The 72089-nt window shown below is 43.7% G+C and overlaps 1 protein-coding gene and 1 long non-coding RNA gene across 2 annotated transcripts; both read left to right on the forward strand.

Annotated features, from left to right (window-relative positions):
• The first annotated feature begins 2553 nt into the window (after window positions 1-2553).
• LOC309673458 lies at window positions 2554-8455 on the forward strand. The gene is made up of 3 exons (XR_014269318.1): window positions 2554-2567; window positions 6089-6281; window positions 8436-8455. It is a non-coding gene; the product is annotated as an uncharacterized lncRNA (long non-coding RNA).
• Window positions 8456-11996: 3541 nt separating this feature from the next.
• FBLN5 (fibulin 5) lies at window positions 11997-56634 on the forward strand. Its single transcript, XM_082485228.1, has 8 exons — window positions 11997-12239; window positions 42182-42304; window positions 45998-46114; window positions 47093-47212; window positions 50217-50339; window positions 50881-51007; window positions 53902-54097; window positions 55648-56634. The coding sequence occupies exons 1-8, from the start codon at window positions 12041-12043 to the stop codon at window positions 55807-55809; spliced, it is 1167 nt and encodes a 388-aa protein (XP_082341354.1). The 5' UTR covers window positions 11997-12040; the 3' UTR covers window positions 55810-56634.
• Window positions 56635-72089: the final 15455 nt, after the last annotated feature.

The following is a 72089-nucleotide window of genomic DNA, read 5'->3' on the forward strand; positions in this document are numbered from 1 at the left end:
TTAATGGAAAATGCAGAATATACTTGATGCCACGGAGGGCGATCTTTTGCTCTGGATAAAAACAAAAGCGAATTGCCTCAGCAGACTAAAAGGAGAAAGGATGCTTGACTAAGTCTAGAAAGGAAAAAAAAAAAAAAAAGAAAAAAGAAAACCCACCCAAAATGTAAATGCTATGGGATGGAAATAAGGTACCCGGGAGAGGAGGAAGCAGAGGTGAAGCTTTACGAGCACGGATGCCCCAGCAGACAGGGAACGCTGCCGGGGGAACCTGGAAGGGTGGAACCGCTGTCAGCTGCGCTAACGTGCAGCCTGATGCTGCTGTGCCAGATGTGCCCGGTGTGTACACTGCGGAGTACGGGTTAGTAAAGAACTTGAGAAACTGCAAAAAGACACTGCAGTCTGGAGGCATTTAAGCATAAATTAAACGGGCCCTGTGTATTTCTATGGGAGTTTTTAGTACATACTTCTAACTATCTGGTCATAATTGGAGACCAATGGTTTCGGTATCCCGGGCACTTGCAAAGACTGAATGTTGGCTTGTTCAAAGAGCAAAACAGACTTTCGTCTTGGTCCAGGGTGTTAAGAGTTTTAGGCCTTTATTTATGGAAGGTCATCCTCAGGACAAGAGGTAACGGGCACAAACTTGAGTATAGGAAGTTCCACCTAAACATGAGGAGGAACTTCTTTACCTTGAGGGTGGCAGAGCACTGTCACAGTCTGCCCAGGGAGGTGGTGGAGTCTCCATCTCTGGAGACATTCAAAACCCGCCTGGATGCGTTCCTGGGCAACCTGCTCTAAGGTGGCCCTGCTCTGGCAGGGGGGTTGGACTAGATGATCTCCAGAGGTCCCTTCCAACCCTATGATTCTATGATCCTTAGCTGAAAGCGGCCATAAAGGATTTACGCTTGTTATTAAAGGGGGCTGGTAAGCATCTTGTCACAAGATTAGAGCGCATTGTTTTCAACCACCCAGTCTAGACCTTTTGTCAAAAAATGCAGGGGAGAAACGCCGGCAGCCTTGCTGATGTACGTGTCAGTCTTATAAAATAAACAGAACCAAACTAAAATGTCTCTCTAGTCTCAGGCAAAATATGAATTGCAGCTACCAGAGCTATGCTCGAGGATGAGATTCAACAATAAATAAATAAAACAAAGTGAAAGTATTAATGTTGTCCGGGGCATCATGTTCTTGCTACTCACACCAGCTCAAGGGGAGGCTGTGAGTTGTCAAGGAGATCTTTTGCCTTTAGTTACAGGATGATCTATACACTTTCTACAGGAAAATAGCTTTAATGCTGGTCCTTATAGGATTGAAAAATCAAGAAGAATGTTGTAGACTGTTGCAAATGAATAGTAATATGAAGAGACCTGCTGAGAGTTGTCGTATGCACCAAAACTGCTGTGAAAGACTGTTTTCCCTGGGAAAGTTATAAAAAGCTTTTCGTTTGTTTGCTTACCTTACTTTTGTTGGGGAGAAAAAAAAAAACCTGAACGATGCTGAAGCATTCTTCCAAGAACATTCCTCTTTTTTTTTTTTTTTTTTTTTTTTTTGCCTCAGGCAGCCTTCCTAGACCTTCCTAGAAAACGCCACAGCTAAAGAGGTGATTGTGAACATCAAACCTGATCTCACTAAAGGAACTATACCTGGAACGGTTTTCTCTTACAGCAGATGCAGTTCACTGGAGACAGGTTTAAGCTGTTTGGGTTTCAGTGTACATAGTGCTAGATCCTACTAGTCCTCTTTTAATGGGATGATTAAGATGTTTTCAAAGCAGTAAAGTGGAGTCAGATACCAGTCCGTGTTTAGTGGTGTTACATTTCAGAACGCACCCAGTGGCGCCTGCATTTCCCACTGATTACTTTGCTCCTAAAAGAAAACGTGCTGTTAGAAACCAGTATCAGAGTGACCACAGACCTGTAAAGACGGTTACATCTGTAAGACGTAGCGTTAGATAAGGTAAAATGAAAACTTTAAATTATGTGGTCTGTCTAGAAGGGTACTGTGAGAACATCTGCTATGACAGTAAAAGGCCACTCTGCTCGTTGATCTTGGGAAGCAGTCATCTCCTCAGCGTTAGTCATCCCAAAGGAATGCGTGCTTCAGGTGGGTGACATCCCTGTACAGGAGGGAAGGGAGGGATGCTCTGTTGGCTCTTTTTCCCCTGGATATCTCACACAGGTGGTAACTGTACCATATGGAGACAACTCAGCCCCAAGAGACAGCAGCACAGCAGGAACTGTCACCCTTTCTCCTTCCGAATAACCGCAGTGTGACCTGCAAATCGACACAACGTGCGGAGACACCTCAGAGCCTCTACGTTCACAGCACATTTTAGTTAGCACTGGTGATGTTTTTAAAATTACACATTACATTAATTTTCACTGTTAATTCTTGCTTGTGTTGTGTTTGGCTAGGAAAGGAAAATATGTGTGGAACTGTGCTTTTGAGCTTCTGGCCGGAGCCATCTGGAAGAGGTTATCGCATCGTTCGTGTTATGAGATGGCAATTACAGTTCAGACACTGAATGAAGCAGACCTGAGACCTCACCCATCTTTGAAAAAGGAGAGGTAACCCTCCCCAAACATGGGATTCTGTCCTGGGAGGTGGAAGAAACAAGCCCTTCTCCTTTTCAGGCAGAATTAAGGTTTGAGACCAAGTTTCCCATGTGCTTAGCACTATTCATGTGGCAGGAGAGCGAAAGGTGTGTAGTTCAAATCACTGCCTGTCATGTGCTATATCAACACGTGACAGTATCAAAAGCTTGTTTATTTGGCAGTCCCCAAGAACACTAAGCTCAATTTCCACAGTCAGGCGAAAGGTCAGCTTGGGAACCTCATGGAGCTTAGGTGCTACCGAAATGCAATCGTTCCTGCAAGTGCCCAGCGGTTGTGCTCTAAGGGTGTTACCAGTTTTGCTGGTAGAAAACTTGGTTCCATAAGGTTTGGTAGGAGCAAAATGGATGTTTTAAGCATCTAAAGTTTGGATATAGGCCACTAAAGTATCAGCAATCGGCAAAGTCCTTCAGTAAATTCAGGTCCATATGGCTGTGTAGAAGATGCCTAAGACTTGTCGCATTCAATGACTTTTGGCTCGTGTGCCTATCGCCGTACAGACCTTTGTGATTTGACTCTGCTCCCACAGTGTGACAATGTCCTTGAGAATGCTCAGAGAGCGTGAACTTTAACAAATGAGAAGAACATCTCAGAAGGGTGTTTGGCAGCTAATAGTTCTGGAGAAGAGCAAGTATACTTTCAGGTAGAATTAAAAAAGGGGACGAAGTGTTGTAAATATTAGTAGATGAGGACTCGTTTTTGTGAAGCAGACTTTTTGTTCAGCAGTGCTGAGTGTAGTTAACTCTTACTGAGTTCCCTGACCTAAATACAGCTTTTCTCTTAGCATTCAGAAGCTGATAGATGATGTTCTCCAGTGCTGAGAGTCTCTGCTAACCGAGGGTTGTGCGTTATCTGCAGGAGCATGGCGTAATTCATACATTTGGTCTTCTCATCCAAGGAGGGTAGAGTTAAGATTACACGACATAGCTTGTGCCCCTTATGATTATATGTTACACGATTTTTGAAATCCAAGGCTCAAACATAATTAGCACTACAGCTCCAACCCCAGCTATGCACAACGCAATCTTGTAAGAACAGACTCAGTTACTTAAGAGAGCCCCATTGTGTACTGTGGACTGTTCTGCACCTCCTCATGAAGACAAAGAGAATATCAACGTAATCTAAACAAACCAGTGGATTTTATAACATGGGGGAATAGTTGAGACCTTTGAAGTGAGAGTGCTGCTGGACCTGAAGTGTAGCCACCATCCCAAGCATAAATGTTGAAGGTGTCAGCAGATGGTGTTGAAAGATATGTTGTATTGTCCATGTTTTTATAGGGTGAACAAAAGAGTTTTTATGTACCTCAAACATCTTCCTTTATGCAACTCTTCATCTCAAAGGGAATGGTGGGAAGGGTGTGGCTGAATCCCATTATTTCATGGCTGATGGTAGTTACAGAAAGGTGCTGCAGAAATTCTGCTTAACCATAACATCAAATCCTTTTATTTAGGAAAAACAAAGTCACCGCACTGTAAATTAGCTCAAGTTGTGGTTTGGTACACTTTTTATACGCTGTTTTTTATGCACTCCAGCTGTCAGATGGAGACAGGAGGAATCAAAATATTCGCACTGTATCCCTTCTTAAGGGAGCCCCTCAGGTGGTCAGGTCTGGATTCATCTCCTGCCTCCAGCACTGGAGCACCTCAGCCAGCTGGCTGATGCATCAAAATGCTTTAGTCTGAGGCAACTCTTTGGGAGCCAACTGGTGCTGCGCTTGTGCGGTGATTCTGGCACACGTACAATGATTTTGCCGTGTGATGGTGAGAGAAATGCAGTGGATCAGCAAGTGGAGTATCAACGAGCAAGCTCTTCACCCCCACGAATGGATGTTCAGAGCACCTGAGCCGTTTCTCGTAGTTTCAGTAGACCTCCACACACCTAACATACAGTCAACACTGCCACTTTCAGACTTGTTAGCTCTCCGGGTCTCTGAGTGTGTTGGGAAACACCAGACTCAGGGAGGAATGAGAGTACTCGCTGTTAACCTTTTGCCACAATGCAGATGTGCCCAGTCTTTGCTTTCTGTCTCTTGCCTCTTTGCTGACCCATGACAAAACCTTCCTCCACGACACGCCCAGCGAGCTTCTTCAGAAGTCTCTCTTGTGAGTTTTTGTTAAGCTTTTGGGACATCTACTTAAAATGGGTTGATTGGTTCTTATTTATCTGCAAATGCATTGAGACTGCTGGAATAATTCTAGAAGAGCGTTTCATTTTCCGTGCAATGCAAATGATGTAAGCACGTCACCAAGAGACAAACTGTCAGAAATGGTACGGAGCATCTGCTGCTGTCATTTTTTTAAAAGTAATTTGGACAATTACAGCCAGTTAGTGAGGTACAGAGCTCTTGCACTTCCCATTGGCACCGATATAACCTGTGGGTGCTGAGCAACCCTGAGACGGCTCAGCCTTTGTATCTAGAGCTGGGTGTCCATGCTTAGAGGCCAGTTTTCTGAATATCTCTTAGAACAACTCTGTTTCTCATTCTGTTACAGAGAGACGTAGGATAGATTTTAATCTTCTCGGTCATTTCATGTTCCTTTGGAATAAAGGGTTTCCTCAGATGGAAGACTCCACAGACATTCAAAGTATTCATTTTATGAATTCATTTTATGTCCATGTCTGTGTTTAATTTCAGTGTTCTCTGGATCTTTGCAGCATCTGATTGCTTACCTCTCACATCTCGTAAATGTTCTGCTCGACCTACTAAAGCTCTGCCTGTGGCAAAGTTGCAAAACACCTGAAAAAGTACTTTATTTCCTTCCTCTTCAATCATAACGGGAGATCTGCAAGATATGTCTTTCCTAAGAAATATTTCCTTTCGCAAACCGCTCCCTTAAGTGTGGGGTCAGTTTAAAAAGGGGCAGTGTTTGCCGACAAGCCATTTGTTTTCCTTTGAGCGTTTAATTTGTTTATTCCTGTTTTCAAATAATCCCCCAGCAATACCGTTCCTGTAGCTGCGATCGTCATGAATTCACCTCCCAGAGGGTCAGACCTTTCATCAGTACGCCATTGGCACGACGCAGCAAGTGTTGCATATTCATCGTCCGAGACACCGGCTAGAGGGCCTCCAAAAAGCCTGACTTTTTTTTTTTTCTTTTTTTTTTTTTTTTTGTTCTCAGAGCAAGGAAAACAATCCCTTCCCTTCTCTGGTCCCTTGTTAAGGCTTTCTGTCCAATAACGGTGCTCTCTGCTCTGAGGCACAGTTAACTGTGAAGTTTGCAGCGGGAGAGGCTTTCCTTCAAGCTGTTAGTGTTTTATCCTGGCAGGCTCCTCGAGGTTGTTGTGAGGAGTCTAGCCAGTTGGTGAGCTTTGTAATCTAAACCAGCTGTCCCAGGCTGAGGCCCCCATTTGCATTGTTTAACATACTTAGAAAATGAAGTGTTCATTTTTAACATTCCTCCTCCAATTGGTTTAATGCTGAATTACAGAAGAGAACTAAGCAAAACCAGGTGCTTTCTCTGTATTCTCTCCAGTGTCTGAGGAGGTACAGACGGCTCCCGATCTTCTCCATTACTTGCTATTTCATTCTTTGGACTATAAATGACGGAGGAACCGAAGTGCTAGCAGAGGGTAATGTTTGGAAAAACTTTCTAGTTATTCAGCAGCACAGACTCTGGTTTTTTTCCACCTTTCCCCAACGGTTTTGGACATGCAAGGATTAAAAAGGTAAGTGGCGTGCGTGAAACTTCTTTACTAACTGAAGGGAAACCTACTTGTGGAAAATATCTGTGGCAGGGATTCCGTATGCCAATCCACTTGCTAAAGCCATTTGCAAAGAGAACGGGATCTCAGCGGTCAGAGGTGGGGAAAGACGATCTGTCTGTTATTAAAGCTGTGCCGTCTCTGACGCGTTCCTTCTTGATCTGCGCTTATACTCTGCGCTTTAGGAACCCCGGCATCCGCGGGAGAGCTGAACCGCGACAGCAAACGGTCCCACTGGCTACAGTGATTGATTTGAGGCTAATTAGTTACTCTTGCAGAAGTTAATTGCTACTTTAAAATATTTTGCCTGCTGGGCAAGCTACTGCGACCAGCTGACTATAGTGTTGATAGGTTGTGCTGCGTGTCTGGTAATAACCCTTGAGGGGATTTGAGATCTAAAGTAACGAGCCAGTCGAGAGGGTGGTTGCAGGCAGAGCACGTATGAGGCAGTAAGGTCACCCCCCCTCCCCCCCCAAGAGGAAAGAATATATCATCTTCTAACAACGGAAACTAAAGACTGTCTAGAAACGTATGAGTCTTGTCTGACCGGTTTTATAGGGGATTTTGTTAGCGTGCGCTGCTCTGCAGTACGGCGGAGCGTAGCCCAGTTGCTACGTACCTTAGCGTTCAGCTATAACCTGCTGTGTTTCCTTCTAGCGCTGTTCTTGCTCTACGCAAAGTGAGCCTGCAGCCTTTATGCCAGTGCATGCTCTAAAATCTCTTCAAAAAGATTTGAGGGACCAACAAACGAAGTGCGAGCCTAAATGGACAGCCTTCTGCTTTGAATGCTTTGCATCCAACCCTAAGGAAAAGTCTGTGCAGGATTTGCCTTTCCTTGTCACTCAAAAGCTGCCAACGAGCACGATCTGTCTCCGCTGCACTGTGAACAACCATTTTAGGGTTTATGTTTACTTTTCGGAGCTTGTGCCTGTCTCCTCGTTTAAAACAAATTTGTTCAAATGTGTCCATCACTGTTTGCGTGTGGTTTTGCCTGATGCCTTTGTAGGTCTTGTTCAGCAGCTCAGTTTGCACTGGAAATCAGAGACGGCTCTCAGAGAGAAAGTTGGCAGCTTGCTTGGGTAGCAGAACTAAGGCTACCTAAAATATCCCTCGCTTCCTGTACTGGTTTTATGGGAATATATTGTATACAATTGCCATTCAGTGCTAGAATCCAAGATAAGCAAGATGTGGATTTAATTGTATTGAGAAGAAATTTTATATAAAGCAGCAGCAAAGCGCTGAAATCCATAGTACATAGGAAAAAAGTAATTTCTTATTGTCCTTTCCTGGTTTTCTCTCTGTTAGTAAATAGTTGGGGGTGGGAGCTTCGCTGACCAGAATTTTGAGGCTCCAGGTAAGGAGTTCCAAATACAGCCACAGAGGTCTGTTAGTGAGGGCTCCTCCTCTTCCAGTTGCAGCGAAGAGAGCCAGTAGGTCCCACTAAGATGCTATAACTGGGGAAGGCTCCGCTGAAGATAGCAGCTTCTAGTAGCTGATGACCTGGCACAGCGTGTCTCCTTGCAGAGCAACGTATTACTCAAGACTGAGTAAAGGGACAGGATCTGGCCCCAAGAAAATGGATTCATCTCAAAGAGAGTCTCCTGGGGACGAAATGCGGTTTAGCGGTTAGAGTAACTGGCTTAGATCCAGGACCTCCTGCATGACATGTCTGCAGCCCTGCCAACGCGTTGCACTGTGAGCTCAGGCAGGGCCTGTGCTTTGGTTTACCCATCTGTAAAATGTGCATAACGTGCAAGAAAGACTTCGCTATTCTCAAAAGAAAGGTGCCAGAGAGGGGCAGAAATGCTTCATTGAGTATTGCGCACTTGTTCATTAAGCAGCTGCTGCGTGGGGTGTCATAAAAAACCAGATCAGTTAACAAACACGTTCGGTCTTATTATGATCCCTGTTGCATAAAACCATAGTAAAATGAGATCTGAATCTGGCCCACAGTTTTATTACTCCCTCGCCAGGGGCCAGATTCCAGATTCCTGTTAGCCCACCTCTGTGGAATACACCAAAGTGTCACTAGAAGTTAATTTGTCCGCGTGTGTTTGATTCTATATACTGAGCCTGGATATCAGAAGGTTTTCAGCCTATTTTCTATGCACATTACAGGATACTGACTGCTTTCACACTGGCCGTCTGCCTTTCAAGCCCTGGAAAAGCACAGGTGAGAGGTGCACACAGACATCTATGTGCTGTTTTGTACCGGAGCGCTGTATGGCATGCGAAGTAACTGGCTAGCAGGTGAAGAGGAAGCTCTGTGGTCTGGGGTTTACATGGAAAGGAAGCTGTGTGGTCTAAGGGTTTAGAGGGGAGAACTTGGAGCCAGCGGGATTCTGGAGTCGAACGGGGACTGAGCTGATCGACTCATCCTTGCCAGCTCAGCGAAATATCCCTGTAGAAACCTGGACCTCACTGAAAACCCGATTCTGCCTCTGAACGGAACGCTTCTGGAAAAGGCAATAAGAACAGGGGCAGTTCAGTTCTGCAGCGGGGAACATCCATGTTTGGAAAATTTATTCGTATAAATAGGTATTTTCTGTGCAGAGCAGGATCTTTCTTAAGACTGTTTAATTTTGGGCTGTGATCCTGAATGACTGTATCCTAGTTTTCATTTTAATTTATGCCCCAAACCATTTTTATTCAAGAGGCAGGGCTTTTGAGGGTGGATGGAAGTAAAGCAGTCCAGTTCTTGAAATAGCAGAAGCATTAGTTCTTTGTGTTCTTGGGCTCCACTTGGACTTTAAATTAGGAAAAACAGTTCCCAAAGGCATGTTAAGTTTGAATTCCTAGTTGATAATCCAGATATACTCAGTGTCCAGAGCTGTGTTTCTAAATAGCTTTGCCAAAAGACTCTCAAATGCAGTTGTTTTTTTTCTATTACGTTGAAAATTTCCTGCGCATGGCATGCTTATTGATATTTTTGTGAGCATTGGATCTGTATGGGAAATGCTTTTCATGACCCTGGAGAATTTCTGAGATGTCCTTAAGGATTTGTTTTTATAATTTAAAAAATATTGTTGCTATTGCTATTTTTATAAAAACATCTTGAACCATGAATTGATTTTGAAGTCTAAGCAAAAAGCAACTCGAAACCAAGATGCTAGCAACAAATTCTTTCTGAAGATATTGAAACTGGTCATTTCAACAGTATCGGAATCTTTTCTAGAATAAAGTTCTAGAAAGTTGTTGAAACCAGTTCTACAGTAGTTTCGGTGCTTCTGAATCATCATTTACTATCCAAAAGAAAATCATTTTGTTAAAAACTCTCTTAACCTTTCCTGCTAACCTAGGTGTAGTGCATGCACCACAGCACGGAAAAGAGAACAAAAAGTAGAGTACGTACATTCTTTCAAACACGAGGCTGATTACACGTTCTCCCATCAGAATATCTTGGCTTTCCACAACATGGAAAGTTCCTGCAGTGGCCCACTTCTCCTGGCTTATCCATCTCACCCCTTGTCTCTCATCTACAACTTATGTTTCCAAACATGAACCAAGTCCTTTACTCTTCCATTGATTTCTTCCACAAAGTCCAAAAGTAAGTGTCTTTATCACTTAGCAACAAAAAAAAAAGGAAGAACCTTGAGCACACTCCAACCCTCTGCCCTCTGGTTACTTCAGTGGTTCCTGTTCTCTGGATATCTCTTGCTTATATTCCTTACTATAACCTATGAACTGTGCTTGTGAAAACTGCTTGGCCTGCTGCTAAATACTTGGAGGCCCAGTCAAAAAATAAGGAGAGCAGGGAATCATTTTAATGGGCTTTGATACAATCATTGACAGGACTGTCACTGTTTTAGAACTGCTGAGGGTCGCTCAAGTGCTGAAGACTCCAGGTTGCAGCACGGGTAAAGACCGGTACCATAGGATAGGAAGGAACAAGTAACCTTGCAAGCCTAGAGCAGGTGTCAAGTAAAGATTTATCCTCTAAAAATCAAGAGGTTTGGTGTAAAGTAAAAGCCTTTTACTTTTATTAAGCTTGTTGTGTTCTAACTATGGCTTCAATTCAGTCAGATGGCCAACACGTTGAGACATATGTATTGAATCGTCTATATGTGGCATTTCAGAGCCTGTTAGAGAAGTTAACCTGTACCTTTTAACTGAGCCCCTCTGTTCTGGCAAGAACAAGGCCCAAAAAAAGAAGAATGTACATCTGTGTTAACAACTGATGTGGAGCCCATGGCACATTACGTGTTGGTTGCCCCTGCGGAGATGAACAGCCTGACACCATCACCACCTGAGGGGACCACCTTCTAGTTAAGGGGCTGGCATATGTGCTGAGGTCTCAGGTTCATTCATCCCCTGCTGACTGTCCTTTGGGGAAGGGACTTCATTTTGGTGTACTGTATAGTGCTGAACAATTGTACTAAGCATAATAATCCAGATGAGCATTTGACTCTGCAACCCTCTCATTTCACAGTCACTGAGTGTCCTTTGTTTTCTCATTTTAGCAACAATGCACTAATGGGTTTGACCTGGACCGTGCCTCTGGGCAATGCTTAGGTAGGACTTTAATTAAATCGATACATTTAAATTGGGGTTCAGAAATCCTGACTTTATTTAGTTAACATTGTGCTGCTGTTAGTATGTTTTAGTTGAAAAGTTCTTGCTGTGTGACAAATATGTGTGTTTGTGTATATGCATATACAAAAATATATATGTATATATAAATACGTGTGTGTGTTTACATAGCACAAGTATATACCGATCTTTGACACTGTTGAGATACTAATTGGCCGTCAGTGCTTCTCAAATAGCTGTGATACATTGAGATGAGTTTGGGAGCTCAATCTAGTTGCCAAATGACAAAGGCTGTTTACCCTCCTCTTTCTCTTCCAGACTATTTACTCTCTTTGTTGGCAGCCTCCACCTGGAGGCTCAGATAAAGTCTACCACTGCTCAGGGTTGAAACTCCCAAGTGAACTGTTGAGGCAATACAGGGAAACACGTGCTTTGCCCTATAGCATCTTTATGTCAATGGCATTCAGTCTCCAGGGCAGCATCTTCTGCGTGCATTAGACTCGCTCAAACAGTCAGGGACAAACCAGCAACCAATTGCTTGCCCTGTCATAGCAACCTACTGCTTCTGTGCTCCGAGAACCGGGTGAATGCTCAGTTTGGCTAAACCATTTGTATCTTTCTAAATTCGATTCAGCAACAATCCCAAGCAGAGTGAGAAAGAGGCCTGAACCACGCCCCCCAGACCTGAACATCCCTAACTTTTTCTGTGGGAGGGAGCTCGGGAGTTCCAAACCGGGGTCCAAGTTTCACAGCTGGGCAAACCAAACCACTAGTGTTTGAAATCCTGATCTGCATGTTGTGGTTTGGACAGGCCCTGTAGCAGGAACAGGCAGTAGCATGCTGTAGCCATGTGTAAATCAGTGTTTAAACCGAACATTTATAGAATAACAAAGCAGGCTTTCCCCTCTCCCTCTACCCTCTAGTAGTGAAGTAAAACAAGTAGAACACAGGATATGTTGAATACATGGGATGTTTCCTGGTTTAGTATGATCTGACTTCAAAGTGAGGCTCCACAAGGAAGGATTAGCTTTTCTGTTTGACGATACTATCAAATTTTTTAGCAAAGTCTTGAGAAAAACATGTTAACTATTTTTTGGACAGGTCCCATTAAGAAGCAGTCACTCCTTTACTTTTGCAATTTCCTTCCAGATATTGATGAATGTCGGACTATTCCTGAGGCCTGCAGAGGAGATATGGTGTGTGTCAACCAGAATGGTGGCTATTTATGCGTACCCCGAACAAACCCAGTGTATCGGTCACCATATCTGAACCCTTATTCAAATATTTATCCACCGCCCCCAGCACCAGGCCCTGTTCCTAACTACCCCACTGTTACAAGACCTCTGATCTGCCGATTTGGTTACCAGTTGGACGAAAACAATCAGTGTGCTGGTAAGTACTAGAAATCTTTATTCTATGTTTTTATTTATATTAAATCACAGAATCACGGTATCACGGAGTTTTCAGAGTTGGAAGGGACCTCTAGAGATCATCTCGTCCAACTCCCCAAAGCTCGTCCGACATTGGAGAAACAATTGTCCTGCAATTGTCCTTTAGTTATTGTGTCACTCAAGCCCCGTCTTTTGAAGTTTGGCTACATTTTTTTAAAGGATGTGAGCTCTACATTTCATATGGCCATTATTCAACGCAAGCTAAGATATGATTTAGTCCTATTTAATCAGGAAATCCACTTTTATGAGAGAAGTAATGTCTTTATGAGATAAACTACCATCTGATGGCAGGTGATTTGCCAGCGCATCGAAGTCATGCCTTTTATGTTTATGATTCTGTCCTTGAGAGAGAAGATGGATGGCCCTCCATTTGAAGCATTAGGTGGGGACTGAGGAAACCTTGATTCGGTTCTTGGCAGCATGTGACCTTGTTCAGATTCCCAGATCTCAGTCTTCCTCCTTTAAATGGTATAAATAAGAGTTGTTTCCTCCCGTGCTTTGCGTTCTTCACTTACACTGTGAGCCCTTAGGAGCACAAACGTTGCTTATCTACAGGGTGGTACACAACTTTTAGCACTACCATTACTATAGACTTCAGCTGAGACTGGAAATCCCTTGATCCAGGCTCTACGCAAACACACAGGGAAAGAATTGCTGCTCCAGCAGAGTATTGACATCGTCTTAGTGCCTTGATATTCCCCAATCTCCAATGCAAAAAACAAATAACCTTATGAAAAAATTATTGTGTTGGTAGTTTTTCTACTTTTGCATCTTTTGCTAGCTTCTGATTCCACTTACTTCATTTCATACTCTGTTTAACTTAGATATAAGCTCCTCCTGTATTACTCAAATTTAAGGGAGGTTTAGATTATATGCCTTTGGTTTACTTGCTTTTGATAACGTCATGTTATGAAGGAATGGAGAGAAAATTTCTGAACTAAATTAAAGTAAATTCCACTAGCCAAAATATTTTTTTTAATGCCAACTTGGAATCAAAATAGCAGGATCAAACTGATCGTTGACAGCTGCTGAGGGTAAATGCTGGAGATGTAGCCCACAGGTCTACCACAAGGTTAATCTATAACCACTACTTATTGCTGTGTCTCAGTTGTCCTAATGGTAAAGTGAGATTTTTATCTGTTTTTATATGTAGCTAATTGTCTGAAGGTTTTTATTAAGACCTTTTTTGAAATAGGGCTGGTCTTTGACAAGAAAAAAAAGCCCAAACTACAGAAGATATGAGCTTTCAATAGAGAATTTTGCCTGTCTGTAGACTAAGGAACTGCATTTAACTCAGAGCATATCTTTTTTTGAATGCTGCTACAGAACAACACAAAAGCTAAAGCTGACTTGTCTTTCAGGCTTGTTCTGCCCTATTGTCCGAAATTTCTGGCAGGACTTGGTTTCAGATGATGTACTTTGTTTGGTCCCCTAGTGAGGAGACAATGATGCTTCATGGGAGCTGTAAGAGTCTAGATTTAAATTCAGCTACTTTGGGGAGAATTTTTCTGTATCTGAATCATTGCCATCATTATGTTCGAAGGTGGGAAAAATGTATTTTCTAACTAGCCCCCGTAGTAATACATACTGGAAAATTAAAAAAAAAACAAACAGTTTTTTTAATGAGGAGTTTTGAAATCCTGGGATAACTGATGAGTTTGCTGTAAAAATAAACACGTGTACTATCCAGTCCTTTGAAAATTGCAACCAGTCCTTCTGCTCTTAGCAAATTAATCAACCTCAGTTATTTTATCTACTGATTTGTAAGCTGCCAGGAGTGTTTTCATTTTGGTAACTTTGATGTAGATGAAGCAGGAAATGGGGCAGTTAGTGGAAAAGAAGTGCTGAAATCAAAGGGGAAATGAAAGCTCTATATTTTACTCTCTCTGGCCTGCTGCACACAAGCTGTACTAATCAAAACAGGTGGATTTTGCAACCTTTTACATTGGACCTTCCAACCTGCAAAGAGCATATATGTTCCTACCCACGCTGGCAGAAATGTGAGGAGTAATGCTTTCTTCAGTCAGGGCTGTTCACTTCTGTCACTTTAACTTTCAAATATGGGAATTTGATTGTGAGGGAAAGTTTGGTGAATAGAGACATTACCAAGAATAGATGGGAAAGGACCGACTAGCATTTGAGTTCCAGGGTTAGCTGGAAGCAGTTTTTGAAAGTCTACATGAGGTTTGAATTTGGGCAGATGATGGATCATATTTGTGTTAGAGGAAGAAAAACAAAACTTAAAGAAAACAAGACCTGTCAGACCAAAGGGGTCTCTGCTGAGGGTAGATTTCATTTTTCATTTAGTGAAATCCTCTGGAGACGTTCACTGTATTGATATAGTATTTATTTTTGTGTCCATGTGCCCTAGGATGGAAAGTGCAGACACCCAGGGAAGTGATATGACTACATGTCTCACTGCAGTGGTGGTAGGAAGGACTGATCCCCTGTTTCCAGGAGTTCTGGTGCAGCTAACAGGGGTGATGTTCAGCCTTGTGCTTGAAGGCCTCGGAGATGAGGCACCAGGGAACCTTGACAGGGTCCTCAGAAACCACCACCATTTCGCTCGGGTCATTCAAGAAAGTCTGAATTGTATGAGTCATGGCTCCATCTTATTTTAAGTTAATTATAAGCATTGCATCATGTTAATAGTATTTCAGTTGCTCTGTGCTTCCCTGCTTGTCAGCATTCAGCATGGTCTTAGGATACGAAGCCCTTCAAGGGTTAATTTTGTGGTGGAATGGTTGAAAAGAGTAAACTGGAATCTATTTTGCTCAGTAGCTGAGGCACTATATAACTTACAGGTTTGTTATGTTGGTGTTCTGGCACCGCCTTCCAGCACCTTCTTTCCAAATAAAATTAGTCACAGGTAATTCCATTAGAGATAATGAGACTTTTTGCTATTGACTTCAGGAGAACCAGAGCTATTCTAATGCCAATGTTTCTGAGAAATCTCCAATTTTTAACAGAGTCCACATTTTTGTCTGGTCAGATATGGGGTTACAGGTCTGGGCCACATTTTCTATAGCTAGGCCAACAGAAATCTTTACTTTCTCTTTGAATTCCAGTCAAAACAGCTTATTAAACACAGCAACCTTCCCTGGGAGATTTGCAGCCTCAGCTTTGAAGTGCTGAGCTTGTTCAAGAGACTTACAAAGTGAAGCAGGATAAAAATTTTATCTGAAAGCTGTATGAGACTTAACAAGCTCTTTTTTTTTTTTTTTTTTTTTTTTTTTTTTTATCCCCCCTTTTGCTAGAGCTGACAGGAACGTAGGAAGGCTGTGAGAGGGTCTCTCTGTCTCAGGCTGGCATCTGTCCTGCCTGCTGAGGCTCCACGTTCCCTGGCTCTCAGAGGAATGTGCACCCCGGGTGGTTTGAATAATATTCCCCCTCATGGGGGCTCGCATATTCCAACGCTGCAAAAAAAAGAAATACAAGCTATTCTTCTTCCTTTCAAGCTTTTTTGGCCTCATCCTTTCTGACCTGGATGGTCATAGACTGGGGTTATGTGCCCACGCTCCTCCCCCATCCTGTTCACCACTCAGTCCTAACAAGACTCTTTTATCTCCAGATCTCATCCTTCGCGAAAACAAAATCTTTCCTGGCACATGGGCCTCTCAAAGACACCCATCGGTGACCACTTTGCCCACTCCAGTGCCCTCTGCGTGGTGCAGAAGTAGCTGTAGCCGTTTGGGGCAACAGGCAGAGACATATTTTAATGATAATTACCTTTTAAATCTTCTGTGAGTTTGATTCCTGATACATGATATTTTTACCCCTGGAGGTGCTGAATGCTTTGTGTCTTGTATGTATAAATGTACTGTGTTTTCAACAGCACGAAGTCTGTGTAAACTCATTCCAAAGCAGGTTGGGAATGATTTATAACCACAATTAACGCTGGAATAAAAGACCACGTACAGGAAAAAGCAAAGAACATCTAGCACAAGAGCACTGCTTGAACTGTTTGTCTTCTAGTGCTACTTCTCTATAAATACAGAATGGTTAGTCATAATAATGACTTTTTGTTCAAGGAACTCGGTCTAGTAACTGTTGGCAAGATTGAACTGGAGCGAGGGCCCGTGTTCTTGCATTATACATTCATGAGCTGAGAGCTCTTTCCAATTTCCCTTCACTCCACCTTGCTGTTTCCTGATTTACAATGATCTTTAAAACATGCCTCAAACACAGATCCTTCTGGGCATTGTGGAAAGAACTGTAACGGGTGGGCTCTTATTTTTGCTTTCTCTCCCATTAATGCACATGCACAATGTGAGGAGATGGTGGGGGTGGAGCAGCATCTAAGAGGGTTGAATGGAGGGGTCAGAAAAAGCAGATCGCAGAGCCAGAGTAGTAGATGTTAGGAAAGGTATAAGCATAAAGCAATACGAGTATGACCTGGAGGCAGAAAGAAGGGACAAGGCCAGAGGAGTTAATAAATGTGGTGGGTTGACCCTGGCTGGACAGCGGCTGCCCACCGAAGCCGCTCTGTCACTCCCCTCCTCAGCTGGACAGAGGAGACAACAGGCCAAAAGGCTCGTGGGTTGAGATGAGGACAGGGAGATCACTCAGCAATTACCGTCACGGGTAAAACAGACTTGACTCAGGGAAATAAGTTTAATTTATTACCAATTAAATTAGAGTAGGATAATGAGAAAGAAAAAACAAATCTTAAAACACCTTCCGCCCACCCCTCCCTTCTTCACTCCCGATTTCTCCTCCTCCTCCCCGCAGAGGCGCAGTGTGACGGGGAGCGGGGGTTGTGGTCAGTCCATCACACATTGTCTCTGTCGTTCCTTTGTCCTCAGGGGTAAGGACTCTTCACACTCTTCCCCGGCTTCAGTGTGAGGTCCCTCCCATGGGAGACAGTCCTCCATGAACTTCTCCAACATGAGTCCTTCCATGGGGTGCAGTCCTTCAGGAACAGACTGCTCCAGCGTGGGTCCCCCACGGGGTCACAAGACCTGCTAGTAAACCTACACTCCAGCATGGGCTCCTCTCTCCATGGGACCACAGGTCCTGCCAGGAGCCTGCTCCAGCATGGGCTTCCCACAGTGTCACAGCCTCCTTCGGGCATCCACCTGCTCTGGCCTGGGGTCCTCTACAGGCTGCAGGCGCATATCTGTTCCACCATGGGCCTCCATGGGCAACAGCCTGCCTCACCATGGTCTTCTCAAGAGGGGAATCTCTGTTCTGGAACCTGGAGCACCTCCTCCCCCTCCTTCACTGACCTTCATGTCTGCAGAATTGTTGCTCTCACATATTCTCACTCCTCTCCCCAGCTACAGTTGGTGTTCTGCAGGTTTTTCTGCTTCTTAAATATGTTGTCACAGAGGCTCTACCACTGTCGCTGATGGGCTTGGCCTTGGCCAGCAGCGGGTCCATCTTGGAGCCGGCTGGCCTTGGCTCTGTCAGACATGGGGGAAGTTTCTAGCAGCTTCCTACAGAAGCCTCCCCTGTAGCCCTCCCCTACCAAAACCTTGCCGTACAAACCCAATATAATAATATTAAAAAAAAGAGGCATTGTCTTTATTTTTAAAACAAAAGCTAAAAGGAAGAAGCACAAAAGCTAAAAGGAAGAAGCACAAAAGCAGAGGGAAATAGAAAGATGGTCTTTCCGAGTGTAAGAGAGAATTGTTCCTCAAGGCCTCATTTCTCAGAGACTGCCAGGACCTCCTACATTCCCCACCTACAGGTCCCCAGTCCTATACTTGTGGAGTGAAACTCCTTCCTTCAAAACATTACCTTTGCACAGATGGGGTTTAGATCATTATCATATTGCAAGCATACCTAAACCCCAGATCTAAGACTGCAATCCTACTGGCCTGCCCTGTGTGCAACCTCATTAAGAACAGCCTATGCCTAGATGAGTTTTCAAGCAAAATAAAGGACCCAGATGTGCGTGTATGGGGAGGGCAGAGGGAAATGAAGCTACAGGGAACTGAGAGGAGGTGCCCAGGTCTTGCGGCAGGCCCATGGCTGTGCTGGGGATAGAGCCCAGGGTTCCTCATCCAATGGCTTAGACACTAAGCCAGGCTACCTCCTAGTAGTGACTTGTCTACAGTGAACTCTTTGGGCATATAGAAACAGGAGGAAGAAAGGGAGGGGAACGCAGCAAGGAGATTACGCCCTGGGAGTAAAGAAAAAAACAAAGGGAACCTGCTCCTGCCATTGCCTTTTTAAACTCTGTTTGGTTCAGCTCCATGTCTTTCCCTTTTCTTCTTGGTCTGTGAGACAATCTCTTTTGCTATTTTGAAGGACAGTTCCTGAAGGCTATGCCTGGTCCCTGTTTAGGCAGCGCTGCCGTCATGTCCAAATTAACTAAAAGCAAAAAGAAAGATTGCATGAAAATAGGTTCTGCAAGAGGCTGAGAGCAGCCTCCTGAAAGGGTATGTAATTGATGACAACTTCCGACTAAATTAAGGGCCGTGGTGTGTAACCTTTATTCATAAGATGGTTTTCCTGTTGGGTTTTGTGGGGGGGAAATATAAATTCAGACCTCATGCTGTGATAGCAACAGAAAAGTTGTCTCCAGAGCATCTCAAGAAGAAGCTATAGTTGTTGGCTAAGGCTTAGGTTGGAGGATTTTGCATTCAGTTTCTGATTTTGCCATGGACAAATATGCTGGGTATTTTAGTACTTCAGGTCATTCTGTGTAAAATGAAATAATAATTCATTTTCAGGTTTGTACCAAGGATAATTTCACAAGTAGATGATAGGTGCCGAGATAACTCCCTGACAAGTATGATGTAAAAATATGTAAACAGGAGAAAAAATGGCCCAGTTTAATCATCCTACAACAGTGAAGCTTAAAGTGAGACACGTGGAACTTATTCACTTCCACAGTGCACTAAACTGGTTGGAAATCACTAGGCACTTCTGCCTATGTTCCTGCATAGATCAGAGGAGAGGAGAAGTCCCAGCACTTTACCAGTATCTCCCATTTGTTTCAGGAATACCGGTGCTACAAAAGCTTTCAGTGATTATTTGATCCTGTTGTTTTTCAGTCACCATCTACTTATACTGTGCTCGTTTCATGTTTTAGCACAATTCAAGATGGTTGAGCATAGATTATCTAACGCGATGAGACTAGACAAGCCAGATAAAATAGAGACATGGAAAATACAAACTATGTACATTAAGACAGAATACCATATGCCAGGGGACTAACGGAAGAAGGATCATTAACATTGTAGAGTACGGACATGCTTAACGTAGCCCTGTCCCGTTGGATAAACCCACATTGTACAGCTCCAGGCAAACAGAACTATAATTCTTCTGCGTCCAGCCTCAGTTCTTCTGATGTGACGGCCTGATCTATTCACAAACCCAACAATCTTCATAAAGGTAATCATGAGTTGACCATAAAATATTCCTGGGTAAAAAGGTACATCTGAAAACACTCAGAGCTCCTTCCTCCCTCAGGAAACCGTTGCACCAGCAGGGAGGATGGGCCAGGGCTGAGGACAGGGAAGATTCAGCTTGTCCTTGCAGTAGGGTCCATCAGTAAGGTCATTCCTACAGAAGTTTGACCACCAATAAACATATCATCCCCCAGCAGAATTTACCAAGGAGAATGAGGGTGGAAATGCTACTTTTCACTGAAATGAATCCATCTGTGGTGGAAGGGGTTGGCTTGATAGAAAAGGTTGCTGCATGTATCTGTCTGTAGCAGGGTAAACTGAGCCCTCTGTGGCTTGGATTATTCTTTCTCTCATTCCTCACTAAGTGCAGTGTGGGAGGAGTATGGTCTGGTGGTTAAAGCACAGGCGAGCGCTTCATTTATTTGTGAAGCTTCTACTACTCACAAAGAAATGAGGAAAATTGAACCAAGAAATATAACGTGCAAGCCAAGAAGGCTGGCATCTTATTAAGAAAACTGGCATCTCCGTGTACTGGAAAGAAAAATAGCAAGCTCCTGGGTATGGCAAAGTGTAACAGTAAGTGCAAGTCCATCATTCTGCATGTCAGTACCTTTCAAGCATCACCGACTGACCGTATTAACGTGCAACGATGTGAGAAGGGAACGTAAAATAAACACAGCTACAGTGTAGCCACAACTGAACTTGACTGAACTACAGTCATACAGGGTAGACAGCTGGATAAGTCAACTGGAGACCAAAAACTCCTCTTAGAGCTGTGATTGTGGTCCCCATTGACTTTGGTGAAGATTTTAGGGTCTTGGAGCAGAAGTTCCTGCAGTGAATTTATTAGGTTTAGGTTAATCTGTCTGGAGCCTAAGCCATAAGTGACCTTAAGTGTCTTACGGTCAGGGAGTCTGGCACAATATTTTCCTCCTGCCAGACTCCTGATACCACAATAAGGATTTCTAAGGCACTATGGGGGAAGAATAGACAGCTGGTCAGAAGATCACCTGATGATAAATACTGTGGCAGCCAGGAGTGCTTGAATTTGCTTTCAACGTTAGCGTGAACTAAAGTGATTCTGCCTGTGGAAGCGTCATCACTTGCTTACTAGGGGTGATTAGAAGTTTTCTGGTTTCTTCTGTACTGAGGCTGGGAGCCAGGAGGGAAGCACAGTGCCATACAGAAGGGGACAGCTGAATGAGAATGTGTCACATTACAGAATATAGCTGGTTTGTATGCAGAGAAGGGACATAAGCACAGAAGGGACAGTGTCCGTGTCTCGTTAGACGTGCAGGCGCCACTCCAGGCACAGGAAGGTTGAAATCTCTGTAGGCTGTGAACTCTCTGTGTTTCAGTTTTCCCTCTTCCTTGGAGTGCTCTATACTTTGGTGTACAAGGCGGCAAGAATCCAGGAATCCCATCTCCCTTGCACTTTGGAGGCTGCAGAGGGAAAGGGTATGCAAAGGAAAGAAGTTTAACCGATACACTGGGTATTGGTTGGTTTAATGGCCTCGGCTAAGCTTGGTCTCTGAATTTGGCATTATTGGTCGTCAGGCTCTGAGCCAGATAATACATAGAATTCAGTTGTCACCAAGAGCTAGTTGGCAGGAGGTTATATCTGACTCACTTCAGAGAAGCGGCAATGGTGCCCAGCCTGCCATATCCTCAGGCATGTGCTGGCCAGGGCAGGGCTCTCACCCCTGCTGTTAATCTCTGAATGATTCCTTAGACTCACTGTGAACAGCGGTTTGATACGTGGGGCTTTGTGGCCGCCTTGCCTTTATTATGTCTTACTTCCAGGGATTTCAGCAGTGCCAGATCAGTTAAAGCCGCTATGTGCCGATTAGCTCTGTCTGCTTTGGAGCAGATTTCGTGAGCTTTCCTTTGTGGGATAGCTGTCATGAAAGGCAGTCCCGCCAACGAGACAATTACTGGGCTTAAAAGAAAATTAAGTCACTTAACGGTGCTGGAAGATTGACAGACTTCATGAGTACCCTTCTCCAACCCATTGGCTCTGTGGCTTGCTCTTCTCTCGTTTTCCTAGGGGTGTCTGTTTTGGCTGTGGATGACAGTCCATGCCTAGCTTTCTGCTGGAACCCTCAGGGACTTCGGTTGCGTGAGCGACGCCTTCTTTGGCATAACATGCAGAGTTCAGTACATGGTAGAGTGTTTCTTTTTACCTGGGAGACTTATTTAATTTCAGTGCCCTTAACAGCACCAGCCCTCTGCTCAGACCTATGTCAATCTTTGCTTGTGTTTGGAGCACCCACAGTGCCTAGAGGTGGCAGTGTTCTCAATGCCTTAAAAGTCACAGTTTTTCTTGGCCTTGGCCTTTATATTTTTTGGGTCAGCTTTGTTTCTTTTCACTTGGTTCCAGCCTGAAATTGGCCATGGTTATATGTCACAATCAAGATGTTAAGCCAAAATATATAGAAAATATGAATTGGCTCCTTTACCAATATCAGTCAGCCAGATGGACCATATGTTTTGCCAGACTCTATAGGCAGAGGTAATGGCAATGCTGGCATTGCTCCTTTGTCTTGTCCATAGGACACCAGACCCATAACAGAGCTGCCACGCAGAAGTAGAAGAGCTGCCTGATGATGCGTGGAGTTTAACACGCTCTCACCCCTTCATCTGCCAATTGACTGGCTTCCCGTTTTACTACTTCAATGAGAGGAGAGAATTTTTCAAAGCAAATAAAGCTACCAGAAGATGAATGGGATTTACACATCACCAGCCCAGTTCAGGGGAGTAGTTTCACTGTTCTGCCTTTTGGCTGGGATGTGCTGCCCACTGAGGATGTCCAGATGCACTGAAGTCCGTCTTCACTTTTAACACCAGCAAAACCCTCTCTGCTTTTAGTTCTTCTCAACCGTAGCTCACGGCTGCAGGTGCCCTCAGACCTCTTTGCTCAACATCATTTTCAGAATTAACTACTTATCTGAGGAATCACAATATCTGAGGAACCAGCTGCAATCCCTTGAGGGCTCTAGGTTTTCAGGCAGAGGCACTCAGCACTTTCTGAAAGTCGGGGTGTGTACCGTGTCTTCATTTGGGCACCTGCAACTGTGTATATACAAACTCATCGGTCCTTCTGGAAAATTGCCTTAGCTCTTCTGTGGCTCAGCTCTACATCAATGACATGCCGGTACAGTGAGAATAAACCTGTTTGTCTTCACGAGGCATTCAGATACTGAAAATACGAGAAGTGCTTCAGCTAAACGAGGAGAGCCCGGGAGGAGGGGAAGAGGAGTGCTTCATAAACTTGCAGGGGCTGAATGAATCCCTGATCTACCGCTTGGTCTGACACTGAATGTGTTGTTTGGTCTGGGATTTTTTTTTTGTTTGTGGTTTTGTTTTGTTCTTTTGTTGTTTTGGGTTTTTTTTTCCACAAAAAGAAACAATTTTAATGTCTGCTTTGTTCTAATATTTTGAGCTTGTTTCCCTTTTCTAATTTTTTTTTTTTGTGTGTGAAGCAAAATTCTTGCTTTCCATCCAGCCCCCTGAGTAAATGAAGCATTAACTGGTGAGTCAGCAAATTGCGGGTTGGATCAAAGGCATTAACTGGTTTTGTGGTACAACCCTCACATATCTATAGGTGACAGAGAATGGGAAGACTGTACAAATAATAATACACAGAAGTCTAGAAAAGCTACAATTGTGGTCAGGAAATTAAGGGACTGGAAACCCAGCAGTAGATGAAAAGATAACCTAAAACATGGCCATCTGATGGAAGGTGCACAGCAGAAGGCAGTGATATCAAAAGCAGTGTAGCACGGGGCAGTTTCTGGCAGAGACTGAGAGACTTCTCATCCCAGAATAGAGAGGGGAATAGTCCTTTGGTATGTTCTGCTGAGAATGCATCCAACTTACTGACAGTAAGTGTAAGTACTTTACTACCAGATAAATGTGGATAAGTTTATGGAAATCTCAGCATAGAGCAACAGTAAATTAGGGACATTATTGAGGCTGACTGATTAAAGGAGTTAAGTATATCGTAAAGCTTAGGGTAAGATCACAGCAATTGGAACCGTAAATGTGAGAGAAGCAGAAGTTGTGTATGGCGGGTGGTACAAAAGTATGATTATTCCTGAATAGGATACAATTTGCTGAAATGAAGGAAAATTGCTTTTAGACGGAACTTAGTAAAGCCCTTTATGACAGTGCAGCGTATCGGGTTATACAAGAATACACTACGTATGTTGCAGTGGAGGAATAGTGCAAAATGTATCGGCAGAGCTTTAATTCAGAAGCAGATTGAAATTATTTTAATTAGGAGCAGGGCTGACTTTGTGATGGAATAGCCCAGAACTGTGTATTGACAGCTATCAGTTGGTTTCATGCAGTCTTCCCAAAAGACTGTAGCAAGCCAGTTTTGGGAAGGAGGCGTTCTTCCCCACTAAACCAGTGCTATTTGAAGGTGGGGTTTTGTAAAACCTGTATTATGTTATTCAGCTAGCATGTTGCACTTTGGGGCAAAATTCTTAGTAAAATCAGTGATTTCTTTTTTTTTTTTTTTTTTTTTTTTTCAACTTGTAACATGCCAATTTGGCTCATTGACATTTTCGAGAGTTTTAACTAGTCATAGATGAAAAGTGGCATAAGAGAATAACAGACTTTTACAGGGTTACACACAATACTTCCAACCCTGCCTATGATTTTAATTGAAAAAAGTGAAAATTTTATCTCTATATTCCCCAGACAATTTTGAAAACCTGAATGTAGATTTGAGCCCAGAGAGTTATGGCATAGACGTGTCAGTTATGGCATAGACATGTCCTACGCAGACTGGAGAATATTTCTAAATGTAATCAGCAGCTGACAATTTGTAGTATACCTACTAATGGCCCAGGAGGTCACGTGCATACTGAAGCTGATAAGGGATGTACCTCGTCACAAGATACAAAACACCATCATACTCTGCTCCACCAAAATCTCAAGCTGACATCCAGAAGTCGGGTCATGAAACCATTTCAGAAATACCTGATCCATCCATGGTTCTGTCCCTCTGACCTGGGGAGGGACGTGAAGTGCTGAATTGAGCACTGTATGCAGCATTTGATTGGATACGATTAGGTAAAATTCTAATCATGCTATTCATGCTAAGGATTTGCTAGACATGCTTCTGCTGGAGACTGGGCCTTCTAAAATGTGCCTGCTGTCTTGCATGACTGAGTGACCAGAGACCTTGTGGTAATAAGGGGCTAATAACGGAAAGTACTATAATAAAGGAAAAAAAATGCGATTTAGCTTTTCACTACAGCAGGCCCACATGATGGAAAATTCACTGGGATGTGCCTTCTGGAGAGTAAGAGCAGGAGTTTGCTCCAGGAATAACCACAGACATTAAATGTTCCTGCTGGTTGGGAACATCACCTTTTCTGGTTTTTTATTTGCTTTTTTTTTTTTTTAATTACCTAAACAGAACATTTTTTCAGACCAGGCTTCTTGGAATTGAACTATTTGGTTAGGGAACACTCAATGTGAACATATGTCTTTCTGAGCTTTCATGGGTTCTGTGAGAGCTGGTGGCACTGCCTGTGACATTGGTAATGTGACTGGCCACGTGTTCAGCCTTTAGCGCTAGCTGACAATTTCTGAATTCTGCTGCAAAGAAGGTAGATTTACCCTGAAGCCTTAGAGACAAAAAGGTGCAGATCTGTATGTGTGAGTAGGGCAGTCCTGGTCCTAGCTGTGTTTCTACAACACCCAATGAACTGGTTCTCCCACCTCAACAGCTTCTAGGAGAGGTTCACACTGACAACAAGGTTTACTACTAATCTGTACATAGAAGAATTTTAAGTATTTTCTCTTAGCTACCTCCAGGAGACAGTTTAGTGTGCAGGGGATTCCTGTTGCCTTCACAGGCAGCCAATTCTCCCAGTCATACTGGGAGTAGCTCTGAGGAGAAGGATCTGGGGGTCGTGGTAGACAGTAAATTATCCATGGCCCAGCAATGTGCCCTTGTTGCCAAAAAGGCCAATGGAATCCTGGGCTGCATAGGGAAGAGGGTGGCCAGTAGGTCGAGGGAGGTCATTCTCCCCCTCTACTCTGCACTGGTGAGGCCACAACTGGAATACTGTGTCCAATTTTGGGCTCCCCAGTTCAAGAGGGACAGGGAACTGCTGGAGCGAGTCCAGCGAAGAGCAACTAAGATGATTAAGGGCTTGGAGCATCTATCTGCCTTCTGAGGAAAGGCTGAGAGAGCTGGGACTCTTTAGCCTGGAGAAGAGAAGGCTGAGGGGAGACCTTATTATGGCGTACAAGTATCTAAAGGGTGGGGTGAAGGAGGATGGAGCCAGGCTCTTTTCATTGGTTCCAAGTGACAGGACGAGGGGCAATGGGCACAAGTTAGAACACAGGAAGTTCCGTTCAAATACACGGAAACACTTCTTTACGGTGAGGGGATAGAGCACTGGCACAGGCTGCCCAGGGAGGTGGTGGAGTCCCCTTCCCTGGAGATTTTCAAGACCCGCCTGGATGCAGTCCTGAGTAATGTGCTCTGGGCAATCCTGCTTTAGCAGGGGAGTTGGACTAGATGATCTCTAGGGGTCCCTTCCAACTCTGAAAATTCCGTGATTCCGTGATACTGGAACCATCTGGAATATCAAAGACATGGGCATACTGAAGGGTGTCCAGCAAAGGACCACATGGTGGTTAGAGGGTGGGAGCACAGAACAAACAAGGAGAAGTTGAGAAGTGGGTTTACTCTGCCTTAAGAAGATGAGGTTGATGAGGGAATTGTATTGCTTGCTGTCTTCAGCTATCTAATGTGAGTGTGTAGAGAAGATGAAGCCAGATTCATCTCAGAGGTGCAAATGGGCAGGAACAGGCAAAAGCTGCAATATGGGAAATTGTTATCAGATATGAGGAGATACGTTATCACTGTGAAGGCGGTCAAACACTGGAACAGAGGTTTGTAAAGTTTGTGGCTAATGGTTGTATCCTTGGAGAAATTCAAACCTCAGCTTGAGAAGGCCCTGAGCAACCCAACTGTATTGCCCCTGCTTTAAGTGGAGGCTTGGACCGCGTGATTTCTAGAGGTCGTGTCTAACATGCCTTGTGCAATGGTTCTGAGACTGCAGTGCCTGCAGTGCAGGAGCCTGTGACTGATACTGGTCTAGCCTTTAATTTATCTGACCCCCATAAAATGAAAATTCTATTCTCTTTGTCACATAGACTTTGAGTTTTAGCATTGATTTTGAAGTGCTGTGAGATCTTTGGATGGAAGCTGATATAGTGAAGTAGAAGTAATAATCAGAGGTGAAGGATTTTGTTCTCAGCTTTTGTGTAAAGTGAATCTTGAGTTTCACAGATTGCGAATTCAGTCAAGGCTATCCAGACCAACACATCTGTTTTATGGCAGGATCAGTACAAGGAACAAGATCTGCCTTTATCTTGATTGATTTATTGATTGACAGCTGGGGGCCAGGACTCTGCAAGTGTTAGGTAACTTTTATTAGAAATTTTCTTTGCTGCAGATGCAGCCTCACAGCTTGTCCTGCCTGGGAGTTTCACAACCATCCAGAACCTGTCACGGTCCTGCTCAAAACTGGCAGTTCTTGGGGCTAAACAAAACTCTACTCTCTGCCTCTAAAGGCTCAGCACATCTGCTTTGAGGGCTTGTTATCTCAGGATTTCACAAATCTTGAGAGTTTCTGTCTTAGTTTATGCATTAAAGGTAACTGAATGGGTTTTAAAACAGAGAGAGAGAGGGAAAAGGAAAAAGCCCTTTGAGATGAAACACCACTTTTTCGAGGGAGGCATGAACCGAGAGTAAGGAGAGCAGGAGAATTGCCAGCAGACATCCACATCACGCACTAATTGGAACAAAGTAAACCTCCCCTATCCGCACAGTTTTCATTTATCCAGGAAGGTCTGCAACCCAGTTGGCTGGCGGCAATTTTGGGAACATTGCAAGCAAATGCGGCTCAATCATTATAGAACAGTGAATGCCAAATCTGAGCTAAAGCCAGTTATTTGAGCAGGGATTATAGGCATTTTCCAATGATCACCACCAGAGAAATAAATAAATAGATGGCTTGCTATGTATACACTCAAAGGGGAATGTTGCCCAACACGCATAGCTCTTTGCTATTAACAGTAATGAGGACACAGCTGTCTGAGCCTGCAAGCCAGTATTTGCAGAGGATAATTCTCAAGGCTTTTTCTTCTCCACTGACTTTTGTCCACTACCCTTTCTTTGCTTTTGAAAGAGCCCAAAAGGCCCTAACATTTATACAAGAATTACCTTGGCTTTGTGGTGCTTTTGAGATTGTTATAAAGCATGCTGACACATGGACAGATTTGAAACTCGGATGAAATATGAAAAACAATTGTCTCCCCTGATAAGTTCCCCAATGCCCTTAGCAAAACACTCTCTTTGTAGTCAATCACAACAGCTCCTAGAGCAGCTGGCAAGGGTTGCTGCCATGGGTAGAGATCTGAAGCTCTGCCTTCCCAAGAAGGACTTCTAACTCCCACTGCCTGCAGAGCTTGTGGCTGTGCCGGGGCAGACAAGTGATGTGAGTGTTGAATCATGAATAACTGATCAGCTCTACAGAGCCTCTAAAGCAAATATAAAATCTGTCCCACTGACCAGACACAAGTTCTGCAAGCGTCGTTGGTGTGGCCAGGCTCTTTTCCCCGGTTTTATCAGCTAGGTTCAGGAAATAAGGTCTTAGATTCCTGGAGGAAGACAAAGCACTGTAGTCTCCATTGCGTGTGCGTTTGACTCATGCAGTTTAAGTGACATGAGGCAATCTACAGCCATGCCACCTCCAGCTGGAGCCTCCTCGTGTGTTCAAGCCAAGCGGCTTTGAATCCAGCCCATTCCTGAATGAGATGCTGGTGATGACTGCTGAAGCTTTGTGAGAGGTTAGTTGGTGATGAATCTCGTATAACTATTCCAGCTCCCTATAATGGGCATCCTTTGTATATGGACATGCATGGGGTCCTCTTTTTTCATATATATTAAAGATTTCAAGATATCCTGTGAGAGTGACTAGAGCATCCATACTGAATTCTCTCTAGGGTTATATACATATCGCACACCTAGAATCTCTCTTCTATTTTCAGGTCTCCAATACTTTACTCCCACAGTTGTTCGCACAACTTGAGCAATGGTTAAAGCTTTTGTCATGTCTCATGTCAAAAGTGGCAGCATTTTAATGGAAGAAGCAACACTTCCAATAAAAGTTTCTGTTCTATCCTGCAGGTGGATATTTACATCCCTTGGTTTTCATTGCGGCTTTAATTTCTGGATCCATTTGGATCAATTTCTTCTGCTGTATTAAAAGTAAGGCTGTTCTTTACTAGTTATTGTGGTCTATTCACAGTCTCAGACCTCTTTAGCCTGCCAAAACACTTGGAAAAGGAGCTCTTAATGACTCAGTTAAAATGTACGGTCAAGAAGTTCACTTATTAGAGGAAATGTAAACTGACCACCAATTGGCTAAACCAGCTGGCTGGACTATTTGTGCTAGTGATTTCTCAAAGCTCCCCAGGGAGCGAAAGTGGGAATAGCAGTTCTCTTCTTTTAGTTCTTTCATGCTCTGTACCCCAACACAAAAGTCTGAAAGAATTTGTGGGAGGAGAAGCCAATAGGATTTCACAGACATGTTTAAAGGCTTTATAAATAGTGCTTTAAACTCCTGTATTTTTAATATATTCCTTCTTACACGCTCTTTTTAAACTATCCTATAGAATTGCAGAGAAAATACACAATTCAGCCATAGAAAATTCACTTTTTCAGTGTTAATGATTCTGCTCCTCTTCTGTGAAATTTTATAAGCCTTCTCTCTAAAGATTCTTGCACGAGGCTATTTCATATCACGCAGCAAAGGGAGGACTGTAAGGATTTCTTTTGCTAGAATTATGTTTTAATTTCTTAGCGTGCATTTCCTGTCTCTGATTGCACATCTTTTTCTTTTCCACTGCAACAGAAAGTGTCACTTCGATAACCTCCCAGCAGCTGGGAGTATTCCCTGGTGCTCCCTGGCTCCTCTCACCGCCCTACCAGCAGATCTCAGTGTAGCATGTGATCATACAGAATAGGTAATTTGAGAAATGGGTAGTCCACTCCAATTATTCAGCTGAAAAATATGTTTTCTGCTGATGAAGATGAGACCGTTGATGTGGGCAACAGCTGTTTTGTATCTCCTAATTCAGCAGGTTCCATGTCGTCAGTGGGATGCTAACACATCTCTACCCCGCTCCTGCAGGGTACGCGGGTCACTCTTGTTCTGCTGTACCACAGCTACTTGGAATAGCATAAGTGCAGTGGGGAATTAATTGAGATTCCCAAATCACATGCACTGACCATGGGTTTCGTAAGTTGTGCAGAACCTGCATCAGGAAACCATGAATCCAGAGCGTAGTTATACTCCCTCCATGAAGTTTCCATGTTTAAGCAAAGCCCTGAATTGAATCAGTAATTTGCCTCATTTCTGATCCCAGAATTAAGACACAGACTGCGCATTTGTGCAAAGGCTCTCAGGGGACACTGGGAATAGTCTGCGCAACTGCGTGTGATCTTGTACCAACAGGGAGCCCCGGGGATTGGTGGGAGCGAGGAGCTGTGATCACGTGAGATAACGCTGAGCATACGGACCACGCACAGGTCTGATCTGAGCAGGAGGGGAAGGGGATGCTGCCCCTTTCGTCGCCCTGCTATACATTTATTTACCTGCACAGCTGCCCTATAAACCTCAATCACAACAGCAAGACTAAGAACTGTGCTCAGGGAGCAGAGTCCTCTCACAGTTTAGCTGTTGTTTATCATCTTTGAGTAATGTTAAAAGTGCGCTAGCTAAGGAAAGGCTCGGATAGCTGGCAGGAGATCTAGAACCTGTGACACATGTTGAGCAACTTTCATACCAGGCAGAAGGAGCAGCATTACAGATTCATGCCTCACGCTATTTAGTATCCACTTCCAGGCTGACCATCTACGTGAAAAAAACAAAAAACAAAAAACAAACAAAAAAAAAAAAAACCAAAAAAAAACCCAAACCAAACAAACCAAGCCACTTTAATCCTCGTTTAGCAATCAACCAATAACATAATGCGTAGGGGATGCAGATAGAAAATGAATTCGGCAATCCGCGGCCAGTCCTCAGACACTGAAATATGCAATTAAACAGGTGTTTAGGGAGTTGATCTTGGACTGTGTCCAAGCTCAGCAGGGTCAGTCCTCCTTGGAAAAAAACACTGACCCCACACAGCAGCGGTTTGAATTTGGCTTCAGTCTGCACTTCAGGAATGTGGCATTGTTATTTCTCCCCTTTTCTTATCAAATGTAATTATCTTGAGGAAAAAAAAAAGTTTTGAGAAAACATGTGATTTCACTGTGTAAAAATCTACTACTGAGGAAATTATTTCTCAGTGTCCAAATAAGGAGCGGGGGAGAAGTTTGGGGAAAGTGCTCGGTTCCAAGTAATCTTGGAACTGATACCCATGTTACTGAGCTCGGATGTTTAGTGCTGGCCGGCAATTATTCCTATAAAAAAATAGACATCCAATCTTTGTATTATTTTAAAATGGAGCCCTGAGGGTTATAAATGACTTAACGAGCTTCAGAGTTTGAGCAGACAGAGATTCTGGAACGAGCCTGCAGCCTTGAGCCTCCCTGCAAGAACTTTGTTATCTCATGAGCGGGGTGATCTCCTGGGGTTGTGTTGGTAGAACAGCGGGACTAAAATACAAACAGAATAAAAGAAAGAAGCAGGGCCCCAAAATCACCCACACCTCCTAGTAGAAGGGGGAAGAAGACTTTCCGTGGAAACTTCTTTTGCTCTGCAAGACCTGTGCTCTCACAACTGTCAAATTAATCTGCAGCCTTACTGCGTTGGACCCTGTGGTGCTAATGGCTCTCAAACAATTGTGATGGCAAAAACATACCCACTTTTGTCAATGGTTGGTCACAAGAAGGAAACACAGCCATAGCTACTACTGTGACCCACAGAAATTTGTGGCATGATTATCAGAATTCATTACTTAAGAAAGGAAGTCATGCATGCTAAATATGTTCCAAATAGAACAAAATGTAACAGTCCATCTGTGAAGCGGCGCACATTGCCAAAAGCATATCGTCTTGGAAATCTGCTGTCCACATTGGCTTCCCCCTTGAATAACAGAGTCCAAGCAAAGCTTCTCTTCTAATCACCAAAGCCTCCAAAAATGTGGTTCTAGCTCAGAGATGATACGTCCACGTCCTTCAATGACAGCTCTCTGCTAGGGGCGCTGTGACCTTGCCAGCCGTCAGGGAAAGGAGCTGTCATGGAGTGAGTGGAACGGTCGCAGCACCCTGTGCGTGGACCTCGCTTGTGGAGGGATAAGCGTGGTCACGGATCCCATCACTTCCAACATCAGTGGATGGACTTAACAAGGCAGTCATCTCCCTCGTTCCTGTAGTGGCAGGTGCAAATCACCTCCTTTGGATGGAGCTTCTTCCGTAAGCTTTCTACATGCATTTTCTCTGTTGCGTGGTATGTGACCACATGCTCAGAAATACCAAAATGAAACTCATCAATATCTTTAATTAACTTTTTTTTTCTTTTAAATGTAGCTTTTTGTCAAGAAAGTCTTTTCCTGAAGGACTCTGATATTGCTGCTGAGCTGATGAGCTGATCTTAAGGACTTTGTTTCCTACCGTTTTCTTTAATGCATAAAGTCCTGTTTGTGCACAAAATCCTGTTTTTCTGAGCAGAAGGAAGGCAAACAGTGTCTTTTCTCACAGTTTTTGAACCTCAGCTTCCAGTGGGCTGGTGCTTCCAGTTCCTAAGCACCTCTGCTCCTTCTCCTTTTACCTGCACGCTTTCTCCCCTGGCTTTCCACCTCTTAAAGTCACTTAGCTTGCCAAAAAACCTCCTGCTTCCTGCATGCCCACTTTACCTAACCTGCAGTTCGGTCCTCTTTGGGCTCTTTGATTCAAGAGATTGCCTGTGATAATAACTTGGATTCTTCCTCTTTATCTTGCTTCATGCTTCATAAAGATTCAATCATTCTGCGTGTCCTGAAAGGAAGGTGGTTGGCATGCCGAACATCTTTAGGCTGATGACTCAATGTCTAGCATAAGAAAGTTATCAACATTTTCTAAGTATTGCATATTTTTTCCGCAGTTACTACAATATTAGAGGTACAATACCTCTTACTAAAAATCAAATTTATTGATACAAACAAAAAATGAAAAATTGCACATGTGTACCTTTAAATCTTTGCAAAAGAGAAATCATGTGGAAGAACTTTACAAGTTCCTATCCCCATTTTCAGTAGTTTCACTGGCCAATATAGATCTCCTAATGGCCTAGGAAATCAAAAGACATGTAAGGTTAGCAGAAAATTTTGGATGCGACGGTTATGGATATAGATAACAGTAACCAAAAGTTGAATGATGTTAAATGATTCAAGGAAGGCTGTAAGACACCACTTTGACCACATAATCTGGGGTGGGTTTTTTGTGACACAAACCATAGAACCTTAACTAACAATTGATGTTTCAGCACACAGTTTTTTGCTACAGCATATTTCAAAGAAGAAACACTGTTCATGTATATGGCCCTAAAGCAAAGGAACATCTACCATGTGCTTTATTATGTTTTTCAGATTGTTAATCAGTAGTACTACTAAAGTTTGTGCCTTAGTTTTATTTTGAATTTGTCTTCTAAACACTGGATTTCATCCCATTGTCTTTTGCTGGCTTTAGTGACCACCTCCAGCTAAAAATTTTGTTTCCATGAGGATGTTTATAGATCCCAGACAAATATACCCTGAACCTTTTCTTAAATAGATTATTGAATGGAGCATTATCTTACTCTGGGACAAGTTTTCGTGACTTGGAATTACTCTTTGGAGATTTCCTGATCTCTTTGCAATATCGCTTTTTGAAGTGTTGACAGCAGAAATGTATTTCAGTAATTATTTTACCAATGCAATATAGAGTGGTAAGAACAATTTCCTGTGTCTACTCACTTGCTTGTCCTCTCAGCAGCACTGTGTTAGGAAAAGTTTGTGTTCAAGTGATTATCTTTAATGACCCCAAAGTTATTTTCACGACCAACATTTTTTACTCTTGATATATGACCTTGCATTTGTCTGCCTTGAAATGCACTTTCAAATGTGCCCACTATACCTAGCAAATTACTTTTATATAAAAGTTCTGTTCATTTTTTAGTTCTTAACTCCACCAGCTTGCAAACCTCTGTATTTTATCCCAGATGTGGAAAACAGTGGACCAATAAGAGATCCTCAGGATCCTGTAGATGCAGATTCCATATTTATGATTGTCTCTTGAGATTTCTGGTCTCCTAGTTTTAGCCTCTTTCATTTCAGCAGTATTGAATATGTCTGGTCTTAATTCAATGGATTAGAGTATTGTTTTTCTTTTTATGCTGTGATTTCTCGCGATATTATTGATACGAATGAGAGCAGCCCAAGTCCTGAATTCTTGGGGACATGGGTCAGTATAAAAGATCAGTACATCTTCTGATAAGAATTATCCGCCTTGGTGAGATGTGGTGTTGTGCTGCAGATTGATATCTAGGTTTTCTTTCTGACTATATTAATATGCTGCCCTGTTTCTCTGTATGCACGGTTTTTGAATTTCTTTTTTTTTTTTTTAATTTATGGGCAATGAATTTAAAATGTCATTCATTGTTCTATGATGTGGCTAAATTCTAAAGAATCCATGAAGATTACTTCTAGCTTTTACAGATAATAAAACACAAAGCCAGTAATTTGCATGCTAAACACAATTAGTTCATTTATTTATTTTGACATCGTAAATGATATCTATCCAGTCACCAGGCATCCTGCCATCCATTAAAAATACAAGCTGTACCAATAAAAACAAAGCATCAGCACATCACATCCCACAAAAGGCAGCCAGTCAGCCAGAAATATAAAAAAACACTTTCTCCACCCTTCCAATCCCCAAATGAAACCCCATTGCCCCAGCCACCTCACCTCTCTCAAAATGTCAAGTAAACAGAACATCACACCCCAGGGTTGTTAGACCAAACCACCACAGCCATAAATTTTTAAGGCAGACACACGGAGCTAAGAGACAGAGTTGTGGTTAATTTTGGAGTATTCGGGCTCAGGCTCTTGCAGCAAGGGCTTCCTGACAAATGTATATGGAGATGTTGCCTAGCTATTCTCTCATTCAGTTAGTGAACCAAAGGTCTTCAAAACTCATGGCTTTGAGCCATGAGGCTCTGTATTTGTTCTAGGTGGTATTTCTTAGGAGGCAGAGAGCAGTGGTGTGGATGGGCTGCGTGGTTGCTCTCAGTATTCAGTTGGGCAGAAACAAAGTGAATTGTTCCCGCTTCGGGTCAAATTTTAATTTCAGTCTGGACTGAACTTCTGCCTTTGGAACTGGCTGTCGGAGCAGTAATATGAACACAACAACTGGAAGGATGGATGAGAGACCATAGATGACCGCTAATTTGATAGCATACAGCAGCATAATCAAGAGCTGAGACATCCAGGGCCAGTGTTGGCAACTCCTTGGCAAGAGACGTTTTGAACAGGGATCCATCCTGCCCTGCCTTGGTTGTCTAGTGGGGTTTAAAGTGCTGAAGACCTGCTCTCTCAAAATCAGGAACCTCTAAGGAGTCATCCAGAGTCACTAGTCACTTGGGAAAACTCGGGCTTATTGAAAATTATTAGGTATGACGATCTTTAACATCCTCTTGTTTTCATAGATAACTTCACAGCAGCAGTCCCAGTCCTGTCTGTAAGGGTAAGAAGAGGAGTGGTAGCTAGATAACTCCTTCAATTTGCCACTGACTGTGTCAATAGTTGTCTCTCTGTTTCAGTAACTACTGGAAACTTTGAGGTTCAATGCACCATTAGGGTAGGACAGGAACATTGTGAGTAGCATAGATTTTAGCTGAAAGAGCCTTTAATGCCTCTGAGGTCTCCAAGTAGAACATAACTCTTTCAGTATGATGGTTAATCTTTTACTTTAGATTTCGTTATTCAATGGAGAGGCTGCACAAAATTTCTGACAAAGTTGCATCTTTAAGTGTTCATATAGTAAGGGCAGATTGTATTGGGCTGCATGAAGGACTACGAGTCAGCAATGTTTGTGACCTGTTCTTACTGCTGTCTTTTTGAGTGGTTGCAGGCTAGTGCTTTAATTTCTTATTCTTGAATTTCCTGGTAAAAATCCAGGGGCAATGATATTTATCACCGAGTGGGAGATTGCAGGGGTTTGTAGTACAGTTTGATTTGTATTAGGATTGGAAGGCTTCAAATAAAAATGGACTAACTGTGAACTGGCTCTGTATATAAGAGGACAAGCCCTGCCCTGAATAGTTTTAGATGCTAAACAGGGAAGGAGGCTGGACTACGACTGAGGTTTTGTTATCCCCATTTTTCAAATAGGAAGCAGGGCAGTGGAAGATGAAAAGCAATGATGAATTCCTACAGGCTGAATTTGCAGCACATGAGCTACAGTGTGGTCACTGTTGCTGCACTGATTCCTTGTCCTGCACAGTAATTTATATTTGCTTCCTAGGTCACCGCATGGCAATTCCTCTTGTAGCCACATGCTACACAGAATCACAGAAGAATGATCCCATAAAGCTAGCTATAAGTAAAACCTAGACTTACTCTTATGTTGCAGGTAATGTTTTCTAAGGATCTTAGCGATGAAAGTTACTAAAGGCAGGTTCAGTACAATGAAAACCATCCTTGGATATCAGTGTTGTGTGACGCCATCTGATGCTTTCATGGTACTGATGCCGAAATCATCAGATATCACAATCTATTAACACCCTGAATGGGGGTTCTAGGGTTTCTTGCTAGCTTGCTTCACTTCAGTAACTCTGCAGAGGGTGCCAGAGCCTTTCCCCGGTAAAGGATGGCAGCAGTGAGAAGAGCGGTATGAGGTGTGACCAGGTGGACGACTTGCTCAGCCTCGTGGCAGAGCTACGAGAGGAAGTAGAAAGGTTAAGCAGCTTCAGGGAGTCTGAGAAAGAGACTGGTGGAACCGTACTCTGCCCTTTCTGAAACAGAAACAGCCACCAGAAAAAGCCCAAGATCCTGTATCTTCCCCCTGCCAGGCTGAAGGCAGTAGCTTAAAAGAGAGGAGTGAGTGGAGGCAAGTCTTCTCTCGGGGCAGCAGGCGAACCCCCTCCTTGCCCACCTCGCCTCCCCAGGTGCCTCTGCACAACAGGTATGAGGCTCTGGGTGTGCAAGGCCAGTCAGTGGATGATGTGGGTGATGGGCCATCTTCACCAGAAGTGTTGCCAAGGTCAGAAAGGCCTACCCCCCATCTCATGACCAGCTCCACAATGAAAAAAAGACAGGTTATAGTTGTGGGAGACTCCCTTCTGAGGGGAACAGAGGGTCCAATATGCCGGACAGACCCTCCTCTTAGGGAAGTCTGCTGCCTCCCTGGGGTCCAGGGTTAAGGACATCACTAAGAAACTTCCTAGCCTGGTACGGCCCTCGGACTATTACCCATTACTGCTCTTCTGTGTGGGTGGCAATGAAGCTGAAACGCATAGTCCAAGGGGGATCAAAAGAGACTTCAGAGCCTTGGGGCGGTTGGTAAGGGGATCTGGAGCACAGGTTGTTTTGTTCTCTCTCCTTCCAGTTGTGGGCAGTGACATTGGAAGAAACAGTCTATTAATACGTGGCTCCATGACTGGTGTCGCCAACGTAATTTTGGGGTTTTTGATAATGGGATGGGCTACATGGCACCAGGCCTGCTGGCATCAGATGGGATTCACCTTTCTGAAAGGGGCAAGAGTGTTGTTGCTCGTGAGTTAGTGGGGCTCATGGACAGAGCTTTAAACTGGGCTTGAAAGGGGAGGGAGATAATATCAGGCTTGTCCGTGACAAGCTGTGGGACGACACGCCAAGGTTGGAGGGACAGGGTGCTAGTGAGGGCCCTCAGCCTGTTGCTCTGGGATGTGCTGGCTACACTGCAGCGCACTTGAAGTCTTACAGACATGAGCCAGGGGCTCCCGAGGTCATAGGAGCCAAGAGGGAAACACCAGTGAAATACCTCAAAGGAATTAAGGGGTGTTCCTCTAAGAAGGTGATAGCCAACAGCCCAGCTGAAGTGCCTCTGCACCAATGCACACAGCATGGGCAACAAACAGGAGGAGTTGGAAGCCACTGTGCAGCAAGAAAGTTATGATACAGCTGCCACAGAATGAACCCCCCATAGTCCAAGAGGAAATGATTAGCACCTGCTACACTACTTAGACACACACACAAGTCTATGGGGCTGGATAGGATCCACACAAGGATACTGAGGGAGCTGTCAGAAGTGCTCACCAAGCCACTTTCTATCATTTATCAGCCATCCTGGGTCACTGGGGAGGTCCCAGTTGACTGGAGGTAGCAAATATAATGCCCATCTACAAGAATGGCCAGAAGAAGGATTGGGAGAACTACAGACCTGTCTGTCTGACCTCGCTGCCAGGGAAGGTTATGGAGCAGATCATCTTGAAGGCCATCATGAGGCATGTACGGGACAACCAGGCGATCAGGCCCAGTCAGCATGAGTTAATGAAAGGCAGGTCCTGCTTGACTAACCTCACATCCTTCTAGGACAAGGCGACCCACTTCATGCACGAGGGAAAGTCTGTGGATGTTGTCTTCCTAAACTTCAGTAAAGCTTTGGACACCATTTCCCACAGCATTCTCCTGGAGGAACTGGCTGCTAATGGCTTGGATGGGTGTATGCATCGCTGGGTGCAAAACTGACTGGATGGCCGGGCCCAGAGAGTTGTGGTGAATGGAGTTAAATCCAGTTGGTGGCTGGTCACAAGTGGTGTTCCCCAGAGCTCAGGAGGGACATTGAGGTGCTGGAGCATGTCCAGAGAAGGGCAACGAAACTGGTGAAGGGTCTCGAGCACAAGTCTTATGAGGAGCAGCTGAGGGAACTGGGTTGTTTAGTCTGGAGAAAAGGAGGCTCAGGGGAGACCTTATTGCTCTCTACAACTCCCTGAAAGGAGGTTGTAGCGAGGCTGGTGTCGGTGTCTTCTCCAGTACCTGAAGGGAGCCTACAGGAGAGCTGGAGGACTTCTTACTAGGACGTATAGTGATAGGATGAGGGGAATGGCTTTAAACTGGAAGAGGGTAGATTTAGATTAAATATTAGGAAGAAATTTTTCACTGTGAGGGTGGTAAGGCACTGGAACAGGTTGCCCAGAAATGTTGAGGCCCCATCCCTGGAGGTGTTTAAGGCCAGGCTGGATGGGGCTTTGAGCAATCTGGTCTAGTGGGAGGTGTCCCTGCCCAAGGCAGGGGGGTTGGAACTTGATGATCTTCAAGGTCCCTTCCAACCTAAACCATTCTATGATTCTATGATTCTTTCCATGGTGAAGACTGCAACACAAGTTATGTTGGGTCAGAGGCACTCTTCCAGGCTCCAGAGAACATCTCAGGGACTTCTTAGCCTCATGCGCTATCCTTGTATTGAGTAGTCCTTAAATCTTTTTATTCTCTAAATTTGTCTTATCTGCTTTGAACCTACAAAACTACTGACAGTTCAGTATCATGTACATTTGGCATCACAGTTTTACTCTAGTATTGTGTATGACCTGTCACAAGGGCAGAGGTGGTACGAATGAGCTTTGAAGTTATATTCCCAGAGCATGAACACACCTAAGATTTATGTGTTTTGTGTCATTTATGAATGAGGCAGAAATAAGCTGTGCAACCAGAATAAGAAATTATTTATACATTATTAACTAGCTGTCAGGTTTTTTCCACTTGCCATTTTCCATTCAACCAAAACTGCCCTGGGAATGTTTTGATATAGTTTCTGTGCTGGCATATAAGTCTAGTGAATCCATTATAGCTAATCTCTTAAAGTTTTATGGCTAGTTTTCTCCCCAGTGGAAATAAGTTGGGTTTTGTTTTTTTTTTCTTTCCCTGTCAAACATCTAGTTTTGACTTTATCATCAACCACACCAGTTCTCACTATATGCCACACTGTGTAAATGGGCTGGGCAAGGCACCCAGCTCTGCTATTCTTCAAGAAGATACCTAATGGTTAACCAGTTGTTGCACCGACGTTTTTCTTAGCGTGCAAATATCAGCTTTCACTTACTAAGCCCATGCGATATAAATAACCCCTGGCAGACAGGCTGGGATTATACTACCTGTTTGAACTGAGAAGGCTGCTTGCCAAAAATAATCGATTTGATTGCATTGGCTGGGCTTGTCAGAGTTTAATGGTGCATCATGGTAAGGGGCAATCTTAGAGAAAGCCAGACACGTGTAATAGGGAGCTCGGGCTCAAGCAAAAAGATCTTATGCTACCAGTAATGCTGCTTATACTTGTTGGTTGCATAAAACTTCATTAATTAAGTCAGTGAGATATGTTTCAAGGTAAAACACAGGGAGTCAAGGTGTTCTGCATAGATAACTTCAGGCTGATCAGGTTTTCTAGGGGCAGCAGAAACTCCACAGGTAGCCTCTGTTGTAAAAAATTTTGCATTCAGATGGAAATATGTCTCCAATACCACCATGAAAGGTGAAGATTGGGAGTAAGCAAAGAAGTCTGCTTGGTAGATAGTAAAGAAAAGAGGATTGTTGTCTTACTTTTCCTGAGTGATTGTACTGCTGCTCACGCAACTGCTACAAAGATGACTCAGGAACAAAACTCATCCTGCAGTCACTTTTGGTGAAGGGTGCATGAAAAATGTAACACAGCATATTTAGTCTTCAAACAGCATTGCTGCCATATGTGGTGGTAAGACCCTGTCCCTCATTTTGTCTCGACTGGTCTTCACCTATTAATATTACTGGAAGCAGGGAGCATGGAAAGCGAAAATCTCCTTTTAAGCTCAATGTTGGCTAGAAACAGTAGGGTTGGTGAGATCCCAAGGTCCCACTCCTAAAACAATAAGGACACAAGACAAATAGAAAGCTTTTTCATTTAGAAAACATTAATGTCATCCTTATTAAATTTATGGTTAGATAAAATCTGTGTTCAAATACTGCCAATTATGTGTGATATGCTGTATGAAGGGAGGAGCCAGAAGTTTTAGCCCAATCACAGAAGCAACAGATGAACTGAACAACATCTCTGTGTACCTATACAGTCTAGACTTGTTATTTTACTCCTTTCCCACTTTCCCTACCCCTTTGCCAGCCTTTTCCCTGGCCAATAAATATGTGGGAACTGATTTCCGACAGAGTTAATTATGTCTAATTGTGCCACTCTTGTTATCTCAGCAGCTTTGACTTACCATAAATTGCCCTGGTACAGATGTTGGCAAGATAAGAACTCTAGACTCTCTCCATATACATAATATGTATGTATTTATTTATATATCCGAACATGGTAGATATGCTGCTGTGGTAGATTGGAACAGTTATTTTATGACTGCTGGGATTTTCCGGCCAACTGGCTGTGCTGGGTGCCTCAGAGGCAGATACTGAGACATAATTCCTGCCCTCTGCTGCCTTCTCCAGCCCAGTGCGTTTGTCAGATACTTTTCAGTCGTGACCCAACGAAGTCTGGGTTAATAAGAATCAGGGAGGGATCAAGGGAGTAGCATTGCTCGGATGACATAGTACTTCAGCAAAGGCCAGTGCACAGTACGCTGGAATAAAAAATAGTTTAGGTATTAATAAATAAAACATAGAAATCTGAGTTGGCTGAAAAAACAACACAATTTATCTTTTGATATTTCCATTTCTGACATCTAGAGGCAAATCCGACGCCAGAAACATCAGGGAAGAGATTGAGCGAGGAGGGATTCAAATTGAACTTATGACTCTGAAAGGCATTTTTAATCAGCTAGGTTCCAGTGTCCTGGCTTATATAAATGTAGGAATGCTATTCACCTCCTATGCAAAAAAAAAAAAAAAAAAAAAAAGTCACAACAAATACACCCTAAGGGGTTGTAATAAAAAGCTAAATACATTTAAAACAATAAGGATAGTAAAAAAAAATTAAAAATAAAAGAGTTTTATTGTCAGGAAATTGATTCCAGGGAAGCATACAATTTTTTTTCAGGTAACGGTTGATTTTGGTTGAGTCTTCTGTCAGAAAAATTACAGTGAGATAATCTGCGTTGGTGGAGTTAGGAAGTAATTTTTTTTATATGTCTGAGCTGTGTTTGTACATCTCTCTAACTCCCATTCATCTCTCACTCTGCAGTGGGGTTACATAGCCCTTTCAGCAGCCTTTCCCTAGGGCTGAGCACTGCCCTGTAGCATGGAAATCCCAGTTCGGTGACAAAGCAAATGTGGAAGTCATAAAAAACTTGAGGTTATGTAGTCCCTTTCTTGAGGAGCTCTGAGAAGCACTGGGTCATCTGCAAACGGCAGAGACATGATGAGCACCTTCAGTTCTCATGGCCCTCAAACATTTATTCTTATGACTTTTATTTCAGGTTATAGTTGTTCTCTCTACTCCCCCACGCTTCGGTTCCTCGCACAGACCCGGTGTACGCATCGTGAGCGCAAGTCCCTGTACAGTGTGAACAATCTTTTGGTGTTGACATTTCTAATATTTCCTTGCTGTATTTCTGTGTTGCAGATGTGGATGAATGCGCTTCAGATTCTCACCAGTGTAACCCCACCCAGATCTGCATAAATACCGAGGGGGGCTATACCTGTTCCTGCACTGAAGGCTACTGGCTGTTGGAAGGCCAGTGTTTAGGTAAAAACCTCGGGCGATACGAGATCTGTGCATCTGTGTACGTGTACCTGTGAGGAACTGAAATAATGTCACCAAACATCTTTGTCAAGGACACAGTTAAACCTTCGGCTGCGTGGAAACTAATGTCTTTCCTCTTTGTACGTGCCAACAGTGTGCTTGGCAGAGAGGCTCCTTCGTGCAACAAAAACGTAGATGTAAATGCATATGACCGGCATCCATGTTACCCATGGGATTTTGGTATTCCCAGTCTGAAGGATTCCCCGTCATATAAGATCAATCACAGGCACGTGCACAAAAAGCTCTGTTCCCAAACAGACATCTCCTTTCCACACCGTGGCCGTCTGGACCAGAAGGGGTCAGGATTTGACACCAAGAAAGAGGCCAGTAAATCCCTAGATTCAACCAACCCCTTTTGCTTGGGGATGAGAAAAAAATGACCTCTGAACTGGGTGCCATTTCGGTAGCTTCCAAGCAGTTTTATTTCAATTTCTATTATTTTCCTCGCAGCGATTCATCTTTTTAGCCCAGCCCTCCTGAAAAAAACATCCTTCAACAAAGAGTACAGGAAAACCTTCCAGCTCCCCTCTCCTCCAGCCCATTCCCCTCACTTAACGTCCCCATGGGATGATGAAGTAGATGCTAATTCTAGGTACACAGCTAGGACCTAGGAGATAAGATACAACTTTTTCTTTAAAAAAAAAAAAAGTTTGCTTATTATTATTTTTTTCCCCTCGGCGCAGGCTGTTTGCCTGCCAGCTCCGCGGAGCTGGACCATCCTGTCACAACACCTCCGCTGGAAGGAGAACGGGCTTTCCCTGCCCATTCATCCCGGGAGCCTCTCCAGTTATTTTCCAACTTTTTCCTCCCAAGTACCAATTCCAATGAAGGACTGACTCACGGCTGCTTTCCGAACTCCTGCAAACAGCTGCTGTGTAACTCACCGGGCAGGGACAGCGCTGAGCCTCCTCCAAGTGGGGTCTGTGCAGCCGTAGCTGCTTTGGGGAGTCACTGTCTCGCAGTTCCCTGGGATATGAAATCTCCATAATCTCTGATAATTCCTTTTCTTTTGGGGAAAAAAGCTTGTGCTGGGGGTTGTACAGGCGTATGTGATGGGGTGGGGATGAGGGAGGGCAGGGAGGGGGACTCTGCTCTACATCGTCTGTTGTGTTACCTATTTACTTCTCTCAGTTACAGCCCAAACTAAAGGGTTGCGTGCAGCATTCGGGATTTGGACATGCACCTAAAGTGCTTTACTGCTTGATGGATATACCAGAGAACTGGTGTTCTCAGTATTCAGTTCTCAGTTCACAGAGAAGTGGCTGCATTGCTGAAGTGATTCGAGTATCTGCTTACGCCATTTAAAATAGGCAATAACATCCCAGTGTTGCCCACTTTAATAATCATGGGGTGGACTATTACAAGGCAATGCAAAGACCTGAAAGCACATTGCATTTAGAATCACTACATTTTTCCCTAAGTGTCAAAAAAGTCTGTTTTCCATACTTTCCACTGGCCTTGGAGAAGTGATTTTTGCTGTCATAAAGCAGTGAAAGACCATTTAACGTAATCAGAGGGCTGAGTTTTTAGAGACAGGCATTTTGGTGCGCCGTTAGTAAACCACCATTACAAAAAGCTACACTTCTCTCTATTGTAATGTTCCCTCCAAAAACTGGAGGAGCCAGTAGAGCAGTGTCTACATGACCCACCCACAAGAAGCAGCTCTGTAAAAGTCCTTATCCTCAAAATGTAGCACTCTTGTGATAACAGTCCTGCAAAAGCCAAAGCATGTATTTAAAGTAATAAGTCAGCAAAATGAGATATTAATTTACTTAAAAGCAATGTCATCTTTTGCAGGATTCGAGCCAAGGCTGCTGCTGGTGTACATACCATAGCTGACCCCGGCCTTTGGGTTATCTTGCTATTTAGAATGCAGTGGGAAATAAAAGCCAGTAAGGGCAAAACTGAGTGTCAGCGCCCTTGCTATTTTACCCAGAGAGAGTACTTGCAAGACTTTTGACATTTTCAGAATGGTTTCCTGAGACTTTCTACGGCAAAACTGCCCCAATGAGGCCAACAACACAAACTTGAATTGCAGGATGTAGCTACTTATACAACAGATTCACAACATCATTGTTGTTTCTATGGTATTACCACATCACATAAATGTTCGAGTCGTTCAAGAATTCAGTTTCCCAACGCATTCTTAATATTTAACACCAAATCAAGCAGCAGCCAATTTAGCTAACAAATAAGGAGCTGCTGGAATTCATGCAGATTTACATGTATATGTGTGAACCATAAGGAGAATACTGTGATTTTGATTTTCACATGCGTTGGAGGGGGTCGTTTCACCGAACCCTGTGCCTTCCTGCTTTGCTCCTTCTGGCAAACTGACCGGAGATAATACACCTGGGTTTCTATTGCACAAACTTAACTTCAAAGCTTTGAGACTAGCCATTAAAAAAAATCTCCATAAATCAAGAGCCAGTTAATACCACAGGAAATGTAAAGCCTTGGAAAGGACAACTACTCCATGTGTTTCATTCCAGTTCTTACTCCAGGAGCACAATTATTCTAGCACTTACCAGCATACCTATCTTACAGCATTTTCTTATGCTTCTAACAGTCTGTTGCATGTATTTCTAATGCTGCAATTCAGCCCGAACTGCTATTTTGGCAGTGAATTTACTGTTCGCATTTTAGAGCCTGTAACTTGTCACTTAAAAATTCATGTAAAACTGTGAATGTTAAGCAAATAAGATGATTAAGGGCTTGGAGCATCTGCCTTATGAGGAAAGGCTGAGAGAGCTGGGACTCTTTAGCCTGGAGAAGAGAAGGCTGAGGGGAGACCTTATTATGGCGTACAAGTATCTAAAGGGTGGGTTGAAGGAGGATGGAGCCAGGCTCTTTCCAATGGTTCCCAGTGACAGGACGAGGGGTACAAGTTAGAACACAGGAAGTTCCGTTCAAATACACGGAAACACTTCTTTACGGTTCAGGTGACAGAGCACTGGCACAGGCTGCCCAGGGAGGGGGTGGAGTCCCCTTCCCTGGAGATTTTCAAGACCCGCCTGGATGCAGTCCTGAGTAATGTGCTCCGGGCAATCCTGCTTTAGCAGGGGAGTGGGACTAGATGATCTCTAGAGGTCCCTTCCAACTCTGAAAACTCCATGATTCTGTGACTATTGCGAAAAAAAATCTTTAAAGAATATCCTCCCTAAGAAAAAAAAGAGTACTTTGTAACAAATACTTCTTGCTTTTCTAGTGAATAGCTTTGGTATATGTGGAGGTAAAAAGGGTTTCTATCTTGATTTTTGACAAAACTTTGCTACAACGCTGGCTGTGCTCTTGTTGATGGGCTGTGCGAGCTATCAGGTACGCTTCGAGGCAACTAACTTAAAGGGACTGACTCTGGGCTTCCTGGTGACATCTCATTAAGTTAACGATCACAGCAATGACAATCACTTCATAGGACATACTGATAGATGTCAGCTGTGGGTAAAAACACGTTACCGCATTCTTTTGGGTAGAGATCTATTTTAACTATAACTCTGGGTCTGAACACCTGAAAGTTTGGCTGTTAGGTCTGTAACCGGTATGCTGTTATTGGTACCGTTGACTCAATGTGTTTGCTGCTTTGTACCCGCATATGAAAATGCAGACCACTCTACTTTCCATCTCTCCCACCTGTAGATATAGATGAATGTCGCTACGGCTACTGCCAGCAGCTGTGTGCCAACGTGCCCGGTTCCTACTCCTGTACGTGCAACCCAGGCTTTACCCTTAATGAGGACGGAAGATCATGCCAAGGTACCGTGTATGCTAAACTGTATGACTGAAACTTTTGGTCCCAACCCCTGAAACTTGCTTTGTATTTAGAATACAAGTAACTTTCCCAACATTGCTTTTGCAAACGTTCATAGGTTTGTCAGCCTGAGATGTTTCTGTAGCTTCGCAGTGCCTCGGAGGGGTACAGGTGCAACATGACCAGTCTATCAGGACAAACATGCACAGAAGCCCAATCCTCCTGAAATGTAGATTTACTCAATTCACTTAAATTACAGAGCGTGTAGGTACTGAAGTTACCTTTAAAATCTGAGGCTGTGTGACCCACCTGAGACAGAAAAACTCTGTCCGATCAGCAAATTAGATCTGAGCCTCCCAAGCTCCAGGCTCGGGTCCTAAGCATTACACCACCTTTTGCTGTGATGTGCTACCTGAATCAAAGTCAGCACCACCTCTTTGTAAAGCCTCTCTCTAGCTAAGCAGGGAGCATCTTCCCACGTGCTGCGGGAAATGGTCCGTGCTAATGATGTCAGGACTTTCCAGAAGCTGCTAAAGTCCTAAAAGGGAAAAAAAAAAAAAAAAAAAAAAGGTTTTGTTACAGCCCTAGGTTCCCATAAGGACCACTCCTCATTGCATTATTTTCCCCAGCTACATCCTGCTGCATTTCCTCCCAGGTCTGTTATGACAAAATCAGTTCAATGGTTTTAAAATTGCAGGATAAAACCAGAAGCATTTGTAATAAATATTTCATCCCCATCTTCCATGTTATTTTTTTGATTGAAGACATTCCCAAAATGCTTCATTTCCACGCATGTTGTGTTTCCAACATGCTATTTCCAGGCAGCAGCCCGAATCCCAATAAACAATACTGACTTGGTTATATTTTTTCAGAACACATCACTCTGACTGTACAGCTAATCTCTTTGAAATGCTTTGCAGTAATGAATTGAAAATAGAGTTTGGGGAGAAGTCACTGATGCATTGGGCATTGGTTTCCCGCAGATGTGAACGAATGTACCAGCGAAAACCCTTGCACTCAGACCTGCGTCAATACCTACGGCTCTTTTCTCTGCCGCTGTGAACCTGGCTACGAACTGGAAGCTGATGGAGTTAACTGCAGTGGTAACTGTCTTTAGCTATTTATTGTTTCGGTTTCTTTAATTCTATTAAGTTTTCCTTTCCCGATATATTGTTTCGTACAGGCTTTTTAACACATTTTTTGCCTTGGTCAATGGTTAGCAGCTGCAACTTGTATGATCTTCTTTCCAGTTAAAGCACACAGCAAATACCCAGGAAAGCACAACGGAGAAGGGCTGCAAATGGTTTAAAAGAAATAAGCTAAATATTAAAAAGCTCCAAGACGACAGCAAAACATAAGAAAACGCTTTCTAAATGTTGAACAGGAAGCTTTATTAGAGCAAATAAAGAAGGGACTGGCCTAGAACATTCTGCCATGATTAAAGGAATACTGTATATAAAAGCACTTTTCCAGTTGTCCATTGAATGTGTTGTATTCCACTTGCTCTTACAACTCCACACTTCTGCCTGAAACCTTCCCGTTTCTCCCGTATGGCTCTGGCTACACTTCAGAAACAATATATGGTTTCTTAGTACAGCTATTGCTAATCTGTTCAGCACATAGCAGAAGCAACTGTGCTTCTGTCACTGTACTTTTTCTTCTCTTGTTTTTGTTTTTATTTTATTGCTTTATTTTAATTGAAGGCAAAACTTATTTCTGTGCTTAATGTTCCCACAGCCTGATAAAATTAGAGAATCCAGCCAATATTTCTTGGAAGGAAAAACACACTGGAAAATACTTGTTTTCTAATTTACAGTAAACAGATGTAACATGCTGTTTCTGAGAGAGAAGACATGTGATAGGCAGTATGTCTATAGATTAGTGTTTCCAAAGCTGTTCCTCCCTGCAAACCTCCTTATTATAACGGAACGAGCAAAGACTTAAATCTCTAAAGGGTCTTATGCATTTAGCATTTAGAGCTGCGACACCTAACTTAAGTTTTCTGCTTTCTAATGGTGTTTCTGCTTCTAAGTTAGACTTCTGCACTTTTTTAAGTGCTCCTGAGCTAGTTGGGGGCCTGAGCCAGTTAAGTTCAATGCAATGCCATATAAACATTGCCAGTACAAAATGGTGACAGGAGAGGTGGTGCTTGAGCCTCATTCAAGTCTGAGAGTTAAGCCAGCAAAAGGGACTTTGCACCACCCAGATTTTGGTCAGAAAACCTTTTCTTGACAGTTCTGTGCAAGAAAATGCTTGTCAAAGCAGGTCAAATTTCTCTGGATGAGCTTTTTTTACTTCACAAGCAATCACTAGACATCACTGAGGCTCGCAAAAGGAACACCTGGTTAGGAGAACACAGGTTAAGGGTTACAGGTTGCCCAGAGAGGCGGTAGATGCCCCATCCCTGGAAACATTCAAGGTCAAGGTGGACCTGATCTAGTTGAAGATGCCCCTGATCGTGGCAGGAGGGTTGGACTGGATAGCCTTTAAAGATCCCTTCCAACCCAAAGCATTCTATGATTCTGTGACACTCCTGTGAGACACCCAGGATCCAGATGTACTCCAAGAACCACTGGATTAGTCCATGGCCCAGCAGCGAGCTTACCTTGACAATGGGAGGAATCCCTGCCCCAATACAAGGAGAGAAGCAGAGATTTCAACCTGGCTTTCCCAACAGCAGCATTATTTTCTGATCACACAGGTATTGCTCGTGCACTCGGTGTGCTCTGAAATGCCTACCATCTTGTCCTCTGCAGGTAGTCAGCAGAATGCCAGAAATGTTCAGGAACAGCAAAGATGTGCCTGTCCTGTGCGGGCTCAGCAGCAGAAATGTAGGACCCTCGGGGCTCTAAGGCCCTCCAGCACTTGACAGCAGCTGAGCACAGGTTATATGAATCCGATGCACTGGAGCACTGGGCTAGAACACCTCGAGAGGGTGGGTGACATCTCAGTCCCTTTATGGAGTCAACCCTCAGTCCATGTTTTGTCAGGAAGGTGTTTTTTTCAGCAAACTCACTGGGCCAAGTGACACAGTAACAGGACTATGTAGGAATAGAGTTCCTTTCATCTGCCTTCTGATAATGTGGTTGCAGCCATAAAGCCCCTTTAACATATTTGGACTTCAAATACTTTCCAATACATCTGCACAAACCACCAAAAGTGGATAAATGGACTGAACCCAAGTTAGAAGAAAGGGAAATTCAGTCTGAAGAGTAAAAGTGATTTGCCCGGGAGAGTCAACATGTCAGAGCTGGGAATAAGAACTTGGGAGTTCCTGGCTGGGGCTCTGGCCTTTGTTACTTTCTTCCCCTGAACAGGGAAATAAGGAAATGATTAACTGCAGCCTCCCTCAGTCTAGCGCCTGCGCCTGTGTTTCCCCCTCAGTCAGCCATGCCTCCATGGGCAGCTCTGAAGTTTGTCTTTCTCTTGAGCACAGTTCTGCAGAATACAATGACTGGTCAATTCATGAGTGCAAGGGGAAAACAGCACAATTTCTGCTTTCAATCAGCGATTTGACAGACTGCTTAGTTTCCTGGGTATCTGCTGGGAGATGGCTGGGCCTTCCAGTAGGTCTGACCCAAGCAGGGATGAGCTCCGTAGTCTTGCTGGAATGCCTTGGAAGTAACTGGCTAGAGGCTAAGAAACATAAAACAGCTGGGGCTGGCTGCGGGAGTTCTGCTGGGACCCATGTGGCCCTGGGAAAGGGAAGTTTGCTCTCCAGAAAAAAGAAATAAAAAAGAAAAGAAAACCACCGCCAACACTCTCCGTTCAAATTACAGTTGCAGCTTTGTTGTTGGAGTAGCTCTATCTCTGACGTAAAACAGAACTGAAAACATGGCCAACTGGTGACAGGTATTCGAAAAGAAAAATAAATAAATAAAAGCCATGCATTGTGTTCAGCAGCAGCTTTGGGTTCCCTAGGAGAAAAATGTTTAGCCGAGAACTTGTTGTATAGCATTTTCCCGGGTTGCTGCAGAGCTGTAGGGAGCTGGAGGGTGCCAACCTCCAGCTGGGCTGATGGGCACGTAGTCTGGATGGCCACCTGCCTGCGGGACTGCTCTTTTGACTGTAAAGCCAAAGACACTAAACTTTGTTTTACCACTGCAGACATGGATGAATGCAGCTTCTCAGAGTTCCTCTGCCAGCATGAATGTGTGAACGGGCCGGGTTCTTACTACTGTATCTGTCCTTCGGGCTATAACTTGCTTGACGATAGCAGAAGCTGCCAAGGTAAGAACATTCCTGTGCTGATTAAAACCCGAGGGGCCCAGAAAATAGGTCCGGTGTCTGGAAAGAGGTTTTCAAGAATTGAGATGCTTGGTCTTGGCATTGCACAGTCAAATACTCGTAGGGGCCAATTATGCAATTCTGGTAAGAATGTCATCACGTGAATAGTCCCACTGAGGTCAATTGGTGTGTTAGTGGAAGTTAAGACTTCACTGACTGGGAAACAGCTACACAGGGAAGCCCTCAGATGCTCTCCTCTCTGCTGCACGTCTCTCTCTAGTTTTCCCATACGCTAAGGTCAGACAGCCTGAGCAGCCAATTTCTTTTCTATTTTTGCAGCACTTAGCATATGGGAGCACGCCAATAAGCAGAAATGAATGGAGTTAAAAACTGATCTTAAAAAAGGGGTTATCAAAAGGCCACTTGTCAGGGTGCCAGTGTTATGAATTTGGGGGCAATTCCTTAAGACGGAAACCGGTTTGTAAGAGTGGTGTCTTGCAAATAGTTCCCTGCTTTAGCCTTTTTCTCATTTCTTGTGTTTTAGATATCAATGAATGTGAAATCAGAAACTTCACCTGCACTCCGCAGCAAACGTGTTTCAATATCCCAGGAGAATATAAATGTTTAGACCCAGTAAGATGCGAGGAACCTTATATCCAGATTAATGAGAAGTGAGTAACATACCCACAGCCACAAAAGCAAATTCTATCTGTGTGAAGTGTATCTAGAGTGAACCAAATCAGCTGCATTTTTACAACATGGCCATGAAGTGTGTCTAGAGAGCTATACGTACATGCTGTTGCTGCGTTTACCATTGGTAAGCTGTATAAAAATAATAAATTGCAATTCCTTACCAGGTCACCAGGTGGGATATGATATGATGTGATTGATGTGATGTGATGTGATGTGGTGTGGTATGATATGACAAGATACAATAGTCGGATGTGTGGAAAGTTAGACTGGAAAAACACTTATCAGTGAGTAGAGAAAACGGCAAGGTTTGTAATGTAATGAGAGACATTTACTTACATTACTAATTGACTTCATATATGTTCAAATCCACCCTGTTTGTTAGTATAAGTATTTCCTGTAAATACTATCTCGTGTCTGGGAAGTACTTTAAAACATTAGATGATGGTTATAAGCAGGATACAAGTAGTTTCCTACTGCTTAAAGGTTAAAAGTGCTGAAAAGTCCACATCCTTGTCCAGAAATTGACTATGTCTGGATGGGACTGTTAGCACTGTTACTGTCTAAATTTGGAATTATTTGAGCAAGCAAAAAAAAAAATCCCACATTTCTAAAATTGACTTGTTTCTTTTACATTTTTGTAGGTACTTGCCTGGGGCTCAAAATATTTCAGCTCCAGACAGATCTCCCTATATTGCAGCCCATAGGATTTCATCCATCATGTTTGCACTAAACCTAATTACTTCAGATTGCTTGGTAGCCTCGTGTATTTTATAAAAAGACAAGAGATGAAGAATCAGCTTCTTTCCATTATAATTTATTCATGTCTTTACATTGCTTTCTGAACTAGGGCAGCTGAGGAGCGGACACTTTCTGTTCTTCCAGTTCTGGGTTTACCTACGTTCAGAGGTGGTAGAGTTTAAACTGGAAGTTGAAATATCTAAAGCCTCTGTATCTAAATTCCCCAAAGCCCAACTATAGAGTCCTTGCTGATCAGCTTGCACAAGAACTCTTGGTCTCTGAGCTTTGTATTTGGTGGCTTTGGCTCGTGTCTAGATGTGACTGCATTTAATTTGCGGCATATGTCTAGAAGCGGTCAGTATAAAAGCCAAGTGAATTCCTTGCATCTGTGTTCTCTGTGGAAGGAATTGGGTGTTTGCAATGCCAGGAAGCTTTCTATGGGGGACATGACAGAACAACTGTCTGAAATTGGTGTCAGTAGAGGAGGTTATAGAAAAAATAGGCAAAAAGACCCAACTCTTTTCCAGTAAATTCCCCAGCGTGGCTTTTATAAAGGGACATCCTGCCTCACAACTTCATTAGAGTTCTCTGAGAAATCAGCAGCACGGGGCTAGGGCAGATGAGCTGATGCAGGCTGCTTGGGTTTCCAAAGGCTTCTGAAAAGAATCTCACATAAGGTTATTATGGAAATTAAGCCGCCATAAATAAGAGAGAAGTCCAGGAACAGAAGAATAAGAGATTGAAAAATAAAAAACAGAGTACAGTACGGAATTGTCAGCTTTCATAGTGAAGTTCTGCAGAGGTCTGAGCAGGATCTACTTTGTCCAACATATCTGTAATCAGCCTGGGTAAAAAGATAAACCATGAGGTGGGCAAAGTCTGCAACAGTATCTGAGGACAGTAGAGAAACATGTGGGAAGAAAAGAATTGCAGAAGCAGCCTCAATGACTGTGCAATAAAAATGGCATATAACATTCAATGTAAAGTAAAAAGACAATTCCAAATTCAGAAACTAAATAAAGAGCGCTGACCAAATTTTAATCCATCCAAACTGAGATTTGAGGGTTGTTATAGGTAGTTCCATGATCTGCAGTACTCACTACAGGTGAGAAACTCAATCCGAATTTGAGGTGTTAATAGGTAGAGAACATCCTTAGAGCATGTGCCATTGGGTGCCCGTAGCTTTAAGACTGTGCAGTTCCTTCCCCTCCTCTCAAAAGAAATATAACCGGATAAAGGTTCATAAAGAGTGATGAGGACGATCAAAAGTATGGAATAGCTTCCTTGTAAGAAACAACTAAGTTAGGACCCTTCAGCCATGAACAGGGTCAAATATGAAACCCTGAGTTGTGTGAGGAGGATGATCAGGGATTGACTGGCTGCTGCCCTGTCGATAGAAGAGCTGGGGGCATCAGACTAAGTCAGCAAGGGACACTGCAGAGAGAGGTGGAGTGGGCTGTGGAGCTCCTGACTGCAGGGAACCAAACATTTCAGTGTGTGTAAGGGGAAGCTGGACGTGCTGATGGATAAGAAATGCATTAAGGGCTGAGGAATACACATAAGACATCTTTGTCGCAAGGATTTCCCGAGTCACAAACAATTGGAGGCCGTTGGTGGAAGCGTCATACCCTCAGCTGCCCATCCTGCTCTTCCTTAGGGCCCTGCACTTGATGCTACAGGTTTGGTTTGATCCAGGATGTCTTGCTGTATGTTTTCATGTAGTATAGAGAAGATTGTTAAACAAAGAATACAACATTTATATAGCACCATCAGTGGAATGATCCAATAATTAACAATTTTGGGGACGGTTCAGTATAAATTACTGTCTGAACAAACATGTACTGGGTATTCTACACCTGCAGAGCTGGTCTAAAGAAAGTACAGATTTTTGAGTGATGTAAGGAGACAAAGGATGCCAAGATATTTTAGCCTAGAAGACAAAAAAAAGAAGGCAGGGATATAGGTAGGCCAGAATAGCAGCACAGAAAATACCAGGACTACATTCATTACAAGTTTCATTGATTCTTTTAGCTGGTGAACAGCATTATTTGTCTATTTATTTATGCAGCTTGCACATACAGAATCAAATGTTACAGCAATTTGTAACCCCTGATGACAACCTTATTTCTGACAGCCGCTGCATGTGTCCCGCTGAAAATGCCGGTTGCCGAGATCAGCCATTCACCATCTTGTACAGAGTGATGGATATGGTGTCCGGGCGGTCTGTGCCTTCTGACATTTTTCAGATGCAAGCAACAACTCGCTACCCTGGAGCCTATTACATCTTCCAAATCAAATCAGGGAACGAGGGCAGGGAATTCTATATGCGGGTAAGTCTGGCGCTCATTGAGAGAAAGCACGGAGCATCTTCTTGTTAGCTGAATATCCTTCCAATAGCAGAACTCAGTTTTTAATGAATAACATTTAAAGCTTCAGTATGAGACATTTTCACATGCAGATGTGCAGAGCGGTGTGCTGATCTGCAGGGGCTGCTGGCTCTTTCAGGAAGGTGACCTGCCCAAAACAAACACGCTTGTTTTATGAGACATTAGGTTCAGGAAAGTCCAGGGCTGTGCCCATGTCTAAAAAAAGCTCATGTCTCCTATGCTCAAGAGGAACTGTTGTGCCAAACCTTTTTTTAATTTGATGACAATCAGTACTTGTCACTGAAAGAGTCAATGATGTTTCTCGTTTGGTTGGTTGGTTTTTTTAAATTTTCATTGGAAAATTAAAAACCTAAAAATCAAAAAAGTAAGGGGAAAAAAAAACCTTTATCCCAAGAATCGACTTTCTGGGTTCTTTGCTTTTATTTGTTCTTTTTACTGAGAACACAAAATTTAATGTAGATGCTGTTAGAGAAAACAAAACTGCTTTTTTTTTAATCTGAATTTTCCTCAGAAGACACCTCATTCCACAGTCACTTTCACTGCACCTCTGAGACGCAGGGGTAATGGGACGTGCCTACAGAGGACGGGGCACAGCCCCCAGGGATGGTGCCGTTCAGAAGGTTGATTTTTAACCCTAGGCAAAACCTGGCTTTGATATTCACATTAAGCAATGTTCAGTGGCTATTGATGGCTCCCATACCTCACAGAAACCCGTAGCGTGATGGATTTTGGTAGACTCCAGTACACAGTTCTCCTGAGAGCCTCAGATTCTCACTTTCAAAAAAAAAGAAAATGTTTCAAAATGCCAAAATGACAAGTGGTCCAAGAATGATCGTTTACCTCTCACAAGAGCTTTCCTGTTGCAAAGTCATTACTGATCCCACCAACCTTTTCCCCTCGTCCGGGTCGATCTGCCAGATGCTAGGGCTCAAGTGACCAGCATCATTGCTGAAGTCTGCTAGTTTTCTTTTATTTATCACGCACCCATTCATTTTCTGAATGCTCATTCTGAATGCCTTTTTAAATACTCATAATCCACTGTTCTGGCCAGATATTTCAATGGTCTGCTTCCACTTACTAAAAGACAATTTTTTCTGAAGTGCCTTTACATGTTTAAAGCTCTCTTCAGAGGGTAAGGTTTTTCAACGTTAACATATGCAATTATACAACAAACCCTGATCCTGTTCACATAGGAACATCTTTTATGTTCCTACGTGAACATAAAAGCTCCTTTTATGTGCAGGGTTCCCAAAGGCTTTGCAAACTGTAGAAGGTGATAGTTCATACAAAACACTGAAATGCAGCCAAATACTGAAACGAAGCGCTCTCTCCCCTGTGAATTGCAGTAGCTCAGTAGCTTCTACCAATGCAGCAGAAAAGAGTGTTATTTTGGCTGCTCAAAGACCACGGTCGTAATGTGGTCTCACCTCAGACGATAGTTTTCAAGGGCTGTTTTTTAAAGTCTCACCTGCTGCTTCTTGTTTTGCGCACAGCAAACGGGACCGATCAGCGCTACGCTGGTGATGACCCGCCCCGTGAAGGGCCCCCGTACTATTCAGCTGGACTTGGAAATGATCACCGTTAACACCGTCATCAACTTCAGAGGAAGCTCTGTCATCCGGCTGAGGATATACGTGTCACAGTACTCCTTCTAAACCTTGAGTTTGTGCCCTGGAAACATTAAAACAAAAGAGACAGTTCCTCCTCTGCAGAACTCTCTCCTCAGAAGCCAGTACGTATAGCAGCTCTAAACCAAACCAGTATTCCCACAGACCCCGTGACCTATGCCTGTCCGAGGAGGGAGGCCTCTTTGTGCACGGTCCCTACCAGGATGCAGACATCTGAAGATGTACCGTCAGCAGATCCCCTATGATTCTCTATGTGGTCATATATTTTATGGACTCTTCTTTCCATTGTAAACACTTCTAGGGTATGAGTCTATGTTTGAAAGACTGTGAACCTTTGTAGCTCCGAGGCTGCTTAGCAAAAAGCACCAAAGAAACTGAGGAAAAAGCTGGCTTTCGCAATCTTGCCTTTTTTTTTCTTTTTTTTTTTTTCACTGTACGTGGAAAGCAGACAAACAAGCAGAAACAGAAACAAAAAGCCACCTATTGAAACAAGGGATCTCAGAAGTGCCAACTTACATTGCCAATTATCTCTGGAATTATCAGTCAGGCACTTTGTCTCAGTTCACCTTGCATTTCTCTTAGTTTCACCTGTTTTTTCTTTGATTCTATTTTATAGCTAAAATTCATTGTAAATTCAATCCAAAACACATGTTGTACTATGTAATCTTCTACTTTCTAACAAAGTGACACATGTTTGGGTTCCTTCCTGTATTAAATCTTCCTATATAACAGAGTTCATAGAAATCTGTCACTGGTTGGTATGTTTTACAATGTTTAGGGTGTTATGCTTATTTCCACCCCGACTCTTTGACACCGGCCTCCGCTGCCGGAATAGTGTCCAGGGACTTCAGAGCAGATGAGAATCAGAACTTTATTTTTCCCTGAGTGTGGTAGTTACAAACAGTTTGTAGTGGTTATAAGGCAGCGACCCTAACTGTAGTTAAGGCTGCAACTAATCTCCTGTTCAAGGACCACTCAGCTCAGATCCGTCTAAATTCCTTCAGAAAAAGAATGAATTGTTCCCTTCACGCGCAGTCTCTCTCCTACGTTCCTAAAATGGGGGAAAATAAGCCAAAAAGGACTTGGGCTTATTGTTCGTGCCTCTGCCACAAAGCAGACCTCGCTAAAGCAGTACCCAAACCTCAAACGCTGGGATCCCACAGTTTCCATAGGCAATGTCTTCTCAGGTATAACTGCTGTAACCAATAGAAAGTTTCTCCTGAAGTCTAATCTGAATCTCTGCTGTTGTAATTTAAATCCATTGCTTTTTAGCCCACTTCTAGTAGAAACAGAGAACAGTTTATCTTCCCCTTTGCAGCAGTCTTTAACATGTCTGAAGACTGTTGTCATGTCTCCCCTCAGACTGTTTCTCTCTAGTCTAAACAAACCCAATTCTTTTGGTCTTTCCTCATACATCACATTTTCTGGACCTTTGATCATTCTTGTTACTCTTGCCTGGATTCTCTCCAGTTGGTTCACATCTTTCTTGAAGCGCAGTGCCCAAAACTGTGAAAAGTATTCCAGCTGAGGCCTCACAGTGCTGAGCTAAATCTATATATATGTTTAGGAGTTTGAAAAAAAAAATTAATAATTGTATAGTTCAGAGGTATAACGCTCACCTTGTTGAAGCTACTGAGTTTGGTCTTTTTTAGTAGGGATGAGGGTTCATATGCCTTGTTCTTAAATTTCTCTGAAGCAAGCTCTTTTGCTTCTTCCCCCTGCTTTTTCCTTATCGACTCATTTGCTCGCCAGCATCGCTAGGGCAGGAAAGGTAACCTTTGCTTCACCTTTTTGAAGACTGGAAGTGCTTAACGCTACTCTGGAAAAGGAGTTTATGAAGATTATAATGCGAGCAGGCTGGAGCAGAGTAGAAGCATTATGTGAGGTCTTCAGTAAAGTGGAGTATTAAATGGGAGAATACAGACTCAGAAAGTTATCCCAGCACGGACTGCATGACAATCAGAAAATTGACTCTCTTTTTCCTAGTAAGTTTAGTGAGTTAGTCTGGAGTTGGTTTTCCCTAGCTTTAGTAGAGACTCTGCTCTTTTTACTCGTACTCGGCTTGAGGGAAGCCCTGATGCAATGGCTCACAGCAATGAAATGCCAAGTCGAGTGCGCTTAACAGCTTCCTTTTCTTTATGGTTTAAAGTTTTCTCCGTGCTGCTACAATGTCCTGGGATCCTGCGGCTCAGAGCTCTGTACACAGGCTGTCCTTCACTGTTCAAACAAAAAAGCTGGAGCCAGACTCCAGGGTTTAGTGGGCCAAATTGAGGGCAAGACGCCAATGAGATTTGTGAGTAGCCAACTTGGAGGAGATAAATGTAGAGGAAACGTGCAGAGAAATATCAGAAACACGAATGTGTTTCCTGAGTGTATCATGGCTCATCATATGCCACAGTCTTGGAAGGGAAAAATAGAGATGACCAGGAAGGTGGAATGTTGGTTTATAACCATGGGGCTAGAAGTGCTCTTGTATCCCAGATGATGGAAGTGAGACATGGGAAACAAGCAGGCTCTGGGTCACCAGACAGCAGACAAGGGGCAGGCAGGGTCTTGCATTAAAGACATTAAACTCTTATGTTAAAAGTTTTCCCAGTGCTTAAAAGCCCCTTTTTCCCCCTTTTGTGCCCCTATGTTATGTCTTCTTCATGTCCAGTTGAGGAGTCGTCTCTCTTCCTGCCATCACATCACCTTCTGGAGAGGAAATGTGCCCTGTTAGACATCAGACAGTTTCTCACTTCTGGGCTGTTCTCCCATGGCCCCCACATACCAACCTGATTTAACCCTAATTTAGAAACATCAAAACCCAGAGGAATTCCATAACAAAACACTTTGTTAAAAGAGTAGAGCTTGAACACTCGGTTTTAGCAGGGTCCAGCAAATACTCATAAAAAAATATTACACTTTCTATATAAACATTCTGCGCCTTAAAAAAAAAAAAGTGAAAAGTCTGGAAACAAAGGAATTCAGCCACTTCTCGACCGCCATAACATCTTTCATCACTCACTATCACTCCAGCCAACTTTAACTTTGCCAAAATGTATGCCAATCTCAAAATAATAAATTACTAGCAGTTTATAACGTCTAAACTCTCCATTTCCTAGTCAGGGGTCTGTTTCCAATAGACCATCACAGGCTTGTATATTACTGCGATTCTCACCAAATAAAAAAAAGGACTATGCATGTCAGGTTTTTACAACATGAAAGTGAAAAATGTGAACTTGCAACTGCTGTACACACTCATGTTCTCCTTTGAGGCCGGGCCTCTCTAAAAGCAGACAGAATTCCAGGTCCACTTAGAAAATGATTCTTTATTCTAACCTATTGCAGAGGATTTTCTAAGACAGAGTTTTACCATGTGGCTAACAGACAATATTCTGGCCGGCACCAGATGAGGGCACTGACCCTGGTCTGGGTACGTGGCTCTGCTCCCTCAGGGTGGGAGAGCCGTTCCCTGGCTGAGCTGGGGAGGGACAGCTCTTTGCCTCTCCTGCCTTTGGGCTGTCACATCTGTTTAAACGAAGGTCCTCAGGAGAAAGATTGCCTCTCACTATGCGTTTGTACAGCACCTGTTGCCAGTGCCATAATTGGAATAAAAGTAAACAAAAGCAGAAATGGCAGTAATCTTTGATACAGATCACAATGATTGGGAAGGAGAATCTATTCTCATAAATGAGCCAAGTGATTCATGCTAGTCAGGTTAGGTGCCAGAGGGAGAAGGATGGCAAGAGATGAATGACTCAGTGCTGTAGACCTGAATGGGTCCTATCATCTGGCTAATTTGACTTTGAGGTATTTTTAGGGGACTGACTTTTTTTGACATAGGCAACAAAATGTTATTTCACCTAAGAGTTTTCTGGATCCCACAGAATCGCTTTTCAACTTATGCTTCTTTGACAACAATAACTTTATTGACTCTAAGCTTCTTTGCGTATCTGGTCACCCAGCATCACTGGGTGTAGTGTCCAGAGCTATTCACCCAGAGCTTTCTCCTTTTCAGGTTGGGGGCCTCTACTCATATTTACCTTTTTTTGGCTCAACTTTTAGAAGAGTCAACTTTTATTGTCTCATAAACATGGTATCAGCAGCAGCAGAACTTACATATGCATTTTTCTCTGTCTAGAGCAGCCAGAGCAATAGAATCATTCAAGTTCTCCAGTCTGGCTTATTCACAAAAGACGCTACTGAATATCTTCCATAGCATGTAGCTGTATTAGAACCCAATGAAAATTTCATAGCACAATGATGTTAAAAAAAAAAGGAATAAAAGTATGCCCTAACGTTATTCAAGCCTGACAGGCACTATTGTTTAAATAAATCTCTATCGTGGATGGACAAAACCCTCAGCTGGTGTTAATTCACGACTGCCGCTCTTTAATGGAAAGATAAAAAGCATCCTTAGGATCTTCCCTGTGTGTATGTAAAGCACTGTGCATGTATCTGTATACAAGGAGAATTTACAGAAGCTAAAGCTAGTTGTGGTAGTGTGGCTCTGCATTTGGAAGTCAAAGAGTTGTAAGATAACACAGCACAAGCAAATTGTGTTTCCTCATCTGACACGAGTGCAGACAAGCGATTTACACACATCGCGTTTTGTTGTTTTAAGTCTTTGAACCAATTCTGAACAGCTCAACCCCAAAGTAGGTGCCATGCATGAAGACTGAGGCTGGTGGTCATAACTAGACTTTAAGGGATTCTGCAGAAAGCCTACCCAGAAAGGTGACCTGTGCTGTAGGGAGTGTAATGGTCCAGAGGTGTTTGTGCAAGGATGTCTCTGGTCATGCAGCTGCCTCTTTCCTCGTCTGTTCCAGTGCAGAGTGCATCTGATGTTTATAAGTGTGCACATCAGAGGTGGAAATCTCACCTATTCCAGTTCTGAGTTCAAACTTCTGGTTTCCATTGGCCAAACTGATCCCTCCATGTAATTCAACTAATATTGGTGAAGTCACATGCGGGAGAGTCTGGAGACAAGGCAGATACACTTTTACACCAGCAAGCGAATAACGATGCAGTAATCTTGATGTAAGAATTGAGGAATGTAGCTGGGTAGCAAAGGGATCTTTAGAAAACACTTCAGCAACCAAAAATTCTTGAAATATTCAATCTCTTTCAATTCCCTCCTGTATCCCAGAAGTCACTTATTCTCCCTTTTGAGGTTGTCCTGGACAAATGATCTCATTATGGTCATGCACTGCAAGCACATGCTGAGTGAGCTCCATTTCTCCTCTGGCACTACGTAACATTTTTCACTGTGCTTTTTGGAGATCAGTTGTAAGCTATGTGTCTCTTCTAGGCTCTGACTGACCTCAGTTGCTTTTCTCATAGTCAAGGCAGATCTGTTATTTCCCTGCCAGGTTCCTCTGTACCCACCATCTGTACAACAAGCTCTTCATGTGTTTCACTGGAAATGCCGGCACTGCTGTTGGCCCATCTATTGCTTTTGCACCCTCCTCCCTCTGCAACGTCGGTAGGCATCCTTACAGCAAAGTATTGGGTCTGAATGGCCAAAGGGATTGCCCAGCCTGCTGGTAGAGCCTGGCTTTGGGAAGAGGATTTAAAAAAAAAACACAGCCCCCCAGTTTTGAAGGTGATAGATGCTCTTTTAGGTCCTTATGAGTCACTTCTCTCCTGAAATTGTGTCTATATCATGCTGGCTTGATAGTCACAAGGCTTTTTAAGAAGCTTGATAAGGACATGCTTATGCAATACATCCTTAGGCTCTTCACACCTTGCATGGGGTTTTCCCAGTTTGCAAACAGAGTATTTGGCCCAGTCAGAGAGCGTGCAATGTCATCACCACTACGCTGAAGTCGGTGATCACTAACCACCTTACATCAGGTCTGGATTTAGCCCAGTTTTATTGTAAGTCTTGAATCTCAGTGTCAGTGGTATAGATGTAAACAGATATGTATTATTTTGACAGTAGAGCTGAAAGATTGTTTCCAGTAAATAAACAGTAGTATGATTGCAGTATCTCTTTCTCTGCGGGCACTATCTTTGGGTACATTAAGATTTCTTGAGATATCCTTTGACGCTTCAAAATTCCCTCTGGTACTTCAAGCCATTCATTGATGTGTTTCCATGAATGATTCCTCACTCCTGTTCTTCAAAGGTCAACACAGGCACTTGACTCTACATATTGTTAAAACATCAAGCTACACCCAGGCCTTTGTAGAGCCATGACTCATGCATCATTCATAGAAATTGTTCCCCTCTGTAACCTATAAGGAATTATGCTGACTTCGTTGAGATTCTGCAGTGTTCAGAGTAATGCATGTGCATGGGTTTTTCAAGACTGGGACCTTAGTCTGGAGATTGTTCATCAGCAACTTCCTGCAAATGTTCTGTATTCAACATGTGAAATCATAGCTACAAAGGTTAGTTTTGAAAAAAATCCTCAAAACATATGGTGTTTCCTGGCTGCCTACATATAATGCACACGGCATTCAAAAGCCCAGCACCAGAGTTCCACAGTGTTTGTAAGAAATCACTGTTTTTAAGGAACATTTTGGTCAGTAAACTCATTTTGTAGATTATGTGAAATGCAAACAAAGAGGCAGAGGGCCTGCCAAGATTACACAGATTTGTTATTCAAATCAGTATCCCCAAGAAAACCTGAATCTAGTTCATCATTTATAAACATTCCTTTGGACTCTGACAACTGATGCCATTCAGGGAGGGGATGGGGACAGAAAAACTGCCAGCTTTCAAACCAGCAGCTGCTCTACAGAGATCCCGGGGGCTCCTGCAGTGATCAGAAACACCCATCAGCCCAAGCCTGGACCCCAGGCCAGTGAGGAAGACAGAAAACTCATAGACACACATTCTCAGCTGGAGAAGAGATATCTTCATTGACTTCTTAATTATGTCAAGTGGAGATTTATTTCATAACGTGTATAAAATTTCACATTGTGTTTATATCTCTATGGAAAATTTAAAATGACAGGACCAAGCTGTTGCCTACCACGTGCATACTACCTGCAGCGAGCTCTAGTAAATCCCTCCGCCATTCCCCAGGGTTGTGCTCACTTAGAATTACCCACTCTGATTTGATGTGAGTTACGATGGTGTAAGTGACAGCATTTGGTTCGCACTAGTGTAAAGTCATTCCCATAGATGAAAAAAGAGAATTATTGCAGGATAAAATTACAATTGAACTAGAAAGTTAATAAAAAAGAGCTCGCTCTTTAGTTAACCTTCAGTGCTTTGGTTATGATGTCATTGCTATGGACAAAAATAATCACCCAGAAACCTAAAATATTAAAAAGGAGATTATCTCCTTAGAAAGGTAAGTACCCATGTAGCCTATAAATAGCTCTGGAATGAAGACATCCCACGCAACATCTGGAAAAGGAAGAATTCACTCCTTGACCTCCAGCATCCTTGTCTCCCACCGGCGGGATTAAGCACGGTTGATCCTTACCAGGATACAGACATAATGGCTGGCTGACGGATGAGCCAAGGAAGAGGCAGCCGTGGCCAGAGGCAAGGGCAGGACAAACGAAAATAATGTAAAAGCACTAAAGAATGCTCTCGGTGTGCAGGATCTCTGAGACAAGTCTCTCTCTTGCTGTACAAAGTGTTTTAACTTTGCTTGGGCCTTTGAAAGACAGAAAAGTGCTAACAGTCACTTCAATAAAAATAGGAGGGCAGCATTCTTCTGTTTGAATGCAGCATCAGTTCTCAAAAAAAGTCCCGCTGCCCTGGCCAACCTGTCACCTAATGAGATACACTGGACACCGGAAGCCTATAAGTACAATTTAAGGTATAGCACATTTAGCATCACCTCATACCAATAGTTTCTCCTGCAACCGGTACAGGTGCAGGGAGAAGGACTCACTGCCCACCTCGATGGATGCGCTACAGAACTTCTGCTTCTGCTTAAACAGTCAATTCCCTAACTCTTAGTTGCAGGCTGTCCAGATTAATAAACATGTTATATTTTGTAGTCTTCATTCTTTTCAGAAGAGGAATATTGTAATTTAAAATGGATGGTTTCAATGTCCCTCAGCCTGCCCCTTTAACCTGTAACCATTACTTCATTTGTAGCAGAAAATGAGCTTTTAATTCTTGCATTGTTTTACAACTGTGAGCAATTTATATTGAATATGCCAGTAGGGACTGTTTAAAAGCTTTTTTAAAATAAAAAAAATATATTGCTAACAAAAATTATAAGTGAATTATAGTTTATTTTGATCATTGGCTGGTTTAGGGGTGATCACATAAGATCAACATTAGGAAGAAGCTTTTCACTTTGAGGGTGGTGAGACACTGGAACAGGTTGCCTGGAGAGGTTGTTGAGGCCCCATCCCAGGCTGGATGGGGCCTTGGGCAACGTGGTCTAGTGGGAGGTGTCCCCGCCTATGGCAGGGGGGTTGGAACTCGATGATCTTCAGGTCCCTTCCAACCTAAACCATTCTATGATTCTATGATCATTGCAAGCATTCATGCCATCATGTAACCCCTCTGGAAAGCAGGTTGAATGAGGATCAATGATACTGGTACATCTGTTGGTCATAAATGCTAGTAACATGTATACGGTAGCAGAGAAAACTTCAAAGCAAAACAATTAATTCTCAGGAGGCTAATTTTCTTTCACAATTTTTATGTTGTAAACTTGCCCATACTTGGAGGTACATGTGGGTATTTTACTTTTATTTCCTGCTGGGTTTATGCAAGGCTCAAATTAACATTTTGTGTAATACTACTCTATCTGTACCAGGAGCTGGACGTCTCTGAGGCACTTGTTTCCCCTGCATCTCCACTGAAGGTTGGAGCAGGTCATAACTTCTCATGGTGGGGATGGCTCCCTTGCCCGGTTCCCCCAAGCCCCGGCCCAGCCCACACCCAGCACGTGTTGGGAGGGTGTATGTAAGGGTGTATGGACTGCGCGCTGCAGCCTTAGAGGTGTTACTGGAGGATGCCAGGAGATGACCTCTCCTCCCAGCCTGACGCAGTGCCACTCTCCTCTCCCAGTTGCCCTGGATCCTGGAGGCACAACATGGACCAGTGAAGGCAGGGGTTTGTGCAGTGAACATGAGGCTATGGGCAGAATTTGGCTTCACTCTGCAGAATAAACTTGTCTCCTTAATAAGTAGTGTTAATACAAGATAGACTGAACTGGTTTCCTCATACATAAATCGTTAACTAGTAGCTAGTTCTCACTCCCACCTGCACTACATAGCTTGTGACTTGAGTACACGAAAGGTTTTTCCACCCACACCACACTCAATGACCCATGCCTAATGGGGTTTGGCTGTTTGTTGATTGGATTTGTGTTTTGCAGGTGGAATGTTCTTATTTCAGCAAATCACAAGGGCAGCCAAATCTGACTCACTTTCGCTTTGTGGGAAGTGAATGAACTTATGTCACACAGTTGCTGTCTTGCGTTCTCATCACTCAACTCACTGCAGAGGTGAGGTAGGTAATACACCATTCACTGGGCCTGTGATGATTTACAAGCCGCTCAGAAAGCTGATAAAGATCTTCATAGCTGTTTTGAACTCAAAGGAACTGCTGCTGCTCATTTACAGTATCACAAGGACACGTCAGTTCCCTCCACTACACTGCAAATGCATTCATTCTGAATCACACGCTCAATAAAAATTACACTGAAATGGAACTGGCATGCATGCAAAGTGAAAGAGGAGAAGCCAAGTGCAGGAATGCTAGGCTGCAAAATTTCAGGAGAAGCAAACCACTCTCTAGAACTGCTCAAAGAAAACGAGAAAGTAGCCCTGTGACCCATGACCAAAGACTTCTGGTTCTTCAGTCCGCACCGGTGTGCCTTGGTGGAAGTGGCCTGACCAGTGAAGCCACCAAATGGCTGGGCTTTCCCCTCACTTTGATGGAGAACGGACACTTTGGTAAAAAAAGTTGCTCATAGTTAGCTTTTGGCATAAATAATCTGAGTTTTCCAGACCTAAGGCACTGCATCGTTCTTTCTCTAGCTGCTTACAGTCTGCTTTTCAGGTTGTTCTTATTACACATAAGAAGGACACAGACCTGTTGGAGCAAGTCCAGAGGAGGGCCTCAAAGATGATCAGAGGGCTGGAGCATCTCTCCTTTGAGGACAGGCTGAGACAGTTGGGGTTGTTCTGGCTGGAGGAGAGAAGGCTCCGGGGAGACCTCATAGTGGCCTAAAGGGGCCTACAGGAGAGCTGGGGAGGGACTCTTTATCAGGGAGTCTAGTGATAGGATGAAGGGTAACAGTTTTAAACTGTTAAAAAGAGAGTAGATTTAGATGAGAAATTAGAAAGAAATTCTTTACTCTGAGGGCGGCGACACACTGGCACAGGTTGCCCAGAGAAGCCGTGGCTGCCCCATCCCTGGATGGGACGAACCCTGTTCAAGGCCAGGTTGGATGGGGCTTTGAGCAACCTGGTCTAGTGGAAGGTGTCCCTGCCCATGGCAGGGGGGTTGGAACTAGGTGATCTTTAAGGTCCCTTCCAAGTCTAACCATTCCATGGTTCTAGGATTCTATGATACATGCTGTCATGTTTGTCTTAGCCTGGGTTGCACATCGGACTGGATAGTGTGACCCCCTCCCCTTTTATTGCTCTTTTCACAATACAAGACCAATCTGCTCTGACAGTACCCTCCCAGCCAAGGGTCTCTCCTTTCAGCAAGAGCTCTGTGAATACGGCAACAGTATTGCTGGAGCTGACTCACGAGCGTGGACAGGGGAAGGAGGTTGTACTTTCTCTTCTGTCAGTGCTGTCCTGCCAGCTGGTAAAGGACACTGTGCTGCTGGAGAGATGGGGTTTGGCTGGGCTGTAAAACTGACATCCTGCAGGGATTTAAACTCCTGCTGCACTTCCTCAAGGGTGAGCTATGAATCGTATTTCCTTGAGAAGTCCCACGGGCTGTATTCTGTGTACCAGAACTCCTGGCTTCTCCTCCCCTCTCTGTTTTTGGTGGCACCAGTAACTCCTTGGGCCCGCAGGTGCTGCTGAACGCTGTTAAACTGTCCTCTGTGTCAGCCTGCACATAGCCACATCGGTGATGGAAAAAATGAGCCCTACGTGGCTTTTGCAGGAAGCTGGATGGCAGCTCCCCGTCTCATACAGGTGAACGCTTTCTCACACCGGTAACTCATTAGGACAGCACGGGTAAAGTCAGCTCGTTCACACTGATGCAAGGGCTCAGAGTCTGTGCCACTGTTTGTAAGGACTGTCCCAAATGGCAGCCGATTGCTGATCTTCAATGGCACTCCTGCATTTCCATTTTTTTCACTTTCTAGCCTGCGTTATTTCTCCTTTCCTGGGCTCTTGCACAGTTCAGTCACCACACCACTACAGAATGATTGCCAAGGCCCCCTAAAATCCAGTACCAAAACACAGCCTCCATCTGCCTGCTAATAAAAGTCCTTGTCAGTCATGGTATGACCACATGAGTTTAACCGAGGGAGTAGCCAGTGCACTGGCTGAGAAACGTTCAGTTAGGTTTCCTGGGATCTTGAAGAACTAGTTCAATAAATCCTTGCTTGCTTGAATGAGTGCACCTTCCATCTCCCACCACATTTTTCATTATGTCACTTGGACACAAATGCATGTGTTTTTAATGTGAAGTTAATCCCTGAGCTGCAGTGAAATGATTAACCCTTTGCCCTTGAGTTCTGTGCTACCATATAATCGAGTTCTTATGGAGCTAAGAGTTAAAGCAATAGTGACAGCTGAATGTAATACTTGAGGCGAGTGGATATTTGCTCACCGCGGAAGGCCAGACTTAGTCATACACGTAAAAACTTTTCGGCTTGGGGAGCACAGGTAAATAACATGGCAAAGCTACTGAGTCCTGCAAACAAATATTTGTACCTATAGTTATTACTGCTGACTCAGGTTTCTTGAATATAATCTGTCAAGAAAATACTGTCTAGAATAAACATCCTCCAGTTTGCAGCTGTTAAACTTTCTGTTAAAACACAAGTTCGTGACACCTGCAGCATTCAGCTTGGGCATATGATCAAGTTGTACCAAGAAGGCAACCCTCTTCAGTCTGCTCAGCAGAGCGGTCTCTGAAGAGCTGCATGTTCTCCCCTCTCTGGATATTTACATGAGTTAAATATGCATAATCCCCTGCCTCGGGGTGACAGTGCACCCTTTCTCCTGCCCTAAAATCTCTAGTGCTATCAGCCAGGGTTGTGGCTGCAGCACGTGTGCTTCCCAGTGATCCTGGGTGCACTGGTGAGGAGCAGTCATCGCTGCCGGAAGAGCAGGCAGCGGTGGGGCTGTATGTTGGTCTGTTTGTCTGGGAACATGGACAAACACCCTGCAGCTGGGTAAAAGTGTTAAAATTAGGGTAGAGCGGGCTTCTAGCCTCTCTTTTAGTTATGCTATTCCTTAAGTGGTTTTAAGTACCACACCAGACCGGCCTGTTTCTGCCTCCTTGCCTTTCCCTGAGGGACAAGCCCAAAGCTTTAGCCAGAAGGTCAGCATGTGCTCTCGTTTCTAACAGAAATTTTAGATGGAAGAAGAGCTTTCCAGCTTCTGTGGGTGATCAGTCGCTGGCCTCCATGGATGTTCTTCCTGGCTCCCTCATGTCCACAAGGCCACCAGGCTTTAAAACGTAAGGACAAGCTGAGAGAGTTGGGGTTTTTCAGCCTGGAGAAGAGAAGGCTTCAGTGACACCTTATGGTATCCTTCCAGTACTTAGAGGGCGCCTACAGGAAAGACGGGGACAAACTTTTTAGCAGGGCCTGTTGTGACAGCACAAGACGTAATGGCTTTAACCTAAAAGAGGGAAAATTCAGACTAGATATAAGGAAGAAATTTTTTACAATGAGGGTGGTGAAATGCTGGTACAGATTGCCCAGAGAGGTGGGAGATGCCCCATCCCTGGAAACACTCAAGGTCAGAGGCTCTGAGCAACCTGATCCAGTTGAAGATGTCCCTGCCCATGGCAGGGGAGTTGGACTAGGCGGGCTTTAAAGGTCCCTTCCAACCCAAATCATTCTGTGATTCTACGATTCTATGATTTCTGGGATGGCTTTTTGCCCTCATGCCCTTTAAGCAGGGTGAAAGAAGTTGGCTTTCACCTGAAAATAGAAGGAAGAAAAAAAAGAAAAAGAGTTTTACAACTGTATATAACACACAATTTTTGTGCTTTACAAGTTGGGCCTGTTTCTTGACTCGGTCCCTTTCAGGAAGGACCTTCTGTGTGTTGCCCTTGCTCTGTGCGTGGTGACACCTGGCTGGCCCTTGCATCCTGGGGAGAGGAACATCTGCTTGTCCTCGGGCAGGCCTGTGTCTTTTTTCAGGAGACATGCCAGCTCTGAGGCCTGGAGCAGACCCCAGAGAGACGATGGCGTGAAAACACAGGGCAGAGTAGCGGCACCTGGCCCTGCGGTCCCAAAAAGGGATGGGAGGAAAGGGGTTGGGCAGGCGTTTGGACATCTCCTGTCCCTGGGTTGCCTGTCTGCTCTGCCATTTGCTTGGGCAGGCAGGTACCCAGGCTCCGAGGAGACTGTGAGGACCTGGGGAGCTGCCTCTCATCACCTCTTCCACGTTGAAAGGGGCATTTCTGGGTAGTGTCACAGGCGAGTGGGACCACAACAGTGTTTGAGGAGATACCCCAGAGGCACCCCAGGAGGTGCCACCACCCCAGCCCAGTGGAAGAGCACCTCATGGGGAGACTGGGCTTCACAGATAGCATCCCCCGGGTATTGGGAAAGGGCTGCTCCTAAGTTTTTCACTGGTAAGAGGGGAGAGAGGGATAAACTGTAGGAGTGATGGTCCCCAGCTCCCCACAGCCCTGGTGTCCCGCCAGTTCCCGTCCCGTCCCCATCCCCACAGAGGTGCCTGATGCCCGGGGCTGGGGCTGCCCTGCTCCCCGGCGGGGGGTGCACAGGGCTGGCCTGCCTGGCATTGCCCCAGCCCTTGGCTTCCCCAGCTCCTGGGGCTCCCTGCCAAGTCCCTCCTCGCTCCCTTCACAGAGCGGGGGCATAGCAAAAACACAGACACGCATTTAGGTGATTTGCCCGCATTTGGACCTCTCTTTCCAGCCCATTTGTAACTGCAGTGCTTAAACCCCACAGATTTTCACAATTAGCTGGTCACAGCTGTCATTCCTTGATGTGCTTTTGAACCACATGAACTAAAATAGTTCTGTGAAGTCTATTATGTCTCTGGTTTGTAAAATACAATGATTTCTTACTAGGTTACACTAGTATTTCATAATTCATTCTTAATATTACTCTTCAATAAAGCTCTGCGCAAACAATCTATCCCACAGGAGGAACTTCTGCCAGATCCCAGATGTCAAACACATTTGCAAATACAGGAGTTCATGACCTTTTATGTTTGTTAACGTGACGCCATGGAAATTATTTATAATAAATAAGCATATTTCAGAGTCAGGTGCTCTATGGGGCCTTTTTTCAGTGATACAACAGCCTTTCCTGAAACAGGTCTTTCCTGTTTTGTTTTGGGTTTTTTTTCCCCTAACAATGAAGGTTTGGGAACAATCTGAAACCCTGTTATTGAACTGAGTCCAACTACTGCACTGAAAGGTAGACAGGAACTGAAAGATATCTCAGATTTCAAATCTTTCCTGAAATCAGCAACAGATAAGGTTCTTCCTTTCTCTTTTATCCTTTACCCTGAAAATGCAGTTTTCAAACGGCAGACTGTACAGATCCAGACAAACACTAAATTTATTGGCTTCAAGCACCTAATCAAACAGGAAACTACTGGAATTGTTTGGATCCAAACGACGGATTTGATAGGCCAAGTGTTTTTTGCATGTAGCATGCTCACTTTAAAGATGGGGTAGCACTGTCTACCCACAGTCTTGCAGGTAGAAGAGCTCTAGAAAATATCTGAAGGTGTCAATGTGTTGATAACATTCAATCACATTATCTTTTTTCAGCAGGTGTGGCAAAGTCCTCCCAAACCCGTGCTGGGTTTAAGAGCAGGTGGCTCTTAATGAAGCCAGGCCAGAAAAGGACGCAATCGGAAAACACTGGAAAGAGCATGCCTTGGCTCTGTTTCATCCTTTTGTCAAAGGTACATGAAGGTTTATCATGCCTCCCGAGTCTACTGGATCCATCATCTTGGATTCCTAGACAGTAACAACAGCAAGAAATGCCTCCTGCAGAGGAAACCGCACCTTTTGCTCCTGCATAAATATGCACCCATAGTCACTCCTGTTTGTCACTCCAGGCTGAAGCTGATGTCCTGAAAGCTCCAGTCCAGGACCAGCACAGCACCCTGGTGCCTCGGTGTTACCCTCCCAGGGACCTCACCTTGCCTTGGGCTAGTTTAGGGCTGGCTGCCATTTACGAGATTGAAGACTGCTGTGTAGCTCAGAAACAATTGCTGCAGCCCGCACAGATGTGGGACTGGCTGGGGGCAGACAGGACCAAAGCGTTCTTGTGCACGAAGGACAAGCCCATCGTGGATTTATTTTCAGAATGTATTAATGATGTGTGTGTGTACAAAGGATATCTGCCTTATAGCATAAGGCAAGACATAACAAGTCAACAAATCTCTTTTCAAATTCACAGTACATCAAATCTCAATGAGATAAAGAGAGGGTCTCATTTGGACAACAAAGTGTCTCTGTGCAATTGCTCCTCTAGGCATCCTAGCAACATTTTCAAAAGATGCTGGACATCGTGCAGTAAGTCTGTTCTTCTGCAGCACTGTGGGAGGAGGCAACTGGCTGCAGTCTCAGATGGTGGACCGAATTACAACGGGTTATGTCAGGAAAGCATGACGTTAAACATTCATTTGAAAAAAGGAGAAAACAAAAAAAAAAATAGTCACAGACTGAATTATAGCAGCTTTTTATAATGAAGTGTGTGGACCCCACCCAGCATCTGTGGTAGAGAAGGGAAGGTGTCTGCTAAACCCAAAGGTTATGATGGGAATGGAAAAAGCCAGGCTCCAGCTGAGTGTAGGACAGGGAGGATGAGGAAACAGTTTCATGTTTCTCCCAGCAAAACCTCAGGGGATAAAGATTACTGCTGCAAAAACTTTAATGGTAGTAAAAGCCTCTGGCTGCAGAAGTTGTTTATAACGAAGGTGTATTAACCACTTAGAGACTTCAGCTGAAAAGGGCTCCAGTATTTTACTGAAATCTAGGTTGCAAAATCCTTTTTTCTTTCTCAAAAATCCTCAGCGTCAGAAAACTTAATTTAGTGGTTACACATGGGGTTTGGCTGTGAGATGTTGTATGCTGTGTGTTGGACGTGTCCTGATAACACCCTGCTTTTAGGTCCCGACAGCTGAGCTCATCACTTGGCTATTGCAGTATACACTGGATGTTAAGTCTGATCATAAGTACATCACTTCGTGTTAGTTTCT

This window comes from Vanellus vanellus (assembly GCF_965231255.1).
Source record: "Vanellus vanellus genome assembly, chromosome: 6".
Lineage (NCBI taxonomy): Eukaryota > Metazoa > Chordata > Aves > Charadriiformes > Charadriidae > Vanellus > Vanellus vanellus.

Coding starts and splice junctions, on each gene's coding strand:
- FBLN5 (XM_082485228.1), top strand. CDS start 12,041: ATGGTGTGTGTCAACCAGAATGGTGGCTATTTATGCGTACCCCGAACA. Junction 42,305..45,997: donor GTTGGAAGGCCAGTGTTTAG/GTAAAAACCTCG, acceptor TCCCACCTGTAG/ATATAGATGAATGTCGCTAC. Junction 54,098..55,647: donor GCAGGGAATTCTATATGCGG/GTAAGTCTGGCG, acceptor TTTTGCGCACAG/CAAACGGGACCGATCAGCGC.